Source organism: Somniosus microcephalus, unplaced genomic scaffold (genome assembly GCF_052327205.1).
Source record: "Somniosus microcephalus isolate GS21.2 unplaced genomic scaffold, FLI_Smic_1.0 unresolved_chr4, whole genome shotgun sequence".
Classification (NCBI taxonomy): domain Eukaryota; kingdom Metazoa; phylum Chordata; class Chondrichthyes; order Squaliformes; family Somniosidae; genus Somniosus; species Somniosus microcephalus.
Genome location: NW_028225182.1, coordinates 14,473,516 through 14,543,303, shown reverse-complemented (window position 1 = coordinate 14,543,303; position 69,788 = coordinate 14,473,516). Strand labels below are relative to the sequence as shown.

General features: G+C 46.3%; 20 non-coding genes across 20 annotated transcripts; 19 read left to right on the top strand and 1 right to left on the bottom strand.

Annotated features, from left to right (window-relative positions):
* Positions 1–14,492: 14,492 nt before the first annotated feature.
* trnaq-uug (transfer RNA glutamine (anticodon UUG)) lies at positions 14,493–14,564 on the top strand. Its single transcript has one exon. It is a non-coding gene; the product is annotated as a tRNA-Gln (tRNA).
* A 2,642-nt stretch (positions 14,565–17,206) lies between these two features.
* On the top strand, positions 17,207–17,278 carry trnaq-uug (transfer RNA glutamine (anticodon UUG)). Its single transcript has one exon. It is a non-coding gene; the product is annotated as a tRNA-Gln (tRNA).
* A 1,285-nt stretch (positions 17,279–18,563) lies between these two features.
* Positions 18,564–18,635, top strand: trnaq-uug (transfer RNA glutamine (anticodon UUG)). The gene has a single exon. It is a non-coding gene; the product is annotated as a tRNA-Gln (tRNA).
* A 607-nt stretch (positions 18,636–19,242) lies between these two features.
* Positions 19,243–19,314, top strand: trnaq-uug (transfer RNA glutamine (anticodon UUG)). Its single transcript has one exon. It is a non-coding gene; the product is annotated as a tRNA-Gln (tRNA).
* Positions 19,315–21,277: 1,963 nt separating this feature from the next.
* On the top strand, positions 21,278–21,349 carry trnaq-uug (transfer RNA glutamine (anticodon UUG)). Its single transcript has one exon. It is a non-coding gene; the product is annotated as a tRNA-Gln (tRNA).
* Positions 21,350–23,312: 1,963 nt separating this feature from the next.
* trnaq-uug (transfer RNA glutamine (anticodon UUG)) lies at positions 23,313–23,384 on the top strand. The gene has a single exon. It is a non-coding gene; the product is annotated as a tRNA-Gln (tRNA).
* Positions 23,385–24,662: 1,278 nt separating this feature from the next.
* On the top strand, positions 24,663–24,734 carry trnaq-uug (transfer RNA glutamine (anticodon UUG)). The gene has a single exon. It is a non-coding gene; the product is annotated as a tRNA-Gln (tRNA).
* Positions 24,735–25,342: 608 nt separating this feature from the next.
* trnaq-uug (transfer RNA glutamine (anticodon UUG)) lies at positions 25,343–25,414 on the top strand. Its single transcript has one exon. It is a non-coding gene; the product is annotated as a tRNA-Gln (tRNA).
* Positions 25,415–26,700: 1,286 nt separating this feature from the next.
* On the top strand, positions 26,701–26,772 carry trnaq-uug (transfer RNA glutamine (anticodon UUG)). The gene has a single exon. It is a non-coding gene; the product is annotated as a tRNA-Gln (tRNA).
* A 1,961-nt stretch (positions 26,773–28,733) lies between these two features.
* trnaq-cug (transfer RNA glutamine (anticodon CUG)) lies at positions 28,734–28,806 on the top strand. Its single transcript has one exon. It is a non-coding gene; the product is annotated as a tRNA-Gln (tRNA).
* A 3,989-nt stretch (positions 28,807–32,795) lies between these two features.
* trnaq-uug (transfer RNA glutamine (anticodon UUG)) lies at positions 32,796–32,868 on the top strand. Its single transcript has one exon. It is a non-coding gene; the product is annotated as a tRNA-Gln (tRNA).
* A 4,666-nt stretch (positions 32,869–37,534) lies between these two features.
* trnaq-uug (transfer RNA glutamine (anticodon UUG)) lies at positions 37,535–37,606 on the top strand. Its single transcript has one exon. It is a non-coding gene; the product is annotated as a tRNA-Gln (tRNA).
* A 1,284-nt stretch (positions 37,607–38,890) lies between these two features.
* trnaq-uug (transfer RNA glutamine (anticodon UUG)) lies at positions 38,891–38,962 on the top strand. The gene has a single exon. It is a non-coding gene; the product is annotated as a tRNA-Gln (tRNA).
* A 606-nt stretch (positions 38,963–39,568) lies between these two features.
* On the top strand, positions 39,569–39,640 carry trnaq-uug (transfer RNA glutamine (anticodon UUG)). Its single transcript has one exon. It is a non-coding gene; the product is annotated as a tRNA-Gln (tRNA).
* A 1,272-nt stretch (positions 39,641–40,912) lies between these two features.
* Positions 40,913–40,984, top strand: trnaq-uug (transfer RNA glutamine (anticodon UUG)). Its single transcript has one exon. It is a non-coding gene; the product is annotated as a tRNA-Gln (tRNA).
* A 606-nt stretch (positions 40,985–41,590) lies between these two features.
* On the top strand, positions 41,591–41,662 carry trnaq-uug (transfer RNA glutamine (anticodon UUG)). Its single transcript has one exon. It is a non-coding gene; the product is annotated as a tRNA-Gln (tRNA).
* Positions 41,663–44,302: 2,640 nt separating this feature from the next.
* Positions 44,303–44,374, top strand: trnaq-uug (transfer RNA glutamine (anticodon UUG)). The gene has a single exon. It is a non-coding gene; the product is annotated as a tRNA-Gln (tRNA).
* A 1,285-nt stretch (positions 44,375–45,659) lies between these two features.
* On the top strand, positions 45,660–45,731 carry trnaq-uug (transfer RNA glutamine (anticodon UUG)). The gene has a single exon. It is a non-coding gene; the product is annotated as a tRNA-Gln (tRNA).
* Positions 45,732–46,337: 606 nt separating this feature from the next.
* On the top strand, positions 46,338–46,409 carry trnaq-uug (transfer RNA glutamine (anticodon UUG)). Its single transcript has one exon. It is a non-coding gene; the product is annotated as a tRNA-Gln (tRNA).
* Positions 46,410–51,727: 5,318 nt separating this feature from the next.
* Positions 51,728–51,799, bottom strand: trnae-cuc (transfer RNA glutamic acid (anticodon CUC)). The gene has a single exon. It is a non-coding gene; the product is annotated as a tRNA-Glu (tRNA).
* Positions 51,800–69,788: the final 17,989 nt, after the last annotated feature.

The following is a 69,788-nucleotide window of genomic DNA, read 5'->3' as shown; positions in this document are numbered from 1 at the left end:
AGAGGAACCTTGCCATGTGCAGTACCTTAGGATACTGACTATATTTATATCTTTCAATAGCATTCTATTATTATCAGTTAATCTCCATTAGTGCCACACACGGGGCACTGTGACTAGGGGGGAAAAGTTCAGTATCACCCCGTTTGGGGCGGCATTACCGGCCATGCGCAAAATTTAGTGCCTGGCGCACTAATTATCACCTCCGACGGCAAACTTGGCTTTTATTGCCCCTGGAGATGATTGGAGCGCTAAATCAGGTGCTTCACACCAGTCTTAAGGCAAAAAGTCCGAGGAGTGATGCGATACCTCAGAGCGCTGGCGAAGCAAGGAAGGGCAAACTAAAATAAACCTGCAAAGTGCTGCTCTGTACCCAAAACTCCTTCACACAGCATTGAATCTCTCCAGAAGTCTCTCTCGCTCTCTCTCTCAGAATGCGTGGTGCAAAAATGTCACCAACAAAAAAAGGCAGGAAGCGGTCGCCTTTAAGTAGCGCTCCCCCAGTCCCTTTCTGACTGCATAACGCTCTCCTCAAACTGTTGTTGCTAGCGGCAGGCAGTAAGGCAGGGGGCGCCACTAAATATCTGGTCCGGGGCACTACCAGGGCATTGTGCACTTGACTGACGTCACGATCTGCCAGCCCAAGAGATCGTGGCGGTAGTGTTTAGTGCCGCCACAAAAGTCTAGTTAATTTCGCGAGTGGCGCAAGCATCGCCGCGCCCGGGCACTAGTTGCTTTACGCCCATTTATTGCCCTCTTAAGGTGCTAACGGGAGGTGCAAACAACTGAATTTCCCCCCTAGGTGTGGTATTAAGGCGAAACACTCTATATCAGTAAGTTAGATGAAGGGAGCGATTGTAATGTGCCCAAGTTTGCTGACGATACAAAGATAGGTGGGACAGTAACCTGTGAGGAGGACACAAAGAACCTGCAAAGGGATATAGACAGGTTAAGTGAGTGTGCAATAAGGTGGCAGACGGAGTATACTGTGGGGAAATGTAAGGTTATTCACTTTGGTAGGAAAAATCAGAAAACAGAACATTTTTTTAAACGGCGAGGCACTGTTAAATGTTGGTGCTCAGAGGGCTTTGTCTGCCTTGTACACGAAACACAGAGAGGTAACATTGTAGGGGTTCGCAAAATCCCCTCAGCCCCCAAAGATCGGGAAATATTAACCCACATCGTGGACGAAGACGTTGCGTGATTTAAATTGTCTCTGGGTTGGACAATGTTTTAAAACATACCCAGAACCGCAAGAAGGCTGCGTTAAGCTAGGCAGCACTTGGACAACACCGGATTCAAAGAACTTTGTAAAAAAATCGCACACCTTAAGACAGTACATTTTTATTAAAAAAAGGAACTCTTGAGTTTGGTAAATTGCCCAGGGATAAAATGGCTGTCAAGCTGCATGGCCAAGGACAAAGGGCATGGAAGCAGCTTTCTGTGTCTGTGAAGCAACGGCAGTCAAATTCTGTCAATCAAAAGGGGAGTTTCCCCTCCCTGCAGAGACAATCGATGTTTGTTTACAGAAACTGCTACAAGGATATTTGCACAAGGGATTAAACCAATTGACTGAGGTTTCAGTGACTACAAGATAATGGGTTTCTGTTTACATAGTAATACAACTCCATTCAAAACCCATCAGGTTGAATGGAGATGGTTCGAAGGCTCAGCACAGACATTTGAAAAGAAACACTTAAACTGAGGAAGGGAACAGTTTAAAATGAATGGGTTTGAACCACCCATTACTGGAAAATGGGGACAGTTGGATCCCTTTTGTTTTAGCCCAGAAACTTCCGGATCTGGGCGGGCACATTTCGGCACCAAAACTGGGGTATAAGAGATTGCTTCTCAGAGGCATCTCTCTCTCTCTGGCTTGCCTCCGTGTGCCCTCTGCAGCGTGGGAGTCTGTCTGAAGAAGTAAGAACACCAGCAGTTTACTTTTAAAACATTGCGGTGTTTCTTTACTTCAGGACAGTGAAGATCTCGTTGGACATGGAGCTGGCACTGCAGTGGTGAGCATATATTTTTCTGGCCTTCCACAAGGCAACTTATGATAGGTTTAGGGGTGGGAGTAAAGTGGGGATTTCGTTAGAATTGTATTTTAGTCGATTTCCCTCGTTGTGTCCGTTTTTTTCCTTCCCTATTTAAGCAATTTTACCGTGATTACAAGATCGTGTGTTGTAGTTTCTTAGTTTTCGTAAAGTTTGACTTTCTTGCATCCAGACCATTTGTCCATTTTAATATATCATTAATTATAAGTTCCTCCAGTCAGAACTGGAAGGAGGGGTTTTGTGATTTGAAACCGCTGTGCAGTGCAAAAAGTGCAGTGGCAAAAACGCTGCCTGCCCAGGTAAATTACCGTAAACCAGGTAAAGGAAGGTAAATTACCGTAAACCAGGTAAAGAATGCCCCCTTCAAATTTGCGACCGTGGCAGGACTGGAGGCAGTTTTTGATATGATAAGTGGTCTGGATCTGGAGAAAGCACCAGCGCTTGCTTTTCTTGCTTTTAGTCTGTAGGTAGCCCTGCAGAAGTTAGCGGCAGTGTGTAAGCTCACCGTTTATGGTATAGGTGGCTGGGTTAAGAAGGGTGAGATGAGGGTGCGGGAGGAGGTTAAAGAGGCCAAGAATCGGGAGTCAGAGTTTGAAAAATGCCAGGCGGAGGTAGAATGCCTCATAAGAGAGGTGAATAAGGCCAGAGATAGTGGGATGAGGGTGCGGGAAGAAAATGCACGCCTTACACTAGAGGTCATGAAATGCCAGGCTGAGATAGAGCGCCTTGTGCAGGAAGCCACAGTGGCTAGGGACAGTGAGATGAAGCTACAGGAGGAAAACGCACACCTCACCCAAGAAACTAGTGATGGCAAAAGCCACGCGAGGCACAAGATAGAGTTCCTAAAGTGCCAAATTACAGAAGCAAGGAGGAACGAGATGAGACTGCGGGAAGATAATACCCACCTCACCTCAGAAGTAACAGAGCAGGAGGAAAAGGTTAAGGAGGTAAAGGCAGCTTATAAGCTGGCCTGCGACCAAAGGTTTAGTGGAGCAGATCATACCCCATGTAACAGAATGATTGAGAGTTTGGGTATGGAGTTATTAAGGACTGAAGGGATGGAATGTCTCATAAGTCCGAAGGGAAGTCCATTGGACAGTACCAGCAGCCCAAATAAAACCGCCCCACAGGCAGCACCCAGAACAGAGCTTGCTAGGGAATTAGAGATCCCAAGACAGCAGCCCACGGCACCGAGTTTTGAGGAGCTCTGGCAGCAAGAAGGGGTGGACAATGGGGTGGTAGGAGAACGCCAGCAGGTCCCGCTAGGCAGGCGGGGATCAGGACCAGTGTACCCCTTCCCACAACGGAGGTACGGGCCGCCCGTGAACGATAAAGACCCAGGGACTGCTCAGCATACCTATCTGGTGCCCTATGATACCCCACAGCTCAGAGGCCTGGTGAAACATATTCCCCTGCTCTCCGAAAAGAGAGACCCCTCAGTGCACTTGCAAGGGATAGAACAGGCAGCCTGTGTTAATGGCTGTGATGATGAAGAGAAAGCCAAAATGTTCCTTTTCTCTGTAGATACTAAGCTCTATCAGACCCTTTCAGATGAGGCTAAGAGAGGGCAGAATGGTTTTGAGGACCTAAAGGAGGAAATACTGGAAGCCATGGGTGCGAACGACGGCAGTCCGTTCGATCGCATAGGAAAAACACCGCAGAAGGAAGGGGAGACCCCACAGACATTTGCAGACAGGCGGTAGCCAGTCTACAACAGTGCATGTACAGGGGGACAAAATAGGGCACGCCTGAACCCGCAGCAGCGGACCCAATGGCTTTGTTGCCTGGTGTCCAATTGTCTGCCCCAGATAAAAGCAAAGGCTGATACTTGGTTTGACCATCGAGACCCCCTAGCAACCGAAGAGACTGTAATCCGGCAGCTCACAGTAGCATATAGGAACAGTAGGAATAGTGGGAGCCCAAGCGAAAGGGTAAGGTCCACGAGGTTAAACCTGGGACTCAATTCAAGAAATAGCGTCGCCAGGAGGGGAGCCGACCCTCCAAGAACAAGGTCACTTGTTACAGGAGCGGGGAGGATGGCCACTGGCGCAGGGATTGTAAAAAGCCTGGAGAGACGATAAAGCCAGCACCGCCGCAGCCCCAACTCAGAAGGCAGAGACAGAAACTCCTCCCGATACAGTCGAGTCCATCATGGAGTCGATAAAACCGTTCCTCAGGGCCAATCAGGGAAAGGTAGCAGCCATCAGTGGTGCTGCAAACCCCTTGCCCACCTTTGCCTCCCCACAATGACTGGAGCACACGCAGCCTGTCCGTCTGTGTAATCTCCGGTAAGATGAATGGAAGAGACCGCTCGTACAGATGGAGACAGAGAAGGTTACAGGGACATATCTATTGGATACGGGGGCATCATGCATCGTGATCCATATGGATAATCCCACCACCACACCTCTGTTTGATGGGGTTCCAAACATACTATCGGAATTCACCAGTCAGTAGCAGGCGGGGGTATACTCCAGATCCCTCTCCGTCCATCTGGGCATGCTCCTAACTAAGTGGACGTGCATCCTGGCAAAGTGGAATAAGGAGGAAGGAAACGGGACCCAAGGAGCCGACTTCCTGGTGGGCCACGGGATCCTCGTGGATCTCCGCAACCATTGCCTTTGGGGGGCTAGCACAGACAGGGAAGAAGGTGTAGTGGTCATCCCGGCCAAGGAGGGTAAGGGGACCTTGTGTACTGTGAAGCCCAAAGAAGGTTACGACCTCAGGCTCATGGTAAATGGTGTCCCGGAGGCACTGCAGGCAGTCGTGCAGGCAAACCTCACAGCCTTTGCCACCCATAAACACGTCTGTGGAAGGATCACAGGGTTTGAGTTTAAAATAAATGGGGAACCCATGACCCGACCACAGAAGCAGTACAATTTCCCCAAGGAGGCAGAACCCGACATGGAGGCAGCCATCACCTCCTTAGTTAAACAAGGAGTGTTGAGGCCCATAGCCACTCATGTTAATTCTCTACTTTGGCCGGTTAGGAAACCGGACAATTCATGGAGAGCCACGATGGACTATCGGATGCTTAACAGCAATATCCCCGTGTGTGCCCCCACAGTAGAAGCAGTGGCTAATATTATTAGCAGTATTCCAGAATCCGCGAACACATTCACGGTGCTGGAAATTTCGAATGGGTTCTGGTCCATCCCTTTAAAATGGGAGGTGCAATATAAGTTTGCCTTCACCTTTAAGGGGCAGCAGCATACCTGGACCTGTCTGCCACAGGGTTTCTACAACAGCCCCGGCATCTTCCACCAATGCATGAAGGATAGTTTAAAGGAGTTCAGTCAAACCACTCAATTACTGCAGTATGTGGATGATCTGCTCTTATTTACCGACTCGGTCGGGGAGCATGGCCCACTGCTGGCTGAGCTGCTGCAGAGAAAGTGGTTTAAAGTCAACCCCAAGAAGGCGCAGATGGGTCAGCAAGAAGTTTAATTCCTGGGTCTGACTGTCCGCACAGGAGAGAGGTCGATAGATAAGGCAAGGATGGAAGCGGTCCAGGAGTTACCGATTCCCAAATCAGTAAGAGGGCTGAGGTCGTTCCTGGGATTGACGGGGTACTGCAGGGAATTTATAGAGGACTATGCAGCCACAGCGGCCCCTCTGCTCCGTCTCCTACACAAGGGAGTGGAGTGGTCCTGGGTTGAGGGATGCCAGGCAGCATTTGTTAAGTTAATGGGAGACCTGCAGACCGCAGCAGCCCTTGGAGCGATAGATGGGAAAAGGGAATTTTTTCTGCAGGCAGCAGACAGCATGAGGAAGCAGCATTGGAATAACCGGCTGCTGCTGGAGCCTAGCAGGAGCCAGCAGTGGGAGATAGGAGACCTAGTGATGGTAAGATACAATGCCCAGGTGGGAAGTTTAGAGCCACTCTACATGGGACTATACTATTATAGTTGATAGGGACAGCCCCATGGTCAATGCAGTAAAACTACCCCGGTGCACAAAGTAGTTCCACGCCAACCAATGTAAATTGTAACAAGTTCAAGTTCACAGGCTGTAAAGACAGGCACTGTGGCTTGTTCCAAGGGAAAAGTTGTCCGGCCCACCAACTGGGACACTTCCCCGCCCCAGTGGGACCTAAGTTTTGGCCTAAGTTTAAATTTGAACCAGTTATCTAGTTCAGAAACAGAGAAACAGCCGCCTGAGAGTAAACATCTGCAGGGTGCTGCGAGTTGATTCCCAGAAGAGACTGCCCGCACATGTGTAGTCGCTGGTCTGGAGGCAGGAATTCCCCAGTCTTTTGAACAGGAGGTTCACGGGGAGAGGTTTCCCAACACCAGGTTCGCACAGGTGCAGTTCCCCAGCCTATGACCCCAGCGGCTCCTCTTCAGTTTTCCCACGCAGGCGCTGTCGCCTGTTTGAATACAGAGATTTCACAGCCTCTGCCGGGGGACTCAGGGGAGGAGGTTCGTGCAGGCGCAGTTGCCTGTTTCAAGGGACAAACTTCCCAGCCCGCTTCTAGAGTGGTTCCCCCTATGGTGTGGGACTCTGGGGAGGAAAGGTTTGAAATTCCTCTTGTGGGGGACATATGGAAGGAGCCGGTACCAGGTTTTGGACTTGGAGAGGAAGATTTTCAGTCACCAGCAGCAGGTGGTAAGTGGATGCCTGCCCCCAGTACAGGAGTGGGTAGGGAAAAGGAGACAAACCCGGATTACTGGCAGGCTGCCAGGTATATTAAACAGTGCGGTCTGTTTGCATCAGGGGGAGAAAGTTCCTAGCCAGCTAGGGCTGTGACCCAGGCTCAGGGTCTGTCAGCCAAAATTTCCCCGCAGAGACGACCCTCAGAAAGTCTCAGGGGGTCCACAAGCCTAATATAAGATGGTCACCAGGGTACCTGTCACAAAGAGCAATCTTCCGAGCCGGGAGGAAACAGATCACAGAGGTCCCCAACTAGCAGCCATAAGCTGCCAGGGACCTGAAGCAGGAGGCAGTCCAGCTTCACTGCAGGCAGCAGTAATCTGTGACAGTGACACCAGAGATTAGCCTGGCCGTCCGGAGACGGGCGGCATTTGTATTATAGCTTTGTGTTAAGTTACCAGTGTTTATAGCTTGCTTTTAAGGTGTTTAAATTTTAAGTTTAGAATGTAACTAGTAGTTTAAAGTTTAAGCTTGCAAGTGTGCCAAATATTTGTATTTTGGTCCGAGGTCAAGGGACCCGACCATGTCTCCACCTAAGGCAGCAGGTCAGTGAGAGACTTGGCTGCATGTCCTTTTAAGTTCTTTTGCAGGAGAGTGGACAAAGGAGCAGACCTGTTCGCCCAGCCCGAGCTGGGCATCGAATGAAGATATGGTTATACAGAATGCTGGTGATCACCTCGCCATTGGACAAATCCAGAAGGAGACCCCACAGTGACCTTCGGGAGAAACCGGACAGAGTCCGGAGGAACCTGCCTACTCAAGGGGGGCACGGTGGCATAGTGGTTAGCACTGTTGCCTCACAGCGCTGGGGACCCGGGTTCAAATCTGGCCTCGGGCGACTGTCTGTGTGGAGTTTGCACATTCTCCCTTTGTCTGCGTGGGTTTCCTCTGGGTGCTCCGGTTTCCTCCCACAGTCCAAAGATGTGCAGGTTAGGTTGATCTGGCTATGATAAATTGACCCTTAGTGTTAGGGGATTAAATACGTGGGGTTACGGGGATAGGGTGGGATATGTGTCGGTGCAGACTCGATGGGCTGAAATGGCCTCTATCTGCACTGTAGATTCTGTGTGTGATTCATCCTACGTGGTAGGGTTGGCCCCAGCTAGGTGGGGCACAGCCGCAACCCAGCAATATCCTGACCGAATTTCACTTGCTGGAGACCTCGCTATTGAGGAGTCATGGTGGGGAAGCACAGGCACCTTGTCAGATAGGGACGCGTTCCCCGGGGACTGGGTGGTGATGGCCCGGGAAAGATTGTAAAGGGGAGGGGGAGACTCAAGAGTCGCATGGGTGCATTCGGGGAAGGGAGGAACTCACCTGGGGCCCACAGGCAAAGTTGGAGTCTAACTGTGGATGGGAAGGATGAGTGAGTGGCCGGACCTGGGATCCAAGTTTGAGTGTGGGGCCAGTGAGAGACGCCACACAGGCACCCATCATTTTCTGCAGCCAGTCAAGGGAAGATGGGAGGGGGAGGGACTGGGAGTTGCGATCCCATACTCCCCGGTCTCGGTCTGTGAAACATGAGGGGTACCCCGCCTCCACAAAGGGAGAAGGGAATGGCTTGGGGCTGGCGGAGCAGACTGTTCTGTAAAATCCATTCTGTATGTTTTAAAAGTTTAAGACCATTAAAAGGGGGGGTGGAAGGAACATTTACTGCCCGGGTGGGAGGAGCAATACTCACTCGAATTTCGTGGCCCTTCATTGGCACGTGATGGTCGGGGTTTATTTCAGCATTTTGTTTCAAATGTTTAATGGAGATTTTTGTATTTTGTTTTACAGTTCCAAGTGCTGCAGAGGCGTAGGACACTCTACGTGCTTGAAATCATTCTGATTACATTGTATAACCAAGATTGCAACATTTTGTAATATGTTAAAATGTAACAAGTGGTGCAGGGGTATGAGACCCTTATTGTAACATTTTGTAATTGATGTATCTGTAGATGCCTACCGTACCACGGTTTTCTCGGATTTGAGTGGAATAGACGGGTCGGGGAATCAGTGATAGTTAGCTATAGGTAAATACAGGGGATGGTTGTTTGTCGGGTGTCAGAAATCTTTGCTCACTTCTTCAAGAGGATACTACAAGCAAGTTGCAAGTATCCAAGGTGCGAATGTAGGGGTTTGCAAAATCCCCTCAGCCCCCGAAGATCGGGAAATATTAACCCACATCGTGGACGAAGAGTTTGCGTGATTTAAATTGTCTCTGGGTTGGATTTTTTTTATAACATACCCAGAACCGCAAGAAGTCTGCGTTAAGCTAGGCAGCACTTGGACAACACCGGAATCAAAGAACTTTGTAAAAAAATCGCACACCTTAAGACAGCACATTTTTATTAAAAAAAGGTACTCTTGAGTTTGGTAAATTGCCCAGGGATAAAATGGCCATCAGACTGCATGGCCAAGGACAAAGGGCCTGGAAGCAGCTTTCTGTGTCTGTGAAGCAACGGCAGTCAAATTCTGTCAATCAGAAGGGTAGGTTCCCTCCCTGCAGAGACAATCGATGTTTGTTTACAGAAACTGCAAAAGGCTATTTGCACAAGGGATTAAACCAATTGACTGCGGTTGCAGTGACCACAAGATAATGGGTTTCTGTTTACATAGTAACACAACTCCATTCAAAACCCATCAGGGTGAATGGAGATGGTTCGAAGGCTCAGCACAGACATTTGAAAAGAAACACTTAAACTGAGGAAGGGAACAGTTTAAAATGAATGGGTTTGAAGCACCCATTTCTGGACAATGCGGACAGTTGGATCCCTTTTGCTTTAGCCCAGAAACTTCCGGATCTGGGCGGGAACATTTCGGCCCCAAAACTGGGGTGTAAGAGATAGCTTCTCAGAGGCATCTCTCTCTCTCTGGCTTGCCTCCATGTGCTCTCTACAGTGTGGCAGTCCGTCTGAAGAAGTAACACCAGCAGTTTGCTTTTAAAACACTGGGGTGTTTCTTTACTTCAGGACAGTGAAGATCTCGTGGGACACGCAGCTGGCACTGCAGTGGTGAGCATATATTTTTCTGGTCTTCCACAAGGCAACTTAGGATAGGCTTAGGGGTGGGAGTAAAGTGGGGATTTCATTAGAATTGTATTTTAGTCGATTTCCCTCGTTGTGTCCGTTTTTTTCCTCCCCTCTTTAAGCAATTTTAGCGTGATTACAAGATCGTGTGGTGTAGTTTCTTAGTTTTAATAAAGTTTGACTTTCTTGCATCCAGACCATTTGTCCGTTTTAATATATCATTAATTATAAGTTCCTCCCGTCAGAACTCGAAGGAGGGCTATAGCGATTCGAGACTGCTGATTGGAGCTGGCCAAAGTGCAGTGGCAAAAAGGCTGTCTGACCAGGTAAAGTACCGTAAACCAGGTAAAGGAAGGTAAATTGCCATAAAGCAGGAAAAGAATGCCCGCCTACAATATGAAGGTACACCAAAAAATTAGGAAGGTGGATGCATTTTGGCCTTTATTGCAAGGGGTTTGGAATATAAAAGTGAGGAGTAAGTCTCTCATCCCTGCAATTGTCAGTGCTTTTGTGCCCTGAGGGAATCAGGAAATATGGGGATCGGGTGGGAAAGTGTAGTTGAGGTCGAAGATCAGCCATGATCTAATTGAATGGCGGAGCAGGCTTGAGGGGCTGAAAGGCCTAATCCTGCTCCTGATTCTTATGTTTCTTACATGACAGGGTTAGGGAGTTGGGGTTAATTGGAGTAGGGCTTCCAGACTTCATTGGTTCTCCATTTTAAAGTCCCCACATTGTGGTTTGCAACAAAGCTTAGAGTAATATGCAAGGTAGCTACAGTGGGTTGAACCAGAGGCTAGTGCACACTGAGAAGCTGGGCTGGTAAATCTGTGCTGCTGCAGCGGCACCAAGTGGTGACATAGAGAGTTGCCATTATTCTTATGGACAGAGCAATTTATTGCAGAAAAGTTGGCACAGAAGTGTGACAAAAAAGTGATAGGAAGTTTTGTAGAAAGGACTCTGTCTTTAAGGGGCCCACATTCTCCTTCGCCTCCCTCTTTATCATACTATACCAGTAAAAATTTTTCACAGGTTTATTCTTGCATTCCCTTTCTACAGTGTTTTTGCACCCCTTTGCTGTCCAAAGAGACTCGAGGTTCCATGTACATAGATCAATAAAATCTCATGAACAGGTATGGAAAATAATCAAAAAGGCAAATGGAATGCTGGCCTTAATATCTAGAAAGCTAGAATACAACGGGGCAGAGGTTATGCTGCAGCTATACAAAGCCCTGTTTAGGCCTCAGTTGGAGTATTGTATTCAGTTCTGGGCAGAGTTGTTAGATGGCTGTGATCCTAGGATGGATTAACTATTATATCCTGTAAGTTACGGTTGCCCCATGATCTCATGCCGTTATGCCCAGTGTTCTGTGTTTTGCTGGTCTTGAAACAACTATTAAGTAAATATTAAAGTGATTTATATATACACACATATATATGACACAAATCCACTTTGAATTGACTTCTGACGAGAAGCAGGACTAATTACATTTGATTTCCTTTACATGTTGAGGAACGATAACCTGCTTGATTTAGTTCTCGTACCCGGGCACAATGTCCATAATATGCAAGAATGATTATATCCAAATACTCTCAATATCCCCACGTGCACTTTATATATGTTCAAATGTATCAAATTACTGTATCACTCATTCCATATATGTATCGGTTCAATAAAATGTAATAAAAACATTTCATCTGCGCCAGTTCCTTATTACAAAACCTCCTGTCCCTATTTTGTCACACTTCTGTACCAACTTTTCTGCAATAAATTGCTCTGTCAATAATAATAATGATAAAGGCAACTCTCTATGTCACCAGTTGGTGCCACTGCAGCCGTCCAGATTTACCTGCCCCAGATTCTCATTGTCCACCATTCTCTGGTTCAACCCACTGTAGCTACCTGGCATATTACTCTAAGCTTTTTTGTAAACCACAATGTGGGGACTTTAAAATGGGGACCCAATGATGTCTGGAAGCCCTACACCAATTATCTCCAACTCCGTAACCTGTTACGTATGTTACATAAGAATCAGGAGCTTCGTTTGACTGCACAGCAGATTGCTCAACATTTTCTTTGCAAGCTGCATTCGGCTGGCATACTTGTTGAAATTGAAAGCAGTGCTTCTTGAAACGTAGACATTGCACTTCGTATTCTCGAAAAAAGTTAACAATTGCTTATCTTTCGTGCAGCAGTGCCTTGCAAAGATTATACACATTTTACCTGGCAGTACTGCAATGCAAGCTGCCATGAGCAGTGTGAAAAAGAAGCTGAGATTTGTGAACCGATAGCCATCAAGGCAGCTGCGTGATTTGCACAGAACCGAGGCTTAGCAGAGGGGCAAGTGGGCAAGCTGAAGTTAAGGTTGAGATCAGACCGAGACAAAGTATAATGGTGGCGACGGGAATGTTGTTGATTTTAAGAAAAGATTCTAATGAATTCTTCAGCGACGGTTGCATGGGGTAATGGTGACCACTCTGGACTTTGAGTCCAGCGACCCAAGTTCAAATCTTGGTGGAACCTGAATTCTTGTTGTCCCAGCTGCTGGAAATTTGGGACATACAAGCTTGGCATCTACATACCAACCACGGTTACGGGACCGTTTGCTGCCTGAATCAATGACGGTTGATTTATTGTTCTCGACATCAGATGATAGGCTGAACCTCTCATTCGCAGTTCCAAATAAGCGGGGGGGAAAGATGTGTATTGTCCAGTGCTTCGTTTCACTGCACAGCAGATTGCTCAACATCTTCTTTGCAAGCTGCATTCGGCTGGCATACTTGTTGAAATTGAAAGCAGTGCTTCTTGAAACGTAGACATTGCACTTCGTATTCTCGAAAAAAGTTAACAATTGCTTATCTTTCGTGCAGCAGTGCCTTGCAAAGATTATTCACATTTTACCTGGCAGGACTGCAATACAAGCTGCTATGAGCAGTGTGAAAAAGAAGCAGAGATTTGTGAACCGATAGCCATCAAGGCAGCTGTGTGATTTACTCAGAACCGAGGCTTAGCAGAGGGGAAGTGGGCAAGCTGAAGTTAAGGATGAGACCAGGCCGAGACAAAGTATATTGGTGGTGTGATGAAATACTCCATTCATCACTGCCTGTGACTGTGGTTGGTTTCAGGTTTCAGTTCCCTTACCTCAGTTCCGTCTCCTCACCATTGTATTGTATATTGTAATGTATTGTGTGTAGGGCTCCGCCCATACCTGGCCCCTATGTAAGCAAGCTCAGTCTGGCCTCATATCCAGTACTGCAGACCTCCAGATGGAAGATACCTCTCTCCACTGCATGTTACCTTCTAAGTTAATAAAAGCCTTATTTTATTTCACTAACATCGAGTCTCGGAATTATTGAGGCACATCAGGTGGAGATGGTAATGTTGTTGATTTTGAGAAAAGAATCTAAAGAACTTTTCTGTAACGGATCCATGGTGTAAGGGTGAGCACTCGGGACTCTAAATCCAGCGATCTGAGTTTAAATCTTGGCAGAAGTTGAATTCTTGTTGTCCCAGCTGCTGGAAATTAGGGACATACAAGCTTAGCATCTGCATACCAACCACGGTGACTGGACCGTTTGCTGCGTGAATCAATGACGGTTGATTTATTGTTCTCGACATCAGATGATAGGCTCAACCTCTCATTCCCAGTTCCGAACAAGCGGGGCAGAAAGATGTGCATTGTCCAGTGCTTCGTTTGACTGCACAGCAGATTGCTCAACATTTTCATTGCAAGCTGCATTCGGCTGGCATACTTGCTGAAATTGAAAGCAGTGCTTCTTGAAACGTAGGCATTGCACTTCATATTCTCGAAAAAAGTTAACAATTGCTCATCTTTCGTGCAGCAGTGCCTTGCAAAGATTATACTCATTTTACCTGGCAGGACTGCAATACAAGCTGCTATGAGCAGTGTGAAAAAGAAGCTGAGATTTGTGAACCGATAGCCATCAAGGCAGCTGTGTAATTTGCTCAGAACCGAAGCTTAGCAGAGGGGCAAGTGGGCAAGCTGAAGTTAAGGATGAGACCAGGCCGAGACAAAGTATAATGGTGGAGATGGTAATGTTGTTGATTTTGAGAAAAGAATCTAAGGAACTATTCAGCAAAGGTTCCATGGTGTAATGGTAAGCACTCTGGACTCTGAATCCAGCGATCCAAGTTCAAATATGGGTGGAACCTGAATTCTTGTTGTCCCAGCTGCTGGAAATTTGGGACATACAACCTTGGCATCTGCATACCAACCACGGTTACGGGACCGTTTGCTGCCTGGATCGATGACAGTTGATTTATTGTTCTCGACATGAGATGATAGGCTCAATCTCTCATTCACAGTTCCAAATGAGCGGGGGAGAAAGATGTGTATTGTCCAGTGCTTCGTTTCACTGCACAGCAGATTGCTCAACATTTTCTTTGCAAGCTGCATTCGGCTGGCATATTTGTTGAAATTGAAAGCAGTGCTTCTTGAAACGCAGACATTGCACTTCGTATTCCCGAAAAAAGTTAACAATTGCTTATCTATCGTGCAGCAGTGCCTTGCAAAGATTATTCACATTTTACCTGGCAGGACTGCAATACAAGATGCTATGAGCAGTGTGAAAAAGAAACAGAGATTTGTGAACCGATAGCCATCAAGACAGCTCTGTGATTTACTCAGAACCGAGGCTCAGCAGAGGGGCAAGTGGGCAAGCTGAAGTTAAGGATGAGACCTGGCCGAGACAAAGTATAATGGTGGAGACAGTAATGTTGTTGATTTTAAGAAAATATTCAAATGAATTTATTAGCATAGGTTCCATGGTGTAATGGTGAGCACTCTGGACTTTGCATCCAGCGATCCGAGTTTAAATCTCGGTGGAACCTGAATTCTTGTTGTCCCAGCTGCTGGAAATTTGGGACATACAAGCTTGGCATCTGCATACCAACCACGGTTACGGGACCTTTTGCTGTCTGGATCGATGAAGGTTGATTTATTGTTCTCGACAATAGATGATAGGCTCAACCTCTCATTCCCAGTTCCAAATAAGCGGGGGAGAACGATATGTATTGTCCAGTGCTTCGTTTCACTGCACAGCAGATTTATCAACATTTTCTTTGCAAGCTGCATTCGGCTGGCATACTTGTTGAAATTGAAAGCAGTGCTTCTTGAAATGTAGACATTGCACTTCGTATTCTCGAAAAAAGTTAACAATTGCTTATCTATCGTGCAGCAGTGCCTTGCAAAGATTATTCACATTTTACCTGGCAGGACTGCAATACAAGATGCTATGAGCAGTGTGAAAAAGAAACAGAGATTTGTGAACCGATAGCCATCAAGGCAGCTGTGTGATTTACTCAGACCCGAGGCTTAGCAGAGGGGCAAGTGGGCAAGCTGAAGTTGAGGATGAGACCTGGCCGAGACAAAGTATAATGGTGGAGACGGTAATGTTGTTGATTTTAAGAAAAGATTCAAATGAATTTATCAGCAAAGGTTCCATGATGTAATGGTGAGCCCTCTGGACTTTAAATCCAGCGATCCGAGTTTAAATCTCGGTGGAACCTGAATTCTTGTTGTCCCAGCTGCTGGAAATTTGGGACATACAAGCTTGGTATCTGCATACCAACCACGGTTATGGGACCGTTTGCTGCCTGGATCAATGACGGTTGATTTATTGTTCTCGACATCAGATGATAGGCTCAACCTCTCATTCCCAGTTCCAAATAAGAGGAGGAGAAAGATGTGTGTTCTCCAGTGCTTCGTTTGACTGCACAGCAGATTGCTCAACATTTTCTTTGCAAGCTGCATTCGGCTGGCATACTTGCTGAAATTGAAAGCAGTGCTTCTTGAAAAGTAGGCATTGCACTTCGTATTCTCGAAAAAAGTTAACAATTGCTTATCTTTCGTGCAGCAGTGCCTTGCAAAGATTATACTCATTTTACCTGGCAGGACTGCAATGCAATCTGCCATGAGCAGTGTGAAAAAGAAGCTGAGATTTGTGAACCGATAGCCATCAAGGCAACTGTGTGATTTGCTCAGAACCGAAGCTTAGCATAGGGTCAAGTGGGCAAGCTAAAGTTAAGGATGAGACCAGGACGAGACAAAGTATAATGGTGGAGATGGTAATGTTGTTGATTTTGAGAAAAGAATCTAGGAAACTGTTCAGCAAAGGTTCCATGGTGTAATGGTAAGCACTCTAGGCTCTGAGTCCAGCGATCCAAGTTCAAATCTCGGTGGAACCTGAATTCTTGTTGTCCCAGCTGCTGGAAATTTGGGACATACAAGCTTGGCATCTGCATACCAACCACGATTACAGGACCGTTTGCTGCCTGAATCAATGACGGTTGATTTATTGTTCTCGACATCTGATGATAGGCTCAACCTTTCATTCCCAGTTCCAAATAAGAGGGGGAGAAAGATGTGTGTTGTCCAGTGCTTCGTTTGACTGCACAGCAGATTGCTCAACATTTTCTTTGCAAGCTGCATTCGGCTGGCATACTTGCTGAAATTGAAAGCAGTGCTTCTTGAAACGTAGGCATTGCACTTCGTATTCTTCGAAAAAGTTAACAATTGCTTATCTTTCGTGCAGCAGTGCCTTGCAAAGATTATACTCATTTTACCTGGCAGGACTGCAATGCAATCTGCCATGAGCAGTGTGAAAAAGAAGCTGAGATTTGTGAACCGATAGCCATCAAGGCAGCTGTGTGATTTGCTCAGAACCGAAGCTTCGCAGAGGGGCAAGTGGGGAAGCTGAAGTTAAGGATGAGACCAGGCCGAGACAAAGTGTAATGGTGGAGTTGTGAATGTTGTTGATTTTGAGAAAAGAATCTAAGGAACTGTTCAACAAAGGTTCCATGGTGTAATGGTAAGCACTCTGGACTCTGAATCCAGCGATTCCAAGTTCAAATATGGGTGGAACCTGAATTCTTGTTGTCCCAGCTGCTGGAAATTTGGGACATACAAGCTTGGCATCTGCATACCAACCACGGCTACGGGACCATTTGCTGCCTGGATCGATGACGGTTGATTTATTGTTCTCGACAATAGATGATAGGCTCCACCTCTCATTCCCAGTTCCAAATAAGCGGGGGAGAAAGATGTGTATTGTCCAGTGCTTCGTTTCACTGCACAGCAGGTTTATCAACATTTTCTTTGCAAGCTGCATTCGGCTGGCATACTTGTTGAAATTGAAAGCAGTGCTTCTTGAAACGTAGACATTGCAACTTCGTATTCTCGAAAAAAGTTAACAATTGCTTATCTATCGTGCAGCAGTGCCTTGCAAAGATTATTCACATTTTACCTGGCAGGACTGCAATACAAGATGCTATGAGCAGTGTGAAAAAGAAACAGAGATTTGTGAACCGATAGCCATCAAGGCAGCTGTGTGATTTACTCAGAACCGAGGCTTAGCAGAGGGGCAAGTGGGCAAGCTGAAGTTAACGATGAGACCTGGCCGAGACAAAGTATAATGGTGGAGACAGTAATGTTGTTGATTTTAAGAAAAGATTCAAATGAATTTATCAGCAAAGGTTCCATGGTGTAATGGTGAGCACTCTGGATTTTGAATCCAGCGATCCGAGTTTAAATCTCGGTGGAACCTGAATTCTTGTTGTCCCAGCTGCTGGAAATTTGGGACATACAAGCTTGGCATCTGCATACCAACCACGGTTACGGGACCTTTTGCTGCCTGAATCAATGACGGTTGATTTATTGTTCTCGACATCAGATGATAGGCTCAACCTCTTATTCCCAGTTCCAAATAAGAGGGGGAGAAAGATGTGTGTTGTCCACTGCTTCGTTTGACTGCACAGCAGAATGCTCAACATTTTCATTGCAAGCTGCATTCGGCTGGCATACTTGCTGAAATTGAAAGCAGTGCTTCTTGAAACGTAGGCATTGCACTTCATATTCTCGAAAAAAGTTAACAATTGCTCATCTTTCGTGCAGCAGTGCCTTGCAAAGATTATACTCATTTTACCTGGCAGGACTGCAATACAAGCTGCTATGAGCAGTGTGAAAAAGAAGCTGAGATTTGTGAACCGATAGCCATCAAGGCAGCTGTGTGATTTGCTCAGAACCGAAGCTTAGCAGAGGGGCAAGTGGGCAAGCTGAAGTTAAGGATGAGACCAGGCCGAGACAAAGTATAATGGTGGAGATGGTAATGTTGTTGATTTTGAGAAAAGAATCTAAGGAACTATTCAGCAAAGGTTCCATGGTGTAATGGTAAGCACTCTGGACTCTGAATCCAGCGATTCCAAGTTCAAATATGGGTGGAACCTGAATTCTTGTTGTCCCAGCTGCTGGAAATTTGGGACATACAAGCTTGGCATCTTCATAACAACCACGGTTACGGGGCCGTTTGCTGCCTGGATCAATGACAGTTGATTTATTGTTCTCGACTTCAGATGATAGGCTCAACCTCTCATTCCCAGTTCCAAATGAGCGGGGGAGAAAGATGTGTATTGTCCAGTGCTTCGTTTCACTGCACAGCAGATTGCTCAACATTTTCTTTGCAAGCTGCATTCGGCTGGCATATTTGTTGAAATTGAAAGCAGTGCTTCTTGAAACGTAGACATTGCACTTCGTATTCCCGAAAAAAGTTAACAATTGCTTATCTATCGTGCAGCAGTGCCTTGCAAAGATTATTCACATTTTACCTGGCAGGACTGCAATATAAGATGCTATGAGCAGTGTGAAAAAGAAACAGAGATTTGTGAACCGATAGCCATCAAGTCAGCTCTGTGATTTACTCAGAAACGAGGCTCAGCAGAGGGGCAAGTGGGCAAGCTGAAGTTAAGGATGAGACCTGGCCGAGACAAAGTATAATGGTGGAGACAGTAATGTTGTTGATTTTAAGAAAATATTCAAATGAATTTATTAGCATAGGTTCCATGGTGTAATGGTGAGCACTCTGGACTTTGCATCCAGCGATCCGAGTTTAAATCTCGGTGGAACCTGAATTCTTGTTGTCCCAGCTGCTGGAAATTTGGGACATACAAGCTTGGCATCTGCATACCAACCACGGTTACGGGACCTTTTGCTGCCTGGATCGATGACGGTTGATTTATTGTTCTCGACAATAGATGATAGGCTCCACCTCTCATTCCCAGTTCCAAATAAGCGGGGGAGAAAGATGTGTATTGTCCAGTGCTTCGTTTCACTGCACAGCAGGTTTATCAACATTTACTTTGCAAGCTGCATTCGGCTGGCATTCTTGTTGAAATTGAAAGCAGTGCTTCTTGAAACGTAGACATTGCAACTTCGTATTCTCGAAAAAAGTTAACAATTGCTTATCTATCGTGCAGCAGTGCCTTGCAAAGATTATTCACATTTTACCTGGCAGGACTGCAATACAAGATGCTATGAGCAGTGTGAAAAAGAAACAGAGATTTGTGAACCGATAGCCATCAAGGCAGCTGTGTGATTTACTCAGAACCGAGGCTTAGCAGAGGGGCAAGTGGGCAAGCTGAAGTTAAGGATGAGACCTGGCCGAGACAAAGTATAATGGTGGAGACGGTAATGTTGTTGATTTTAAGAAAAGATTCAAATGAATTTATCAGCAAAGGTTCCATGGTGTAATGGTGAGCACTCTGGACTTTGAATCCAGCGATCCGAGTTTAAATCTCGGTGGAACCTGAATTCTTGTTGTCCCAGCTGCTGGAAATTTGGGACATACAAGCTTGGCATCTGCATACCAACCACGGTTACGGGACCTTTTGCTGCCTGAATCAATGACGGTTGATTTATTGTTCTCGACATCAGATGATAGGCTCAACCTCTCATTCCCAGTTCCAAATAAGAGGGGGAGAAAGATGTGTGTTGTCCAGTGCTTCGTTTGACTGCACAGCAGATTGCTCAACATTTTCTTTGTAAGCTGCATTCGGCTGGCATACTTGCTGAAATTGAAAGCAGTGCTTCTTGAAACGTAGGCATTGCACTTCGTATTCTTCGAAAAAGTTAACAATTGCTTATCTTTCGTGCAGCAGTGCCTTGCAAATAATAATACTCATTTTACCTGGCAGGACTGCAATGCAATCTGCCATGAGCAGTGTGAAAAAGAAGCTGAGATTTGTGAACCGATAGCCATCAAGGCAGCTGTGTGATTTGCTCAGAACCGAAGCTTAGCAGAGGGGCAAGTGGGCAAGCTGAAGTTAAGGATGAGACCAGGCCGAGACAAAGTATAATGGTGGAGATGGTAATGTTGTTGATTTTGAGAAAAGAATCTAGTAAACTATTCAGCAAAGGTTCCGTGGTGTAATGGTAAGCACTCTGGGCTCTGAATCCAGCGATCCGAGTTCAAATCTCGGTGGAAACTGAATTATTCTTGTCCCAGCTGCTGGAAATTTGGGACACACAAGCTTGGCATCTGCGTACCAACTACGGTTACGGGACCGTTTGCTGCCTGAATCAATGACGGTTGATTTATTGTTCTCGACATCAGATGATAGGCTCAATCTCTCATTCCCAGTTCCAAATGAGCGGGGGAGAAAGATATGTATTGTCCAGTGCTTCGTTTCACTGCACAGCAGATTGCTCAACATTTTCTTTGCAAGCTGCATTCGGCTGGCATATTTGTTGAAATTGAAAGCAGTGCTTCTTGAAACGTAGACATTGCACTTCGTATTCCCGAAAAAAGTTAACAATTGCTTATCTATCGTGCAGCAGTGCCTTGCAAAGATTATTCACATTTTACCTGGCAGGACTGCAATACAAGATGCTATGAGCAGTGTGAAAAAGAAGCTGAGATTTGTGAACCGATAGCCATCAAGGCAGCTGTGTGATTTGCTCAGAACCGAAGCTTCGCAGTTGGGTAAGTGGGCAAGCTGAAGTTAAGGATGAGACCAGGCCGAGACAAAGTATAATGGTGGAGATGGTAATGTTGTTGATTTTGAGAAAAGAATCTAGCAAAATGTTCAGCAAAGGTTCCATGGTGTGATGGCAAACAGTCTGGGCTCTGAATCCAGCGATCCGAGTTCAAATCTCGGTGGAAACTGAATTCTTGTTGTCTCAGCTGCTGGAAATTTGGGACATGCAAGCTTGGCATCTGCATAACAACCACGGTTACGGGACCGTTTGCTGCCTGAATCAATGACGGTTGATTTATTGTTCTCGACATCAGATGATAGGCTCAACCTCTCATTCCCAGTTCCAAATAAGATGGGGAGAAAGATGTGTGTTGTCCAGTGCTTCCTTTCACTGCACAGCAGATTGCTCAACATTTTCTTTGCAAGCTGCATTCGGCTGGCATACTTGCTGAAATTGAAAGCAGTGCTTCTTGAAACGTAGGCATTGCACTTCGTATTCTTCGAAAAAGTTAACAATTGCTTATCTTTCGTGCAGCAGTGCCTTGCAAAGATTATACTCATTTTACCTGGCAGGACTGCAATGCAATCTGCCATGAGCAGTGTGAAAAAGAAGCTGAGATTTGTGAACCGATAGCCATCAAGGCAGCTGTGTGATTTGCTCAGAACCGAAGCTTAGCAGAGGGGCAAGTGGGCAAGCTGAAGTTAAGGATGAGACCAGGCCGAGACAAAGTATAATGGTGGAGTTGTGAATGTTGTTGATTTTGAGGAAAGAATCTACGGAAGTGTTCAACAAACGTTCCATGGTGTAATGGTAAGCATTCTGGACTTTGAATCCAGCGATCCGAGTTCAAATCTCGGTGGAACCTGAATTCTTGTTGTCCGAGCTGCTGGAAATTTGGGACATACAAGCTTGGCATCTGCATACCAACCACGGTTACGGGACGGTTTGCTGCCTGAATCAATGACGGTTGATTTATTGTTCTCGACATCAGATGATAGGCTCAACCTCTCATTCCCAGTTCCAAATAAGAGGGGGAGAAAGATGTGTATTGTCCAGTGCTTCGTTTGACTGCACAGCAGATTGCTCAACATTTTCTTTGCAAGCTGCATTCGGCTGACATATTTGCTGAAATTGAAAGCAGTGCTTCTTGAAACGTAGGCTTTGCACTTCGTATTCTTCGAAAAAGTTAACAATTGCTTATCTTTCGTGCAGCAGTGCCTTGCAAAGATTATACTCATTTTACCTGGCAGGACTGCAATGCAATCTGCCATGAGCAGTGTGAAAAAGAAGCTGAGATTTGTGAACTGATAGCCATCAAGGCAGCTGTGTGATTTGCTCAGAACCGAAGCTTAGCAGAGGGGCAAGTGGGCAAGCTGAAGTTAAGGATGAGACCAGGCCGAGACAAAGTTTAATGGTGGAGTTGTGAATGTTGTTGATTTTGAGAAAAGAATCTAAGCAACTGTTCAACAAAGGTTCCATGATGTAATGGTAAGCACTCTGAACTTTGAATCCAGCGATCCGAGTTCAAATCTTGGTGGAACCTGAATTCTTGTTATCCCAGCTGCTGGAAATTTGGGACAGACAAGCTTGGCATCTGCATACCAACCACGGTTACGGGACAGTTTGCTGCCTGAATCGATGACGGTTGATTTATTGTACTCGACATCAGATGATCGGCTCAACCTCTTATTCCCAGTTCCAAATAAGAGGGGGAGAAAGATGTGTGTTGTCCACTGCTTCGTTTGACTGCACAGCAGAATGCTCAACATTTTCATTGCAAGCAGCATTCGGCTGGCATACTTGCTGAAATTGAAAGCAGTGCTTCTTGAAACGTAGGCATTGCACTTCATATTCTCGAAAAAAGTTCACAATTGCTCATCTTTCGTGCAGCAGTGCCTTGCAAAGATTATACTCATTTTACCTGGCAGGACTGCAATAGAAGCTGCTATGAGCAGTGTGAAAAAGAAGCTGAGATTTGTGAACCGATAGCCATCAAGGCAGCTGTGTGATTTGATCAGAACCGAAGCTTAGCAAAGGGGCAAGTGGGCTAGCTGAAGTTAAGGATGAGACCAGGCCGAGACAAAGTATAATGGTGGAGATGGTAATGTTGTTGATCTTGAGAAAAGAATCTAAGGAACTATTCAGCAAAGGTTCCATGGTGTAATGGTAAGCACTCTGGACTCTGAATCCAGCGATTCCAAGTTCAAATATGGGTGGAACCTGAATTCTTGTTGTCCCAGCTGCTGGAAATTTGGGACATGCAACCTTGGCATCTGCATACCAACCACGGTTACGGGACCGTTTGCTGCCTGAATCAATGACGGTTGATTTGTTGTTCTCGACATCAGATGATAGGCTCAACCTCTCATTCCCAATTCCAAATAAGAGGGGGAGAAAGATGTGTGTTGTCCAGTGCTTCGTTTGACTGCACAGCAGATTGCTCAACATTTTCTTTGCAAGGTGCATTCGGCTGGCATACTTGCTGAAATTGAAAGCAGTGCTTCTTGAAAAGTAGGCATTGCACTTCGTATTCTCGAAAAAAGTTAACAATTGCTTATCTATCGTGCAGCAGTGCCTTGCAAAGATTATTCACATTTTACCTGGCAGGACTGCAATACAAGATGCTATGAGCAGTGTGAAAAAGAAACAGAGATTTGTGAACCGATAGCCATCAAGGCAGCTGTGTGATTTACTCAGAACCGAGGCTTAGCAGAGGGGCAAGTGGGCAAGCTGAAGTTAAGGATGAGACCTGGCCGAGACAAAGTATAATGGTGGAGACGGTAATGTTGTTGATTTTAAGAAAAGATTCAAATGAATTTATCAGCAAAGGTTCCATGGTGTAATGGTGAGCACTCTGGACTTTGAATCCAGCGATCCGAGTTTAAATCTCGGTGGAACCTGAATTCTTGTTGTCCCAGCTGCTGGAAATTTGGGACAAACAAGCTTGGCATCTGCATACCAACCACGGTGAAGGGACCGTTTGCTGCCTGAATCAATAACGGTTGATTTATTGTTCTCGACATCAGATGATAGGCTCAACCTCTCATTCCCAGTTCTAAATAAGAGGGGGAGAAAGATGTGTGTTGTCCAGTGCTTCGTTTGACTGCACAGCAGATTGCTCAACATTTTCTTTGCAAGCTGCATTCGGCTGGCATACTTGCTGAAATTGAAAGCAGTGCTTCTTGAAAAGTAGGCATTGCACTTCGTATTCTCGAAAAAAGTTAACAATTGCTTATCTTTCGTGCAGCAGTGCCTTGCAAAGATTATACTCATTTTACCTGGCAGGACTGCAATGCAATCTGCCATGAGCAGTGTGAAAAAGAAGCTGAGATTTGTGAACCGATAGCCATCAAGGCAACTGTGTGATTTGCTCAGAACCGAAGCTTAGCATAGGGTCAAGTGGGCAAGCTAAAGTTAAGGATGAGACCAGGCCGAGACAAAGTATAATGGTGGAGATGGTAATGTTGTTGATTTTGAGAAAAGAATCTGGGAAACTGTTTAGCAAAGGTTCCATGGTGTAATGGTAAGCACTCTGGGCTCTGAATCCAGCGATTCCAAGTTCAAATATTGGTGGAACCTGAATTCTTGTTGTCCCAGCTGCTGGAAATTTGGGACAGACAACCTTGGCATCTGCATACCAACCACGGTTACGGGACCGTTTGCTGCCTGGATCGATGATTTATTGTTCTCGACATCAGATGATAGGCTCAACCTCTCATTCCCAGTTCCAAATAAGCGGGGGAGAAAGATGTGTATTGTCCAGTGCTTCGTTTCACTGCACAGCAGATTTATCAACATTTTCTTTGCAAGCTGCATTCGGCTGGCATACTTGTTGAAATTGAAAGCAGTGCTTCTTGAAACGTAGACATTGCACTTCGTATTCTCGAAAAAAGTTAACAATTGCTTATCTATCGTGCAGCAGTGCCTTGCAAAGATTATTCACATTTTACCTGGCAGGAGTGCAATACAAGATGCTATGAGCAGTGTGAAAAAGAAACAGAGATTTGTGAACCGATGGCCATCAAGGCAGCTGTGTGATTTACTCAGAACCGAGGCTTAGCAGAGGGGCAAGTGGGCAAGCTGAAGTTAAGGATGAGACCTGGCCGAGACAAAGTATAATGGTGGAGACGGTAATGTTGTTGATTTTAAGAAAAGATTCAAATGAATTTATCAGCAAAGGTTCCATGGTGTAATGGTGAGCACTCTGGACTTTGAATCCAGCGATCCGAGTTTAAATCTCGGTGAAACCTGAATTCTTGTTGTCCCAGCTGCTGGAAATTTGGGACATACAAGCTTGGCATCTGCATACCAACCACGGCTACGGGACCATTTGCTGCCTGAATCAATGACGGTTGATTTATTGTTCTCGACATCAGATGAGATAGGCTCAACCTCTCATTCCCAGTTCCAAATAAGAGGGGGAGAAAAATGTGTGTTGTCCAGTGCTTCGTTTGACTGCACAGCAGATTGCTCAACATTTTCATTGCAAGCTGCATTCGGCTGGCATATTTGCTGAAATTGAAAGCAGTGCTTCTTGAAACGTAGGAATTGCACTTCGTATTCTTCGAAAAAGTTAACAATTGCTTATCTTTCGTGCAGCAGTGCCTTGCAAAGATTATACTCATTTTACCTGGCAGGACTGCAATGCAATCTGCCATGAGCAGTGTGAAAAAGAAGCTGAGATTTGTGAACCGATAGCCATCAAGGCAGCTGTGTGATTTGCTCAGAACGGAAGCTTAGCAGAGGGGCAAGTGGGCAAGCTGAAGTTAAGGATGAGACCAGGCCGAGACAAAGTATAATGGTGGAGTTGTGAATGTTGTTGATTTTAAGAAAAGAATCAAATGAATTTATCAGCAAAGGTTCCATGGTGTAATGGTGAGCACTCTGGACTTTGAATCCAGCGATCCGAGTTTAAATCTCGGTGGAACCTTAATTCTTGTTGTCCCAGCTGCTGGAAATTTGGGACATACAAGCTTGGCATCTGCATACCAACCACGGTTACGGGACCGTTTGCTGCCTGAATCAATGACGGTTGATTTATTGTTCTCGACATCAGATGAGATAGGCTCAACCTCTCATTCCCAGTTCCAAATAAGAGGGGGAGAAAGATGTGTGTTGTCCAGTGCTTCGTTTGACTGCACAGCAGATTGCTCAACATTTTCATTGCAAGCTGCATTCGGCTGGCATATTTGCTGAAATTGAAAGCAGTGCTTCTTGAAACGTAGGAATTGCACTTCGTATTCTTCGAAAAAGTTAACAATTGCTTATCTTTCGTGCAGCAGTGCCTTGCAAAGATTATACTCATTTTACCTGGCAGGACTGCAATGCAATCTGCCATGAGCAGTGTGAAAAAGAAGCTGAGATTTGTGAACCGATAGCCATCAAGGCAGCTGTGTGATTTGCTCAGAACCGAAGCTTAGCAGAGGGGCAAGTGGGCAAGCTAAAGTTAAGGATGAGACCAGGCCGAGACAAAGTACAATGGTGGAGATGGTAATGTTGTTGATTTTGAGAAAAGAATCTAGGAAACTGTTCAGCAAAGGTTCCATGGTGTAATGGTAAGCACTCTGAGCTCTGAATCCAGCGATCCGAGTTCAAATCTCGGTAAAACCTGAATTCTTGTTGTCCCAGCTGCTGGAAATTTGGGACATGCAAGCTTGGCATCTGCATACCAACCACGGTTACGGGAACGTTTGCTGCCTGAATCAATGACGGTTGATTTATTGTTCTCGACATCAGATGATAGGCTCAACCTCTCAATCCCAGTTCCAAATAAGAGGGGGAGAAAGATGTGTGTTGTCCAGTGCTTCGTTTGACTGCACAGCAGATTGCTCAACATTTTCTTTGCAAGCTGCATTCGGCTGGCATACTTGCTGAAATTGAAAGCAGTGCTTCTTGAAACGTAGGCATTGCACTTCGTATTCTTCGAAAAAGTTAACAATTGCTTATCTTTCGTGCAGCAGTGCCTTGCAAAGATTATACTCATTTTACCTGGCAGGACTGCAAGGCAATCTGCCATGAGCAGTGTGAAAAAGAAGCTGAGATTTGTGAACCGATAGCCATCAAGGCAGCTGTGTGATTTGCTCAGAACCGAAGCTCAGCAGAGGGGCACGTGGGCAAGCTGAAGTTAAGGATGAGACCAGGCCGAGACAAAGTATAATGGTGGAGACGGTAATGTTGTTGATTTTAAGAAAAGATTCAAATGTATTTATCAGCAAAGGTTCCATGGTGTAATGGTGAGCACTCTGGACTTTGAATCCAGCGATCCGAGTTTAAATCTCGGTGGAACCTGAATTCTTGTTGTCCCAGCTGCTGGAAATTTGAGACATACAAGCTTGGCATCTGCATACCAACCACAATTACGGGACCGTTTGCTGCCTGAATCAATGACGGTTGATTTATTGTTCTCGACATCAGATGATAGGCTCAACCTCTCATTCACAGTTCCAAATAAGAGGGGGAGAAAGATGTGTGTTGTCCAGTGCTTAGTTTGACTGCACAGCAGATTGCTCAACATTTTCTTTGCAAGCTGCATTCGGCTGGCATACTTGCTGAAATTGAAAGCAGTGCTTCTTGAAAAGTAGGCATTGCACTTCGTATTCTCGAAAAAAGTTAACAATTGCTTATCTTTCGTGCAGCAGTGCCTTGCAAAGATTATACTCATTTTACCTGGCAGGACTGCAATACAAGATGCTATGAGCAGTGTGAAAAAGAAACAGAGATTTGTGAACCGATAGCCATCAAGGCAGCTGTGTGATTTACTCAGAACCGAGGCTTAGCAGAGGGGCAAGTGGGCAAGCTGAAGTTAAGGATGAGACCTGGCCGAGACAAAGTATAATGGTGGAGACGGTAATGTTGTTGATTTTAAGAAAAGATTCAAATGAATTTATCAGCAAAGGTTCCATGGTGTAATGGTGAGCACTCTGGACTTTAAATCCAGCGATCCGAGTTTAAATCTCGGTGGAACCTGAATTCTTGTTGTCCCAGCTGCTGGAAATTTGGGACATACAAGCTTGGCATCTGCATACCAACCACGGTTACGGGACCGTTTGCTGCCTGAATCAATGACGGTTGATTTATTGTTCTCGACATCAGATGATAGGCTCAATCTCGCATTCCCAGTTCCAAATAAGAGGGGGAGAAAGATGTGTGTTGTCCAGTGCTTCGTTTGACTGCACAGCAGATTGCTCAACATTTTCTTTGCAAGCTGCATTTGGCTGGCATACTTGCTGAAATTGAAACAGTGCTTCTTGAAACGTAGGCATTGCACTTCGTATTCTTCGAAAAAGTTAACAATTGCTTATCTTTCGTGCAGCAGTGCCTTGCAAAGATTATACTCATTTTACCTGGCTGGACTGCAATGCAATCTGCCATGAGCAGTGTGAAAAAGAAGCTGAGATTTGTGAACCGATAGCCATCAAGGCAGCTGTGTGATTTGCTTAGAACCGAAGCTTAGCAGAGGGGCAAGTGGGCAAGCTGAAGTTGAGGATGTGACCAGGCCGAGACAAAGTATAATGGTGGAGATGGCAATGTTGTTGATTTTGAGAAAAGAATCAAGGGAACTGTTCAGCAAAGGTTCCATGGTGTAATGGTAAGCACTCTGGGCTCTGTATCCAGCGATCCGAGTTCAAATCTCGGTGCAACCTGAATTCTTGTTGTCCCAGCTGCTGGAAATTTGGGACATACAAGCTTGGCATCTGCATGCCAACCACGGTTACGGGACCGTTTGCTGCCTGAATCGATGACGATTGATTTATTGTTCTCGACATCAGATGATAGGCTCAACCTCTTATTCCCAGTTCCAAATAAGAGGGGGAGAAAGATGTGCGTTGTCCACTGCTTCGTTTGACTGCACAGCAGAATGCTCAACATTTTCATTGTAAGCTGCATTCGGCTGGCATACTTGCTGAAATTGAAAGCAGTGCTTCTTGAAACGGAGGCATTGCACTTCATATTCTCGAAAACAGTTAACAATTGCTCATTTTTCGTGCAGCAGTGCCTTGCAAAGATTATACTCATTTTACCTGGCAGGACTGCAATACAAGCTGCTATGAGCAGTGTGAAAAAGAAGCTGAGATTTGTGAACCGATAGCCATCAAGGCAGCTGTGTGATTTGCTCAGAACCGAAGCTTAGCAGAGGGGCAAGTGGGCAAGCTGAAGTTAAGGATGAGACCAGGCCGAGACAAAGTATAATGGTGGAGATGGTAATGTTGTTGATTTTGAGAAAAGAATCTAAGGAACTATTCAGCAAAGGTTCCATGGTGTAATGGTAAGCACTCTGGACTCTGAATCCAGTCGATCCGAGTTTAAATCTCGGTGGAACCTGATTTCTTGTTGTCCCAGCTGCTGGAAATTTGGGACATACAAGCTTGGCATCTTCATAACAACCACGGTTACGGGGCCGTTTGCTGCCTGGATCAATGAAAGTTGATTTATTGTTCTCGACATCAGATGATAGGCTCAACCTCTCATTCCCAGTTCCAAATAAGAGGAGGAGAATGATCTGTGTTGTCCAGTGCTTCGTTTGACTGCACAGCAGATTGCTCAACATTTTCTTTGCAAGCTGCATTCGGCTGGCATACTTGCTGAAATTGAAAGCAGTGCTTCTTGAAAAGTAGGCATTACACTTCGTATTCTCGAAAAAAGTTAACAATTGCTTATCTTTCGTGCAGCAGTGCCTTGCAAAGATTATACTCATTTTACCTGGCAGGACTGCAATGCAATCTGCCATGAGCAGTGTGAATAAGAAGCTGAGATTTGTGAACCGATAGCCATCAAGGCAACTGTGTGATTTGCTCAGAACCGAAGCTTAGCAGAGTGTCAAGTGCGCAAGCTAAAGTTAAGGATGAGACCAGGCCGAGACAAAGTATAATGGTGGAGATGGTAATGTTGTTGATTTTGAGAAAAGAATCTAGGAAACTGTTCAGCAAAGGTTCCATGGTGTAATGGTAAACACTATGGGCTCTTAATCCAGCGATCCGAGTTCAAATCTCGATATAGCCTGAAATCTTGTTGTCCCAGCTGCTGGAAATTTGGGACATACAAGCTTGGCATCTGCATACCAACCACGGTTACGGGACCGTTTGCTGCCTGAATCAATGACAGTTGATTTATTGTTCTCGACATCAGATGATAGGCTCAACCTCTCATTCCCAGTTCCAAATAAGACGGGGAGAAAGATGTGTGTTGTCCAGTGCTTCGTTTGACTGCACAGCAGATTGCTCAACATTTTCTTTGCAAGCTGCATTCGGCTGGCATACTTGCTGAAATTGAAAGCAGTGCTCCTTGAAACGTAGGCATTGCACTTCGTATTCTTCGAAAAAGTTAACAATTGCTATCTTTCGTGCAGCAGTGCCTTGCAAAGATTATACTCAGTTTACCTGGCAGGACTGCAATGCAATCTGCCATGAGCAGTGTAAAAAAGAAGCTGAGATTTGTGAACCGATAGCCATCAAGGCAGCTGTGTCATTTGCTCAGAACCGAAGCTTAGCAGAGGGGCAAGTGGGCAAGCTGAAGTTAAGGATGAGACCAGGCCAGAGACAAAGTATAATGGTGGAGATGGTAATGTTGTTGATTTTGAGAAAATAAGCTGGGAATCTGTTCAGCCAAGGTTCCATGGTGTAATGGTAAGCACTCTGAGTTCTGAATCCAGCGATCCGAGTTTAATTCTCGGTGGAAACTGAATTCTTGTTGTCCCAGCTGCTGGAAATTTGGGACATACAAGCTTGGCATCTGCATACCAACCACGGTTACGGGACCGTTTTCTGCCTGAATCGATGACGGTTGATTTATTGTTCTCGACATCAGATGATAGGCTCAACCTCTTATTCCCAGTTCCAAATAAGAGGGGGAGAAAGATGTGTGTTCGTCCACTGCTTCGTTTGACTGCACAGCAGAATGCTCAACATTTTCATTGCAAGCTGCATTCGGCTGGCATACTTGCTGAAATTGAAAGCAGTGCTTCTTGAAACGTAGGCATTGCACTTCATATTCTCGAAAAAAGTTAACAATTGCTCATCTTTCGTGCAGCAGTGCCTTGCAAAGATTATACTCATTTTACCTGGCAGGACTGCAATACAAGCTGCTATGAGCAGTGTGAAAAAGAAGCTGAGATTTGTGAACCGATAGCCATCAAGGCAGCTGTGTGATTTGCTCAGAACCGAAGCTTAGCAGAGGGGCAAGTGGGCAAACTGAAGTTAAGGATAAGACCAGGCCGAGACAAAGTATAATGGTGGAGATGGTAATGTTGTTGATTTTGAGAAAAGAATCTAAGGAACTATTCAGCAAAGGTTCCATGGTGTAATGGTAAGCACTCTGGACTCTGAACCCAACGATTCCAAGTTCAAATATGGGTGGAACCTGAATTCTTGTTGTCCCAGCTGCTGGAAATTTTGGGACATACAAGCTTGGCATCTGCGTACCAACCACGGTTACGGGACCGTTTGCTGCCTGAATCGATGATGGTTGATTTATTGTTCTCGACATCAGCTGATAAGCTCAACCTCTTATTCCCAGTTCCAAATAAGAGGGGGAGAAAGATGTTTGTTCGTCCACTGCTTCGTTTGACTGCACAGCAGGATGCTCAAAACTTTCATTGCAAGCTGCATTCGGCTGGCATTCTTGCTGAAATTGAAAGCAGTGCTTCTTGAAACGTAGGCATTGCACTTCATATTCTCGAAATAGTTAACAATTGCTCATCTTTCGTGCAGCAGTGCCTTGCAAAGATTATACTCATTTTACCTGGCAGGACTGCAATACAAGCTGCTATGAGCAGTGTGAAAAAGAAGCTGAGATTTGTGAACCGATAGCCATCAAGGCAGCTGTGTGATTTGCTCAGAACCGAAGCTTAGCAGAGGGGCAAGTGGGCAAGCTGAAGTTAAGGATGAGACCAGGCCGAGACAAAGTATAATGGTGGAGATGGTAATGTTGTTGATTTTGAGAAAAGAATCTAAGGAACTATTCAGCAAAGGTTCCATGGTGTAATGGTAAGCACTCTGGACTCTGAACCCAGCGATTCCAAGTTCAAATATGGGAGGAACCTGAATTCTTGTTGTCCCAGCTGCTGGAAATTTGGGACATACAAGCTTGTCATCTACGTACCAACCACGGTTACGGGACCGTTTGCTGCCTGAATCGATGACGGTTGATTTATTGTTCTCGACATCAGCTGATAGGCTCAACCTCTTATTCCCAGTTCCAAATAAGAGGGGGAGAAAGATGTTTGTTCGTTTGACTGCACAGCAGAATGCTCAACATTTTCATTGCAAGCTGCATTCGGCTGGCATACTTGCTGAAATTGAAAGCAGTGCTTCTTGAAACGTAGGCATTGCACTTCATATTCTCGAAAAAAGTTAACAATTGCTCATCTTTCGTGCAGCAGTGCCTTGCAAAGATTATACTCATTTTACCTGGCAGGACTGCAATACAAGCTGCTATGAGCAGTGTGAAAAAGAAGCTGAGATTTGTGAACCGATAGCCATCAAGGCAGCTGTGTGATTTGCTCAGAACCGAAGCTTAGCAGAGGGGCAAGTGGGCAAGCTGAAGTTAAGGATGAGACCAGGCCGAGACAAAGTATAATGGTGGAGACGGTAATGTTGTTGATTTTGAGAAAAGAACCGAAGGAACTATTCAGCAAAGGTTCCATGGTGTCATGGTAAGAACTCTGGACTCTGAATCCAGCGATTCCAAGTTCAAATATGGGTGGAACCTGAATTCTTGTTGTCCCAGCTGCTGGAAATTTGGGACATACAACCTTGGCATCTGCATACCAACCACGGTTACGGGACCGTTTGCTGCCTGGAGCGATGACAGTTGATTTATTGTTCTCGACATCAGATGATAGGCTCAACCTCTCATTCCCAGTTCCAAATGAGCGGGGGAGAAAGATGTGTATTGTCCAGTGCTTCGTTTCACTGCACAGCAGATTGCTCAACATTTTCTTTGCAAGCTGCATTCGGCTGCATATTTGTTGAAATTGAAAGCAGTGCTTCTTGAAACGTAGACATTGCACTTCGTATTCCCGAAAAAAGTTAACAATTGCTTATCTATCGTGCAGCAGTGCCTTGCAAAGATTATTCACATTTTAACTGGCAGGACTGCAATACAAGATGCTATGAGCAGTGTGAAAAAGAAACAGAGATTTGTGAACCGATAGCCATCAAGGCAGCTGTGTGATTTACTCAGAACCGAGGCTTAGCAGAGGGGCAAGTGGGCAAGCTGAAGTTAAGGATGAGACCTGGCTGAGACAAAGTATAATGGTGGAGACGGTAATGTTGTTGATTTTAAGAAAAGATTCAAATGAATTTATCAGCAAAGGTTCCATGGTGTAATGGTGAGCACTCTGGACTTTGAATCCAGCGATTCCGAGTTTAAATCTCGGTGGAGCCTGAATTCTTGTTGTCCCAGCTGCTGGAAATTTGGGACATACAAGCTTGGCAGCTGCATACCAACCACGGTTACGGGACCGTTTGCTGCCTGAATCAATGACGGTTGATTTATTGTTCTCGACATCAGATGATAGGCTCAACCTCTCATTTCCTGTTCCAAATAAGAGGGGGAGAAAGATGTGTGTTGTCCAGTGCTTCGTTTGACTGCACAGCAGATTGCTCAACATTTTCTTTGCAAGCTGCATTCGGCTGGCATACTTGCTGAAATTGAAAGCAGTGCTTCTTGAAAAGTAGGCATTGCACTTCGTATTCTCGAAAAAAGTTAACAATTGCTTATCTTTCGTGCAGCAGTGCCTTGCAAAGATTATACTCATTTTACCTGGCAGGACTGCAATGCAATCTGCCATGAGCAGTGTGAAAAAGAAGCTGAGATTTGTGAACCGATAGCCATCAAGGCAACTGTGTGATTTGCTCAGAACCGAAGCTTAGCAGAGGGGCAAGTGGGCAAGCTAAAGTTAAGGATGAGACCAGGCCGAGACAAAGTATAATGGTGGAGATGGTAATGTTGTTGATTTTGAGAAAAGAATCTAGGAAACTGTTCAGCAAAGGTTCCATGGTGTAATGGTAAGCACTCTGGACTCTGAATCCAGCGATTCCAAGTTCAAATATGGGTGGAACCTGAATTCTTGTTGTCCCAGCTGCTGGAAATTTGGGACATACAACCTTGGCATCTGCATACCAACCACGGTTACGGGACCGTTTGCTGCCTGGATCGATGACAGTTGATTTATTGTTCTCGACATCAGATAATAGGCTCAACCTCTCATTCGCAGTTCCAAATGAGCGGGGGAGAAAGATGTGTATTGTCCAGTGCTTCGTTTCACTGCACAGCAGATTGCTCAACATTTTCTTTGCAAGCTGCATTCAGCTGGCATATTTGTTGAAATTGAAAGCAGTGCTTCTTGAAACGTAGACATTGCACTTCGTATTCCCGAAAAAAGTTAACAATTGCTTATCTATCGTGCAGCAGTGCCTTGCAAAGATTATTCACATTTTACCTGGCAGGACTGCAATACAAGATGCTATGAGCAGTGTGAAAAAGAAACAGAGATTTGTGAACCGATAGCCATCAAGGCAGCTCTGTGATTTACTCAGAACCGAGGCTCAGCAGAGGGGCAAGTGGGCAAGCTGAAGTTAAGGATGAGACCTGGCCGAGACAAAGTATAATGGTGGAGACAGTAATGTTGTTGATTTTAAGAAAATATTCAAATAAATTTATTAGCTTAGGTTCCATGGTGTAATGGTGAGCACTCTGGACTTTGCATCCAGCGATCCGAGTTTAAATCTCGGTGGACCTGAATTCTTGTTGTCCCAGCTGCTGGAAATTTGGGACATACAAGCTTGGCATCTGCATACCAGCCACGGTTACGGGACCTTTTGCTGCCTGGATCGATGACGGTTGATTTATTGTTCTCGACAATACATGATAGGCTCAACCTCTCATTCCCACTTCCAAATAAGCGGGGGAGAAAGATGTGTATTGTCCAGTGCTTCGTTTCACTGCACAGCAGATTTATCAACATTTTCTTTGCAAGCTGCATTCGGCTGGCATACTTGTTGAAATTGAAAGCAGTGCTTCTTGAAACGTAGACATTGCACTTCGTATTCTCGAAAAAAGTTAACAATTGCTTATCTATCGTGCAGCAGTGCCTTGCAAAGATTATTCACATTTTACCTGGCAGGACTGCAATACAAGATGCTATGAGCAGTGTGAAAAAGAAACAGAGATTTGTGAACCGATAGCCATCAAGGCAGCTCTGTGATTTACTCAGAACCGAGGCTCAGCAGAGGGGCAAGTGGGCAAGCTGAAGTTAAGGATGAGACCTGGCCGAGACAAAGTATCATGGTGGAGACAGTAATGTTGTTGATTTTAAGAAAATATTCAAATGAATTTATTAGCATAGGTTCCATGGTGAGCAGTCTGGACTTTGCATCCAGCGATCCGAGTTTAAATCTCGGTGGAACCTGAATTCTTGTTGTCCCAGCTGCTGGAAATTTGGGACATACAACCTTGGCATCTTCATAACAACCACGGTTATGGGGCCGTTTGCTGCCTGGATCAATGACGGTTGATTTATTGTTCTCGACATCAGATGATAGGCTCAACCTCTCATTCCCAGTTCCAAATAAGAGGAGGAGAAAGATGTGTGTTGTCCAGTGCTTCGTTTGACTGCACAGCAGATTGCTCAACATTTTCTTTGCAAGCTGCATTCGGCTGGCATACTTGCTGAAATTGAAAGCAGTGCTTCTTGAAAAGTAGGCATTGCACTTCGTATTCTCGAAAAAAGTTAACAATTGCTTATCTTTCGTGCAGCAGTGCCTTGCAAAGATTATACTCATTTTACCTGGCAGGACTGCAATGCAATCTGCCATGAGCAGTGTGAATAAGAAGCTGAGATTTGTGAACCGATAGCCATCAAGGCAACTGTGTGATTTGCTCAGAACCGAAGCTTAGCAGAGGGTCAAGTGGGCAAGCTAAAGTTAAGGATGAGACCAGGCCGAGACAAAGTATAATGGTGGAGATGGTAATGTTGTTGATTTTGAGAAAAGAATCTAGGAAACTGTTCAGCAAAGGTTCCATGGTGTAATGGTAAGCACTATGGGCTCTTAATCCAGCGATCCAAGTTCAAATATCGGTGGAACCTGAATTCTTGTTGTCCCAGCTGCTGGAAATTTGGGACATACAAACTTGACATCTGCATACCAACCACGGTTACGGGACAGTTTGCTGCCTGGATCGATGACGGTTGATTTATTGTTCTCGACATCAGATGATAGGCTCAACCTCTCATTCCCAGTTCCAAATAAGAGGGGGAGAAAGATGTGTGTTGTCCAGTGCTTCGTTTGACTGCACAGCAGATTGCTCAACATTTTCTTTGCAAGCTGCGTTCGGCTGGCATACTTGCTGAAATTGAAAGCAGTGCTTCTTGAAACGTAGGCATTGCACTTCGTATTCTTCGAAAAAGTTAACAATTGCTTATCTTTCATGCAGCAGTGCCTTGCAAAGATTATACTCATTTTACCTGGCAGGACTGCAATGCAATCTGCCATGAGCAGTGTGAAAAAGAAGCTGAGATTTGTGAACCGATAGCCATCAAGGCAGCTGTGTGATTTGCTCAGAACCGATCTTAGCAGAGGGGCAAGTGGGCAAGCTGAAGTTAAGGATGAGACCAGGCCGAGACAAAGTATAATGGTGGAGTTGTTAATGTTGTTGATTTTGAGAAAAGAATCTAAATAACTGTTCAGCAAACGTTCCATGGTGTAATGGTAAGCACTCTGAACTTTGAATCCAGCGATCCAAGTTCAAATCTCGTAAGAACCTGAATTCCTGTTGTCCCAGCTGCTGGAAATTTGGGACATACAAACTTGGCATCTGCATACCAACCACGGTTACGGGACCGTTTGCTGCCTGAATCAATGACGGTTGATTTATTGTACTCGACATCAGATGATAGGCTCAACCTCTCATTCCCAGTTCCAAATAAGAGGGGGAGAAAGATGTGCGTTGTCCAGTGCTTCGTTTGACTGCACAGCAGATTGCTCAACATTTTCTTTGCAAGCTGCATTCGGCTGGCATACTTGCTGAAATTGAAAGCAGTGCTTCTTGAAACGTAGGCATTGCACTTCGTATTCTTCGAAAAAGTTAACAATTGCTTATCTTTCGTGCAGCAGTGCCTTGCAAAGATTATACTCATTTTACCTGGCAGGACTGCAATGCAATCTGCCATGAGCAGTGTGAAAAAGAAGCTGAGATTTGTGAACCGATAGCCATCAAGGCAGCTGTGTGATTTGCTCAGAACCGAAGCTTAGCAGAGGGGCAAGTGGGCAAGCTGAAGTTAAGGATGAGACCAGGCCGAGACAAAGTATAATGGTGGAGATGGTAATGTTGTTGATTTTGAGAAAATAATGTAAGAAACTGTTCAGCAAAGGTTCCATGGTGTAATGGTAAGCACTCTGGGCTCTGAATCCAGCGATCCGAGTTCAAATTCTTGGTGGAACCTGAATTCTTGTTGTCCCAGCTGCTGGAAATTTGGGACATACAAGCTTGGCATCTGCATACCAACCACGGTTACGGGACCGTTTGCTGCCTGAATCAATGACGGTTGATTTATTGTTCCCGACATCAGATGATAGGCTCAACCTCTCATTCCCAGTTCCAAATAAGAGGGGGAGAAAGATGTGTGTTGTCCAGTGCTTCGTTTGACTGCACAGCAGATTGCTCAACATTTTCTTTGCAAGCTGCATTCGGCTGGCATGCTTGCTGAAATTGAAAGCAGTGCTTCTTGAAACGTAGGCATTGCACTTCGTGTTCTTCGAAAAAGTTAACAATTGCTTATCTTTCGTGCAGCAGTGCCTTGCAAAGATTATACTCATGTTACCTGGCAGGACTGCAATGCAATCTGCCATGAGCAGTGTGAAAAAGAAGCTGAGATTTGTGAACCGATAGCCATCAAGGCAGCTGTGTGATTTGCTCAGAACCGAAGCTTAGCAGAGGGGCAAGTGGGCAAGCTGAAGTTGAGGATGAGACCAGGTCGAGACAAAGTATAATGGTGGAGTTGTGAATGTTGTTGATTTTAAGAAAAGATTCAAATGAATTTATCAGCAAAGGTTCCATGGTGTAATGGTGAGCACTCTGGACTTTGAATCCAGCGATCCGAGTTTAAATCTCGATGGAACCTGAATTCTTGTTGTCCCAGCTGCTGGAAATTTGGGACATACAAGCTTGGCATCTGCATACCAACCACGGTTACGGGACCGTTTGCTGACTGAATCAATGACGGTTGATTTATTGTTCTCGACATCAGATGATCGGCTCAACCTCTCATTCCCAGTTCCAAATAAGAGGGGGAGAAAGATGTGTGTTGTCCAGTGCTTCGTTTGACTGCACAGCAGATTGCTCAACATTTTCTTTGCAAGCTGCATTCGGCTGGCATACTTGCTGAAATTGAAAGCAGTGCTTCTTGAAAAGTAGGCATTGCACTTCGTATTCTCGAAAAAAGTTAACAATTGCTTATCTTTCGTGCAGCAGTGCCTTGCAAAGATTATACTCATTTTACCTGGCAGGACTGCAATACAAGATGCTATGAGCAGTGTGAAAAAGAAACAGAGATTTGTGAACCGATAGCCATCAAGGCAGCTCTGTGATTTACTCAGAACCGAGGCTCAGCAGAGGGGCAAGTGGGCAAGCTGAAGTTAAGGATGAGACCTGGCCGAGACAAAGTATAATGGTGGAGACAGTAATGTTGTTGATTTTAAGAAAATATTCAAATGAATTTATTAGCATAGTTTCCATGGTGTAATGGTGAGCACTCTGGACTTTGCATCCAGCGATCCGAGTTTAAATCTCGGTGGAACCTGAATTCTTGTTGTCCCAGCTGCTGGAAATTTGGGACATACAAGCTTGGCATCTGCATACCAACCACGGTTACGGGACCTTTTGCTGCCTGGATCGATGACGGTTGATTTATTGTTCTCGACAATAGATGATAGGCTCAACCTCTCATTCCCAGTTCCAAATAAGCGGGGGAGAAAGATGTGTATTGTCCAGTGCTTCGTTTCACTGCACAGCAGATTTATCAACATTTTCTTTGCAAGCTGCATTCGGCTGGCATACTTGTTGAAATTGAAAGCAGTGCTTCTTGAAACGTAGACATTGCACTTCGTATTCTCGAAAAAAGTTAACAATTGCTTATCTATCGTGCAGCAGTGCCTTGCAAAGATTATTCACATTTTACCTGGCAGGACTGCAATACAAGATGCTATGAGCAGTGTGAAAAAGAAACAGAGATTTGTGAACCGATAGCCATCAAGGCAGCTGTGTGATTTACTCAGAACCGAGGCTTAGCAGAGGGGCAAGTGGGCAAGCTGAAGTTAAGGATGAGACCTGGCCGAGGCAAAGTATAATGGTGGAGACGGTAATGTTGTTGATTTTAAGAAAAGATTCAAATGAATTTATCAGCAAAGGTTCCATGGTGTAATGGTGAGCACTCTGGACTTTGAATCCAGCGATCCGAGTTTAAATCTCGGTGGAACCTGAATTCTTGTTGTCCCAGCTGCTGGAAATTTGGGACATACAAGCTTGGCATCTTCATAACAACCACGGTTACGGGGCCGTTTGCTGCCTGGATCAATGACGGTTGATTTATTGTTCTCGACATCAGATGATAGGCTCAACCTCTCATTCCCAGTTGCAAATAAGAGGAGGAGAAAGATGTGTGTTGTCCAGTGCTTCGTTTGACTGCACAGCAGATTGCTCAACATTTTCTTTGCAAGCTGCATTCGGCTGGCATACTTGCTGAAATTGAAAGCAGTGCTCCTTGAAACGTAGGCATTGCACTTCGTATTCTTCGAAAAAGTTAACAATTGCTTATCTTTCGTGCAGCAGTGCCTTGCAAAGATTATACTCATTTTACCTGGCAGGACTGCAATGCAATCTGCCATGAGCAGTGTGAAAATGAAGCTGAGATTTGTGAACCGATAGCCATCAAGGCAACTGTGTGATTTGCTCAGAACCGAAGCTCAGCAGAGGGGCAAGTGGGCAAGCTGAAGTTAAGGATGAGACCAGGCCGAGACAAAGTATAATGGTGGAGTTGTGAATGTTGTTGATTTTGAGAAAAGAATCTAAGAAACTGTTCAACAAAGGTTCCATGGTGTAATGGTAAGCACTCTGGACTTTGAATCCAGCGATCCGAGTTCAAATCTCGGTGGAGCCTGAATTCTTGTTGTCCCAGCTACTGGAAATTTGGGACACACAAGCTTGGCATCTGCGTCCCAACCACGGTTACGGGACCGTTTGCTGCCTGAATCGATGACGGTTGATTTATTGTTCTCGACATCAGATGATAGGCTCAACCTCTTATACCCAGTTCCAAATAAGAGGGGGAGAAAGATGTGTGTTGTCCACTGCACAGCAGAATGCTCAACATTTTCATTGCAAGCTGCATTCGGCTGGCATACTTGCTGAAATTGAAAGCAGTGCGTCTTGAAACGTAGGCATTGCACTTCATATTCTCGAAAAAAGTTAACAATTGCTCATCTTTCGTGCAGCAGTGCCTTGCAAAGATTATACTCGTTTTACCTGGCAGGACTGCAATACAAGCTGCTATGAGCAGTGTGAAAAAGAAGCTGAGATTTGTGAACCGATAGCCATCCAGGCAGCTGTGTGATTTGCTCAGAACCGAAGCTTAGCAGAGGGGCAAGTGGGCAAGCTGAAGTTAAGGATGAGACCAGGCCGAGACCAAGTATAATGGTGGAGATGGTAATGTTGTTGATTTTGAGAAAAAAATCTAAGGAACTATTCAGCGAAGGTTCCATGGTGTAATGGTGAGCACTCTGGACTCTGAATCCAGCGATTCCAAGTTCAAATATGGGTGGAACCTGAATTCTTGTTGTCCCAGCTGCTGGAAATTTGGAACATACAACCTTGGCATCTGCATACCAACCACGGTTACGGGACCGTTTGCTGCCTGGATTGATGACAATTGATTTATTGTTATCGACATCAGATGATAGGCTCAACCTCTCATTCCCAGTTCCAAATGAGCGGGGGAGAAAGATGTGTATTGTCCAGTGCTTCGTTTCACTGCACAGCAGATTGCTCAACATTTTCTTTGCAAGCTGCATTCGGCTGGCATATTTGTTGAAATTGAAAGCAGTGCTTCTTGAAACGTAGACATTGCACTTCGTATTCCCGAAAAAAGTTAACAATTGCTTATCTATCGTGCAGCAGTGCCTTGCAAAGATTATTCACATTTTACCTGGCAGGACTGCAATACAAGATGCTATGAGCAGTGTGAAAAAGAAACAGAGATTTGTGAACCGATAGCCATCAAGGCAGCTCTGTGATTTACTCAGAACCGAGGCTCAGCAGAGGGGCAAGTGGGTAAGCTGAAGTTAAGGATGAGACCTGGCCGAGACAAAGTATAATGGTGGAGACAGTAATGTTGTTGATTTTAAGAAAATATTCAAATGAATTTATTAGCATAGGTTCCATGGTGTAATGGTGAGCACTCTGGACTTTGCATCCAGCGATCCGAGTTTAAATCTCGGTGGAACCTGAATTCTTGTTGTCCCAGCTGCTGGAAATTTGGGACATACAAGCTTGGCATCTGCATACCAACCACGGTTACGGGACCTTTTGCTGCCTGGATCGATGACGGTTGATTTATTGTTCTCGACAATAGATGATAGGCTCAACCTCTCATTCCCAGTTCCAAATAAGCGGGGGAGAAAGATGTGTATTGTCCAGTGCTTCGTTTCACTGCACAGCAGATTTATCAACATTTTCTTTGCAAGCTGCATTCGGCTGGCATACTTGTTGAAATTGAAAGCAGTGCTTCTTGAAACGTAGTCATTGCACTTCGTATTCTCGAAAAAAGTTAACAATTGCTTATCTATCGTGCAGCAGTGCCTTGCAAAGATTATTCACATTTTACCTGGCAGGACTGCAATACAAGATGCTATGAGCAGTGTGAAAAAGAAACAGAGATTTGTGAACCGATAGCCATCAAGGCAGCTGTGTGATTTACTCAGAACCGAGGCTTAGCAGAGGGGCAAGTGGGCAAGCTGAAGTTAAGGATGAGACCTGGCCGAGGCAAAGTATAATGGTGGAGATGGTAATGTTGTTGATTTTAAGAAAAGATTCAAATGAATTTATCAGCAAAGGTTCCATGGTGTAATGATGAGCACTCTGGACTTTGAATCCAGCGATCCGAGTTTAAATCTCGGTGGAACCTGAATTCTTGTTGTCCCAGCTGCTGGAAATTTGGGACATACAAGCTTGGCATCTTCATAACAACCACGGTTACGGGGCCGTTTGCTGCCTGGATCAATGACGGTTGATTTATTGTTCTCGACATCAGATGATAGGCTCAACCTCTCATTCCCAGTTCCAAATAAGAGGAGGAGAAAGATGTGTGTTGTCCAGTGCTTCGTTTGACTGCACAGCAGGTTGCTCAACATTTTCTTTGCAAGCTGCATTCGGCTGGCATACTTGCTGAAATTGAAAGCAGTGCTTCTTGAAAAGTAGGCATTGCACTTCGTATTCTCGAAAAAAGTTAACAATTGCTTATCTTTCGTGCAGCAGTGCCTTGCAAAGATTATACTCATTTTACCTGGCAGGACTGCAATGCAATCTGCCATGAGCAGTGTGAATAAGAAGCTGAGATTTGTGAACCGATAGCCATCAAGGCAACTGTGTGATTTGCTCAGAACCGAAGCTTAGCAGAGGGTCAAGTGGGCAAGCTAAAGTTAAGGATGAGACCAGGCCGAGACAAAGTATAATGGTGGAGATGGTAATGTTGTTGATTTTGAGAAAAGAATCTAAGGAACTATTCAGCAAAGGTTCCATGGTGTAATGGTAAGCACTCTGGACTCTGAATCCAGCGATTCCAAGTTCAAATATGGGTGGAACCTGAATTCTTGTTGTCCCAGCTGCTGGAAATTTGGGACATACAACCTTGGCATCTGCATACCAACCACGGTTACGGGACCGTTTGCTGCCTGGATCGATGACAGTTGATTTATTGTTCTCGACATCAGATGATAGGCTCAACCTCTCATTCGCAGTTCCAAATGAGCGGGGGAGAAAGATGTGTATTGTCCAGTGCTTCGTTTCACTGCACAGCAGATTGCTCAACATTTTCTTTGCAAGCTGCATTCAGCTGGCATATTTGTTGAAATTGAAAGCAGTGCTTCTTGAAACGTAGACATTGCACTTCGTATTCCCGAAAAAAGTTAACAATTGCTTATCTATCGTGCAGCAGTGCCTTGCAAAGATTATTCACATTTTACCTGGCAGGACTGCAATACAAGATGCTATGAGCAGTGTGAAAAAGAAACAGAGATTTGTGAACCGATAGCCATCAAGGCAGCTCTGTGATTTACTCAGAACCGAGGCTCAGCAGAGGGGCAAGTGGGCAAGCTGAAGTTAAGGATGAGACCTGGCCGAGACAACGTATAATGGTGGAGACAGTAATGTTGTTGATTTTAAGAAAATATTCAAATAAATTTATTAGCATAGGTTCCATGGTGTAATGGTGAGCACTCTGGACTTTGCATCCAGCGATCCGAGTTTAAATCTCGGTGGACCTGAATTCTTGTTGTCCCAGCTGCTGGAAATTTGGGACATACAAGCTTGGCATCTTCATAACAACCACGGTTACGGGGCCGTTTGCTGCCTGGATCAATGACGGTTGATTTATTGTTCTCGACATCAGATGATAGGCTCAACCTCTCATTCCCAGTTGCAAATAAGAGGAGGAGAAAGATGTGTGTTGTCCAGTGCTTCGTTTGACTGCACAGCAGGTTGCTCAACATTTTCTTTGCAAGCTGCATTCGGCTGGCATACTTGCTGAAATTGAAAGCAGTGCTTCTTGAAAAGTAGGCATTGCACTTCGTATTCTCGAAAAAAGTTAACAATTGCTTATCTTTCGTGCAGCAGTGCCTTGCAAAGATTATACTCATTTTACCTGGCAGGACTGCAATGCAATCTGCCATGAGCAGTGTGAATAAGAAGCTGAGATTTGTGAACCGATAGCCATCAAGGCAACTGTGTGATTTGCTCAGAACCGAAGCTTAGCAGAGGGTCAATTGGGCAAGCTAAAGTTAAGGATGAGACCAGGCCGAGACAAAGTATAATGGTGGAGATGGTAATGTTGTTGATTTTGAGAAAAGAATCTAGGAAACTGTTCAGCAAAGGTTCCATGGTGTAATGGTAAGCACTATCGGCTCTTAATCCAGCGATCCGAGTTCAAATCTCGGTGGAGCCTGAATTCTTGTTGTCCCAGCTACTGGAAATTTGGGACATACAAGCTTGGCATCTGCATACCAACCACGGTTGCGGGACCGTTTGCTGCCTGAATCAATGACGGTTGATTTATTGTTCTCGACATCAGATGATTGGCTCACCCTCTCATTCCCAGTTCCAAATAAGAGGGGGAGAAAGATGTGTGCTGTCCAGTGCTTCGTTTGACTGCACAGCAGATTGCTCAACATTTTCTTTGCAAGCTGCATTCGGCTGGCATACTTGCTGAAATTGAAAGCAGTGCTCCTTGAAACGTAGGCATTGCACTTCGTATTCTTCGAAAAAGTTAACAATTGCTTATCTTTCGTGCAGCAGTGCCTTGCAAAGATTATACTCATTTTACCTGGCAGGACTGCAATGCAATCTGCCATGAGCAGTGTGAAAATGAAGCTGAGATTTGTGAACCGATAGCCATCAAGGCAACTGTGTGATTTGCTCAGAACCGAAGCTCAGCAGAGGGGCAAGTGGGCAAGCTGAAGTTAAGGATGAGACCAGGCCGAGACAAAGTATAATGGTGGAGTTGTGAATGTTGTTGATTTTGAGAAAATAATCTAAGAAACTGTTCAACAAAGGTTCCATGGTGTAATGGTAAGCACTCTGGACTTTGAATCCAGCGATCCGAGTTCAAATCTCGGTGAAGCCTGAATTCTTGTTGTCCCAGCTACTGGAAATTTGGGACACACAAGCTTGGCATCTGCGTCCCAACCACGGTTACGGGACCGTTTGCTGCCTGAATCGATGACGGTTGATTTATTGTTCTCGACATCAGATGATAGGCTCAACCTCTTATACCCAGTTCCAAATAAGAGGGGGAGAAAGATGTGTGTTGTCCACTGCTTCGTTTGACTGCACAGCAGAATGCTCAACATTTTCATTGCAAGCTGCATTCGGCTGGCATACTTGCTGAAATTGAAAGCAGTGCGTCTTGAAACGTAGGCATTGCACTTCATATTCTCGAAAAAAGTTAACAATTGCTCATCTTTCGTGCAGCAGTGCCTTGCAAAGATTATACTCGTTTTACCTGGCAGGACTGCAATTCAAGCTGCTATGAGCAGTGTGAAAAAGAAGCTGAGATTTGTGAACCGATAGCCATCCAGGCAGCTGTGTGATTTGCTCAGAACCGAAGCTTAGCAGAGGGGCAAGTGGGCAAGCTGAAGTTAAGGATGAGACCAGGCCGAGACAAAGTATAATGGTGGAGATGGTAATGTTGTTGATTTTGAGAAAAAAATCTAAGGAACTATTCAGCGAAGGTTCCATGGTGTAATGGTGAGCACTCTGGACTCTGAATCCAGCGATTCCAAGTTCAAATATGGGTGGAATCTGAATTCTTGTTGTCCCAGCTGCTGGAAATTTGGGACATACAACCTTGGCATCTGCATACCAACCACGGTTACGGGACCGTTTGCTGCCTGGATTGATGACAATTGATTTATTGTTATCGACATCAGATGATAGGCTCAACCTCTCATTCCCAGTTCCAAATGAGCGGGGGAGAAAGATGTGTATTGTCCAGTGCTTCGTTTCACTGCACAGCAGATTGCTCAACATTTTCTTTGCAAGCTGCATTCGGCTGGCATATTTGTTGAAATTGAAAGCAGTGCTTCTTGAAACGTAGACATTGCACTTCGTATTCCCGAAAAAAGTTAACAATTGCTTATCTATCGTGCAGCAGTGCCTTGCAAAGATTATTCACATTTTACCTGGCAGGACTGCAATACAAGATGCTATGAGCAGTGTGAAAAAGAAACAGAGATTTGTGAACCGATAGCCATCAAGGCAGCTCTGTGATTTACTCAGAACCGAGGCTCAGCAGAGGGGCAAGTGGGTAAGCTGAAGTTAAGGATGAGACCTGGCCGAGACAAAGTATAATGGTGGAGACAGTAATGTTGTTGATTTTAAGAAAATATTCAAATGAATTTATTAGCATAGGTTCCATGGTGTAATGGTGAGCACTCTGGACTTTGCATCCAGCGATCCGAGTTTAAATCTCGGTGGAACCTGAATTCTTGTTGTCCCAGCTGCTGGAAATTTGGGACATACAAGCTTGGCATCTGCATACCAACCACGGTTACGGGACCTTTTGCTGCCTGGATCGATGACGGTTGATTTATTGTTCTCGACAATAGATGATAGGCTCAACCTCTCATTCCCAGTTCCAAATAAGCGGGGGAGAAAGATGTGTATTGTCCAGTGCTTCGTTTCACTGCACAGCAGATTTATCAACATTTTCTTTGCAAGCTGCATTCGGCTGGCATACTTGTTGAAATTGAAAGCAGTGCTTCTTGAAACGTAGTCATTGCACTTCGTATTCTCGAAAAAAGTTAACAATTGCTTATCTATCGTGCAGCAGTGCCTTGCAAAGATTATTCACATTTTACCTGGCAGGACTGCAATACAAGATGCTATGAGCAGTGTGAAAAAGAAACAGAGATTTGTGAACCGATAGCCATCAAGGCAGCTGTGTGATTTACTCAGAACCGAGGCTTAGCAGAGGGGCAAGTGGGCAAGCTGAAGTTAAGGATGAGACCTGGCCGAGGCAAAGTATAATGGTGGAGACGGTAATGTTGTTGATTTTAAGAAAAGATTCAAATGAATTTATCAGCAAAGGTTCCATGGTGTAATGATGAGCACTCTGGACTTTGAATCCAGCGATCCGAGTTTAAATCTCGGTGGAACCTGAATTCTTGTTGTCCCAGCTGCTGGAAATTTGGGACATACAAGCTTGGCATCTTCATAACAACCACGGTTACGGGGCCGTTTGCTGCCTGGATCAATGACGGTTGATTTATTGTTCTCGACATCAGATGATAGGCTCAACCTCTCATTCCCAGTTCCAAATAAGAGGAGGAGAAAGATGTGTGTTGTCCAGTGCTTCGTTTGACTGCACAGCAGGTTGCTCAACATTTTCTTTGCAAGCTGCATTCGGCTGGCATACTTGCTGAAATTGAAAGCAGTGCTTCTTGAAAAGTAGGCATTGCACTTCGTATTCTCGAAAAAAGTTAACAATTGCTTATCTTTCGTGCAGCAGTGCCTTGCAAAGATTATACTCATTTTACCTGGCAGGACTGCAATGCAATCTGCCATGAGCAGTGTGAATAAGAAGCTGAGATTTGTGAACCGATAGCCATCAAGGCAACTGTGTGATTTGCTCAGAACCGAAGCTTAGCAGAGGGTCAAGTGGGCAAGCTAAAGTTAAGGATGAGACCAGGCCGAGACAAAGTATAATGGTGGAGATGGTAATGTTGTTGATTTTGAGAAAAGAATCTAAGGAACTATTCAGCAAAGGTTCCATGGTGTAATGTTAAGCACTCTGGACTCTGAATCCAGCGATTCCAAGTTCAAATATGGGTGGAACCTGAATTCTTGTTGTCCCAGCTGCTGGAAATTTGGGACATACAACCTTGGCATCTGCATACCAACCACGGTTACGGGACCGTTTGCTGCCTGGATCGATGACAGTTGATTTATTGTTCTCGACATCAGATGATAGGCTCAACCTCTCATTCGCAGTTCGAAATGAGCGGGGGAGAAAGATGTGTATTGTCCAGTGCTTCGTTTCACTGCACAGCAGATTGCTCAACATTTTCTTTGCAAGCTGCATTCAGCTGGCATATTTTTGAAATTGAAAGCAGTGCTTCTTGAAACGTAGACATTGCACTTCGTATTCCCGAAAAAAGTTAACAATTGCTTATCTATCGTGCAGCAGTGCCTTGCAAAGATTATTCACATTTTACCTGGCAGGACTGCAATACAAGATGCTATGAGCAGTGTGAAAAAGAAACAGAGATTTGTGAACCGATAGCCATCAAGGCAGCTCTGTGATTTACTCAGAACCGAGGCTCAGCAGAGGGGCAAGTGGGCAAGCTGAAGTTAAGGATGAGACCTGGCCGAGACAAAGTATAATGGTGGAGACAGTAATGTTGTTGATTTTAAGAAAATATTCAAATAAATTTATTAGCATAGGTTCCATGGTGTAATGGTGAGCACTCTGGACTTTGCATCCAGCGATCCGAGTTTAAATCTCGGTGGACCTGAATTCTTGTTGTCCCAGCTGCTGGAAATTTGGGACATACAAGCTTGGCATCTGCATACCAGCCACGGTTACGGGACCTTTTGCTGCCTGGATCGATGACGGTTGATTTATTGTTCTCGACAATAGATGATAGGCTCAACCTCTCATTCCCAGTTCCAAATAAGCGGGGGAGAAAGATGTGTATTGTCCAGTGCTTCGTTTCACTGCACAGCAGATTTATCAACATTTTCTTTGCAAGCTGCATTCGGCTGGCATACTTGTTGAAATTGAAAGCAGTGCTTCTTGAAACGTAGACATTGCACTTCGTATTCTCGAAAAAAGTTAACAATTGCTTATCTATCGTGCAGCAGTGCCTTGCAAAGATTATTCACATTTTACCTGGCAGGACTGCAATACAAGATGCTATGAGCACTGTGAAAAAGAAACAGAGATTTGTGAACCGATAGCCATCAAGGCAGCTCTGTGATTTACTCAGAACCGAGGCTCAGCAGAGGGGCAAGTGGGCAAGCTGAAGTTAAGGATGAGACCTGGCCGAGACAAAGTATCATGGTGGAGACAATAATGTTGTTGATTTTAAGAAAATATTCAAATGAATTTATTAGCATAGGTTCCATGGTGAGCACTCTGGACTTTGCATTCAGCGATCCGAGTTTAAATCTCGGTGGAACCTGAATTCTTGTTGTCCCAGCTGCTGGAAATTTGGGACATACAACCTTGGCATCTTCATAACAACCACGGTTATGGGGCCGTTTGCTGCCTGGATCAATGACGGTTGATTTATTGTTCTCGACATCAGATGATAGGCTCAACCTCTCATTCCCAGTTCCAAATAAGAGGAGGAGAAAGATGTGTGTTGTCCAGTGCTTCGTTTGACTGCACAGCAGATTGCTCAACATTTTCTTTGCAAGCTGCATTCGGCTGGCATACTTGCTGAAATTGAAAGCAGTGCTTCTTGAAAAGTAGGCATTGCACTTCGTATTCTCGAAAAAAGTTAACAATTGCTTATCTTTCGTGCAGCAGTGCCTTGCAAAGATTATACTCATTTTACCTGGCAGGACTGCAATGCAATCTGCCATGAGCAGTGTGAATAAGAAGCTGAGATTTGTGAACCGATAGCCATCAAGGCAACTGTGTGATTTGCTCAGAACCGAAGCTTAGCAGAGGGTCAAGTGGGCAAGCTAAAGTTAAGGATGAGACCAGGCCGAGACAAAGTATAATGGTGGAGATGGTAATGTTGTTGATTTTGAGAAAAGAATCTAGGAAACTGTTCAGCAAAGGTTCCATGGTGTAATGGTAAGCACTATGGGCTCTTAATCCAGCGATCCAAGTTCAAATATCGGTGGAACCTGAATTCTTGTTGTCCCAGCTGCTGGAAATTTGGGACATACAAACTTGACATCTGCATACCAACCACGGTTACGGGACAGTTTGCTGCCTGGATCGATGACGGTTGATTTATTGTTCTCGACATCAGATGATAGGCTCAACCTCTCATTCCCAGTTCCAAATAAGAGGGGGAGAAAGATGTGTGTTGTCCAGTGCTTCGTTTGACTGCACAGCAGATTGCTCAACATTTTCTTTGCAAGCTGCGTTCGGCTGGCATACTTGCTGAAATTGAAAGCAGTGCTTCTTGAAACGTAGGCATTGCACTTCGTATTCTTCGAAAAAGTTAACAATTGCTTATCTTTCATGCAGCAGTGCCTTGCAAAGATTATACTCATTTTACCTGGCAGGACTGCAATGCAATCTGCCATGAGCAATGTGAAAAAGAAGCTGAGATTTGTGAACCGATAGCCATCAAGGCAGCTGTGTGATTTGCTCAGAACCGAAGCTTAGCAGAGGGGCAAGTGGGCAAGCTGAAGTTAAGTATGAGACCAGGCCGAGACAAAGTATAATGGTGGAGTTGTTAATGTTGTTGATTTTGAGAAAAGAATCTAAAGAACTGTTCAGCAAAGGTTCCATGGTGTAATGGTAAGCACTCTGAACTTTGAATCCAGCGATCCAAGTTCAAATCTCGGTGGAACCTGAATTCTTGTTGTCCCAGCTGCTGGAAATTTGGGACATACAAGCTTGGCATCTGCGTACCAACCACTGTTACGGGACCGTTTGCTGCCTGAATCGATGACGGTTGATTTATTGTTCTCGACATCAGATGACAGGCTCAACCTCTTATTCCCAGTTCCAAATAAGAGGGGGAGAAAGATGTGTGTTGTCCAGTGCTTCGTTTGACTGCACAGCAGAATGCTCAACATTTTCTTTGCAAGCTGCATTCGGCTGGCATACTTGCTGAAATTGAAAGCAGTGCGTCTTGAAACGTAGGCATTGCACTTCATATTCTCGAAAAAAGTTAACAATTGCTCATCTTTCGTGCAGCAGTGCCTTGCAAAGATTATACTCATTTTACCTGGCAGGACTGAAATGCAATCTGCCATGAGCAGTGTGAAAAAGAAGCTGAGATTTGTGAACTGATAGCCATCAAGGCAGCTGTGTGATTTACTCAGAACCGAGGCTTAGCAGATGGGCAAGTGGGCAAGCTGAAGTGAAGGATGAGATCTGGCCGAGACAAAGTATAATGGTGGAGACGGTAATGTTGTTGATTTTAAGAAAAGATTCAAATGAATTTATCAGCAAAGGTTCCATGGTGTAATGGTGAGCACTCTGGACTTTAAATCCAACGATCCGAGTTCAAATCTTGGTAGAACCTGAATTCTTCTTGTCCCAGCTGCTGGAAATTTAGGGCATACATGCTTGGCATCTGCATACCAACCACGGTTACGGGGCTTTTGCTGCCTTAATCAATGATGGTTGATTTATTGTTCTCGACATCAGATGATAGGCTGAACCTCTCATTCCCTGTTCCAAATGAGCGGAGCAGAAAGATATGTGTTGTTCAGTGCTTCATTTGATTCCACAGCAGATTGCTCAACATTTTCTTTGCAAGCTGCATTCGGCTGGCATACTTGTTGTAATTGAAAGCAGAGCTTCTTGAAACGTCGGCATTGCACTTCGTATTCTCGAAAAAACTTAACAATTGCTTTTCTTTAGTGCAGCAGTGCCTTGCAAGGTTTATACACATTTTATCAGGCAGGACTGTAATACAAGCTGCTCTGAGCAGTGTGAGAAAGAAGCAGCGTTTTGAGAACCAAGATCCATCAAGGCGGCTGTGTGATTTGCTCAGAACCGAGGCTTAGCAGAGGGGCAAGTGGGCAAGCTGAAGTTAAGGATGAGACCAGGCCGAGACAAAGTTGAATGGTGGAGACGTTAATGTTGTTGATTTTGAGAAAAGAGCTAATGAAATCTTCAGCAACGGTTCCATGGTGTAATGGTTAGCACTCTGGACTCTGAATCCAGCAATCAGGGTTCAAATCTAGGTGGAACTGAATTCTTGTTGTCCCAGTTGCTGGAAATTTCGGACATATAGGGTGAAGGCATCTGCGTACCAACCACGGTTGCTGGACCGTTTGCTGCCTGAATCAATGACGGTTGATTTATTGTACTCTGTTGTGTCTGTACCTTTAAGAGAATAACTGGTCTTAGACTGCAGTACTGGCAGTGACCACTCCTGTATAAAAGGCCCTAGCAGGCTTCTGTAGTTTCAGTTTCAAGCTGCCTCTTGTTCAGTAAAGTACCTGTTAAACTGTTCTCCCGAAGTGCGTGTATTATTGAGGTGCAGACTTTACAGTGGCGACGAGTAAGTTCGAACTCACCTGCAGTGTGGCATCATCTCACGGGGATCTCACCTGAAAGGAAGGTCCTGGAAGGTCGTAGTCTGAGCAACGGGCGCCGACCGAGGGCAACCGCCCAAAGAATCCATCGGTGTTTGGAGAATTGCGGGAGAGACTGTGGTTCCAGCGAATCGTGCTGGAAGCAGGTAGCGCGCTGCCCCTTCCGGACTGTGGTGCGCTCAAGCTCGATAGAGAGGCTCTACAAATCGGGCAATTCAAACAGCCCCAAAACGCACTGTTCCCTGACCGGGAATCGAACCCGGGCCGCGGCGATGAGAGCGCCGAATCCTAACCAGTAGACCACCAGGGAAGCCACAGCAATGCAGTTGTTCCTGCCTGCTCCTTTGCAATTCAGATCCTTTCGCGACAGGCAAACTGTTCGGACAAAATGACATTTTTTAGACGAGCACACAAAAGACGTGTTCGCGAAAGCACGGCACCAAGTGCGGGTAGGCATCCACTAGAAATCGATTTCCTCCTGTGTTTTTCTCTGGATGTTGTCTCTCTCGGTGCTGGGCGAACAATTCATTGATGCATTTCTCCTGAACTGAAGCCTTTTGCCCATCTCGCGGGGTCAGAGCCGCTCTGTCCGTCTCTTACCTGCTTGTGACCATTATCGGGAACAGGCCGCCTGTTCAACTTTCATCAGCAAACCCAGAAAGACAAATAAACAGAAAGATGTGTCTCTCAGCCCCGGTGGCAAAGGTGCAGTGGATGTTAATCCAAATAAATCCCCCGTGAGATTCTGTCTGCATTGGCTTCCTTCTAAAGTTTGTATTTTATATTTTCGGAAAGACCATAAAATTAGGCTGATGGCCCGTACGGGGATTGGACCCGCGCCCTTGGCGTTATTCACCCCCCCGTGCTCAGTGCTCAGCAGAGTCGGCAGCACGAAGTTGGCAAACTGCCTGCAGTCCTCCGAACGGGCCTGTGTTGCGAGCCCATCCCGATCCCCGCAACCATTCTCGGGAAAAGGAATTTCTCGGCCTATCTCCTATTGATAAACTCACGATCTGCTCGAGCACAGAGCTCTCAGCCTTTACTCACTGATCTTCACAAGAGTTGATTGTGTTTTGTAAATCTCTCACTCGCTCTCCTCGCGGTCAAACACAAAGTTTACCTGCTGTGTTTTCCAGCAGCCAGTAAGTTGATTTGAAAAGGCCATTGTGACAGGGTTTGGGCTCTGAATCCAGTCACAGATCGGGTTGTGATGCCTTGTGGCTCAAGCGGTCACCTGACCTGCCAGCTGATGACCTCACTGCTGATGATGACTGATGTACCTCAATAATCCCGAGACTCGATGTTAGCGAAACAAAACAAGGCTTTTATTAACTTAGAAGATAACACGCAGTGGAGAGAGGTATCTTCCCTGGAGGTCTGCAGTACTGGCTGTGAGGCCAGACTGAGCTGGCTTACATAGAGGCCAGGTATGGGCGGAGCCCTACACACAACACATTCCATACATTCCAATACACAATACAATGGTGAGGAGAAACCTGAAACCAACCACAGTCACAGGCAATACAATGGTAAGGGGGAACCTGAAACCAACCACAGTCACAGGCAGTGATGAATGGAATATTTAATCACATTCACCCCTTCTATAGATTTAGTCTTTTCGGGGGTTTGGTAGTCCTCTGCGACCGACGTGGCTGTTGTGGTGTCGCGGGTGTCGGCTGGGTGTCCCCGGTGGCCTCCTGGGTCTCTGCCGGGGGTGCCGTCAGGGTTGTTGAAGGGGTAGTTGGTGGGGGTGCCGTTGGTCGATGTTCTTCCGGGGGTGATGAAAGAGTAGTGGGTGGGTAAGAGTTGCTGTGGTCGTTGTTGCTGCTATTGCCGTGGTTGTTGTCGTTACCGGCTGGGGCGACATCTTTTATTGACACGGTGTCCTCCCTTCCGTCGGCGTGCCGGACATACGCGTGTTGGGGGTTAGTGTGGAGTAGGTGCACTGGCTCCACGAGAGGGTCCGTCTTATGGCCCCTCACATGCCTTCGCACGAATACCAGACCCGGGGTGGAGAGCCATGACGGCATGGATACGCCTGAGGTGGATTTCCGGGGGAAGCTAAACATTCGTTCATGAGGCGTGGCATTAGTGGCAGTACACAATAGCGACCGTATCGAATGGAGCACATCTGAGAGGACTTCCTGCCAGCGGGAGATAGGGAGGCCCTTGGTCCTTAGAGCTAGAGTGACTGCTTTCCATACTGTCCCGTTCTCTCGCTCCACTTGACCGTTACCCCGGGGGTTGTAGCTGGTGGTACGGCTCGTGGCGATACCCCTGGACAGCATGTACTGGCGTAGCTCTTCACTCATGAAGGACGCCCCCATATCCGTGTGGATGTAGCTCGGCATACCGAACAGGCAGAACAGGCTGTTGAGGCATTTAATGACCGTGGCGCTGGTCATGTCTGGGCAGGGGAAGGCGAATGGGAACCGGGAGTATTCGTCCACAATGTTCAGGAAGTAAACATTGCGGTCGACGGACGGGAGGGGGCCCTTGAAATCTAAGCTGAGCCGCTCAAAGGGCCGTGTAGCTTTGATTAAGTGGGCTCTATCAGGGTGGTAGAACCGAGGCTTGCACTCAGCGCAAGTGCGGCAGTTCCTGGTCAGAGACCGAACTTCCTCAATCGAGTAGGGTAAGTTGCGGGACTTTATGAAGTGGAACAGCCGCGTGACCCCTGGGTGGCAGAGGTCGTTGTGGAGGGTCTGTAGCCGATCCCCGGTGGCGCTGGCACACATCCCTCGTGAGAGGGCATCTGGGGATTCGTTAAGGGCCCCTGGCCGGTAAATGATGTCATACTCGAAGGTGGAGAGCTCGATCCGCCACCTAAGAATCTTATCATTTTTGATCTTCCCCCTCTGTTTGTTATTGAACATAAACGCTACTGACCGCTGGTCGGTAAGTAGGGTGAAGCGTTTGCCGGCTAGGTAGTGGCGCCAGTGGCGCACTGCCTCCACGATGGCTTGGGCCTCCTTTTCCACGGAGGAGTGTCTGATCTCGGGCCCTTGGAGGGTCCTCGAGAAGAAAGCTACGGGCCGCCCCGCCTGGTTGAGGGTGGCCGCCAAGGCAAAGTCAGACGCATCACTTTCCACTTGAAATGGAGTGTTCTCGTCCACTGCCTGTAGCGTGGCCCGCTCAATATCCTGCTTAATGCTTTTGAAGGCGGCGTGGGCCTCAGCAGAGAGCGGAAAAGAGGATGCTTTCAAGAGGGGGCAGGCTTTGTCGGAGTAGTTGGGGACCCATTGGGAATAATAAGAAAATAACCCCAGGCACCTTTTCAGGGCTTTGGGAGTGTTGGGCAGGGGCAGCTCCCGTAGGGGGCGCAATCGGTCGGGGTCTGGTCCGATTTCCCCATTCTCCACCACGCTGCCTAGTGTGCAGAGGGGCGTGGTGTTGAAAACGCACTTGTCCTCGTTGTCGGTGAGGTTGAGTTTTTGTGCGGTTTTCAGGAACCTCTCGAGGTTCAAGTCGTGATCCTGCTGGTTGTGACCGCAGATGGTGACGTTGTCGAGGTAGGGGAAGGTTGCCTGCAAGTGGTGGTCATCGACCATGCGATCCATCTCCCTCTGGTAGACCGAGACCCCATTCGTCACCCCAAAGGGGACTCTGAGGAATTGGTAGAGGCGTCCGTTCGCCTCGAAGGTGGTGTACGGGCGGTCCTCTGGTCTGATAGGGAGCTGGTGGTACGCTGACTTGAGGTCGATGGTGGAGAACACCCGGTATTGGGCGATTTGGTTCACCATTTCTGATATGCGGGGTAGCGGGTAGGCGTCTAGTTGGGTGTACCTGTTGATCGTTTGGCTATAGTCAATCACCATCCATTTCTTCTCGCTACCCCTTACCACCACCACTTGGGCGCGCCACGGGCTATTGCTGCATTCAATAATGCGCTCTTTCAGGAGCCTGTCTACCTCGGTTGCGATAAACCGCCTGTCCTCCCAGCTGTACCTCCTGCTTTTGGTCGAAGGCGGCTTTACCTTCAGGGTAGCCAGGCCGCACACTGTGAGGGGCGGCTGGGACCCACCGTACTTGAGCGTGATGCTTTGGTGGTTGCACTGGAAATCCAGGCCCAAGATCACGCTCGCGCATAGATTCTTCATGATTAATACTTTAAAATTATCGTATACAGTCCCGTTAACGGACAATTGAACCGTGCAGCAACCCAGAATGGTCGATGTCTGGGTTTTATCAGCCATAGAGATGGTACCCCGAGTAGGGACCACCTTTAGGGAGAGTTGTCGTGCCAGTTCCGGGTGGATAAAACTCTCCATGCTTCCACTGTCAATTAAACATTTAACCCCGCACCCGTTTACCTCAATGTCCACCATTGATTTGGATAGCGGGTGGGGCCTGGTCTGGTCCACTGTGACCGATGCCACTGTAGGGCCCTGATCGAGACAAGATGGCATCCGCGCTGTCTGCTCACAAGATGGCGACCCCACGAGGTCGGGCAAGACGGCCGCTCCCACGGCGCACACACGGCGGTGGCGTGTTTTGGTTTTCCAGCGGGGTTCCCTCTGCACACCTTCCCAAAGTGCCCCTTCTTACCGCACTTAAAGCAGGTGGTGCCTTTCGCCGGGCACAGGTTTCTGGTGTGTTTTGGCTGCCCGCAGAAGTAGCAGTTGGGTCCCCGATGCGTCGCGGCTGTCGTAGGGCTTCTGGGGTGGAGAGCGGGGCCCCGACGGTGTCGGGCTGCCGGGCGGGGAAGATGCCTTCCAAGATGGCGGCGCCCTTGGTGCACACGTGGCGGCGTGGACGGCACGGGCTGAAGAGTAGGCGTCCGAGTTTCTCTGGGCCACATCCAGTGATCGCGCAGTGTCCGCAGCCTGTTTCAGGTCCAATCCCGTATTTTCCAGCAGTCTTTGCCGGATGTAAGTGGAGCTGAGGCCTGTGATAAAGGCATCGCGAACAAGCTCGTCGGTGTAAACTGCGGCTTTTACATCTCGGCACTTGCAGTCTTTGCCAAGCATTTTCAGGGTGCCTAGGAACTCCTCCACCGATTCCCCAGGTCGCTGTGCGCGAGTGGCGAGCAGATGCCTAGCATACACCTCATTCGGAGGCTGCTGGTAATGCGCCTTTAAGATGTTGCAGGCGGCCAGGTACGTGTCGGCGTCTTGGATGAGGGGGTAAACCCGGTGGCTTACCCAATTCCGCAGAATTCCGAGTTTCATACTCGCAGCGTCCGTAGCGTCTTTGACGGCTGCGGAATTGTCCAGGAAGAATTCCATACACATAAACCAGTGTCCGAAGCGTGCTGATGCGTCCGGAGCATGCTGATCCAAATCCAAACGTTCGGGTTTCAGGAGTTGATCCATTGTGTTGAAAAATAAGTTAATAAAATTGATGTGCCTCAATAATCCCGAGACTCGATGTTAGCGAAACAAAACAAGGCTTTTATTAACTTAGAAGATAACACGCAGTGGAGAGAGGTATCTTCCCTGGAGGTCTGCAGTACTGGCTGTGAGGCCAGACTGAGCTGGCTTACATAGAGGCCAGGTATGGGCGGAGCCCTACACACAACACATTCAATACATTCCAATACACAATACAATGGTGAGGAGAAACCTGAAACCAACCACAGTCACAGGCAATACAATGGTAAGGGGGAACCTGAAACCAACCACAGTCACAGGCAGTAATGAATGGAATATTTCATCACAGTGACCTCATAATTAACCCCATCGTACAGCTGTGGGTTGATGTTTAAATTGATGCAAAAATATTTCCCTGAAAGCCAATCAAATCTAATCGACATAAACTAGTTGATGTTATGAATTTGTGCTCCCAGTGGGAATTCCTGCAGAGTCTGCTGGTGTTCCTCTCCCCAATTACCCACAGGAAGCTTTGTGTTCAGAGTCTGTACTCATTACATCGACATTACACAGTATTATTACACGGCCACATCTAAAACTGGACACATTAATAGGGAGACAACAGTGTGAATCGTAGGGTGGGAGAGGCGGGGAGCGAGGGAGAGAGAGAAAGAGAGGGAGGGGGGAGGGAGAGAAAGAGAGGGAGTGGGGAGGGAGAGAGAGGGGGAGGGAGAGAGAGCGGGGAGGGAGTGAGAGAGAGGATGAACGAGAGAACGGAGGTAGAGAGAGAACGGGTTCGGGAGAGGGGACGGGAGAGAGAGGGGGCTGGAGAGAGAGGGGGCGGGAGAGAGAGGGGGCGGAAGAGAGAGGGGGCGGGAGAGAGAGGGGGCGGGAGAGAGAGGGGGCGGGAGAGAGAGGGGAGGGAGAGAGAGGGGAGGGAGAGAGAGGGGAGGGAGAGAGGGAGAGAGAGGGGAGGGAGAGAGAGGGGAGGGAGAGAGACAGGAGGGAGAGAGAGTGAGGGGAGGGAGAGAGAGGGGAGGGAGAGAGAGAGGGCGAAGAGAGAGTGAGAGGGGGTGAGATGGTGATAAACGTGGTGGTAAACGCTTCAGCCGTGTTTTTGCACTCACGTGCTGGGCTCCGCCATCATTGAGGATGGGGATATTCATGGTGCCTCCTCCTCCCGTTAGTTGTTTAATTGTCCACCACCATTCACGACTGAATGTGGCAGGACTGCAGAGCTTTGGTCTGATCCATTGATTGTGGGATCACTTCACCCTGTCTATAGCATGCTGCTTCCGCTTTTTAGCACTTCATTTTTGGTATGCCTGCTGCTACTCCTGGCATGGTTTTCTGCACTCCTTATTGAACCAGGCCAGGCCTTGGTGGTACAGATTGTGGTTGAATACTATTCTGCTGTTGCTGATGGCCCACAGCGCCGCATGGATGCCCAGTTTTGAGCTGCTAGATCTGTTCTGAATCTGTCCCAATTAGCACGGTGGTAGTGCCACACAACATGATGGAGGGTGTTCTTGGTGTGAAGACGGGACTTCGTCTCCTCAGTGACTGTGCGGTGGTCGCTGCTGCCAATGCTGTCATGGAAAGATCCATCTGCGACAGGTAGATTGGTGAGGACGAGGTCAAGTAGGTTTTTCCCTCATTTTGGTTCTCTCACCACCTGCCGGAGGCCCAGACTGGCAAATATGTCTTTCCGGACTCAGCCAGCTCGGTCAGTAGTGGTGCTACCGAACCACTCATGGTGATGGACATTGAAGTCCCCCACCCAGAGTACATTCTGTGCCCTTGTTACTCTCAGTGCTTCTTCCAAGTGGTGTTCAACATGGAGGAGCACTGATTCATCAGCTGAGGGTGGGAGGGAGGTGGTAATCAGCAGGAGGTTTCCTTGCCCATGCTTGACCTGAAGCAACGAGACTTTTATGGGGTCCGGAGTCAATGTTGAGGACTCCCAGGGCCACTCCCTCCCGACTGTATACCACAGTGCCGCCACCCCTGGTGGGTCTGTCCTGCCGGTGGGACAGGACATACCCAGGGATAGTGATGGAGGAGTTTGGGGCATTGGCTGAAAGGTAAGATTCTGTGATTATGACTATGTCAGGCTGTAGCTTGACTAGTCTGTGTCACAGCTCTCCCAATTCTGGCACAATTGCCCAGATGTTGGTGAGGAGGACTTTGCAGGGTCGACGGGGCTGGGTGTGCCGTTGCCGTGTTCTTAGCTGGTGCCGAGTTCGATGCCGGGTGGTCCCTCCGGATGGAGCAAGTTTAAAACACACGAGAGAAAGACACACACTGAAAGAGACAGACTTTTATCACAGCAGGGGGGAGTGTGAAGCAGGAATTTCGACTGCTCGTGTGGAGAAGAGACAAACGTCTTTGTAATAAAGGTTGGAAGCGATCAAACATCCAAGGCTTCCCGAACAAATGAGAACCACTGTATCATCAGGATACACACAGGGAGGGAGTGATGGTTTATGATTCCCACACGTGTCCCAATATGAAAAATATAAGAATACAGCAATCTGAAGCTCAGAGTAATAAAAAAGGGAAACTCTTCAAATCGACTCTTTGAGGAGCAAAGCCGGTATCTCTGGGGTGTGTGAGTTTTATTGGTACCGATATCACATATACACTGCATGGAAGGGGTTATATTTCAGTATCTGATTGATTATAACTTTATTGAACGAAGTCAAAGGTTTTTTCACTGTTTCCCTTCACCTCGAACTTGTATTGGAGATAAAGGATGTTTGACAATATCCTGTAATACATCCACACGGGAGATAGGAATATATGACAATCTCCTACAGCCAAGGACAAAGTGACTGAGCACGGAGAGAAATGTGAGTTGATTAGAGAGAGGCAATATGGATGTGTAGAGGGCAGGTCATGTCTAACGAACCTCATTGAACTTTGAGGAATTAGCTGAAGTAGTAGGCAGAGGAATGTCTGTGGATATGTTGTATATGGACTTCCAGAATGGATTCAATGAGGTTCAGTATAAGAGACTGTTAGCTAAAATTAAAGGTCATGGAATTGAAGGCAAATTATTGGGCTCGTTAGGAGATTGGGTAGGCGGTGGGAGACAGAGAGTAGGGACAGTGGAAATGTACTCGAATTGGAAGGAAGTGACTTGTGGTGTCCACAAGAATCTGTGCTGGGGGATCAACTATTCACTGTATTTATTAATGAAAGGGATAACATAATAGAGAGCCATATATCCAGGTTTGCCGATGACACAAAGATAGGTGGCACAGTAAGTAGTGTAGAGGGGAGCATAAAATTACAAAGAGACATTGATAGATTAACTGAGTGGGCAAAACTGTGGCAGCTGGATTTCAACACAGTTAAATGTGAGGTCATCCATTCTGGACCAAAGAAAGACAGATGTGTGTATTGTTTAAATGGTGGAAAGCTGGGAACAGTGAAGGTCCAAAGACATTTAGGGGTTTGTGTAAAGAGATCACTAAAATACAGTGATCAGGTACAAAAAATAATCAACAAAGCCAATGGAATGTGAGCATTTGCCTAGAAATTGGGTTGTGGCGCCAAAATGGCGCAAAAGTCGCCTGAGCGCAGGATTTAGCGCAGCGATCGTAGTAATACCGATCGCCAGAAATTCAGTTTCAGTGCCCCTCGAGGGACACGGGGCGAGACTCGAGGTGCTCCGCGTCCCTCTTAGGGCGCTGAAACTGATTATCGCAGCGCAACGTGCCGCAGTGCCACACGCTGCGGCACGGCACGCTGCGGTACTGCAGGCCTTCCTCCCACTGTTAAGGGGGAGGTGCCTGCAACAGCGCGAACCCCGATCGCGAGTGCTGGGAAATGAGCCCGGCACCAAGGAGAAGTGCCGGGCTCTCGGGAAACAGCCGGCAATGCCGCGGGGGGTAGGGTTAGGAGGCCAGGGACGGAGGTGCTGGCAGGCGGCCGCCGAAAAAGCAGCCGCCCCGCACCTCCACCTTAACTTGCGCCACTGCCGGCACAGTAAGGCCCCGTGAACCGGGCACGGGTAGCGAATGGCGCAACTGCACCGTTCCCTACCAAATATCGCTAACGGGGCATGAATGGGGCGCTGCGCACACCGATGACGTCATCGGTGGTGGCGCAGCGCAACAGGCTAACGCCACCATTAGCGCCCCTCCTGAATATCGCGGGAGGCGCAGCCAGTGGCGCTACAGCCACTGCCTGCCTCTTTAGGTGCTAACAGGTGGCGCTACTCACCCAATTTCTCCCCCTTTATATCGAGAGGGCCAGAATACAAGGGGGATTGCTAGAGCTTTACAAAGCCCTGGTTAGATCTCATCTGGAGCACTGTGTAAAGTTCTGGGCACCGCACCTGGTAAAGGATATCCTGGACTTGGAGCATGTTAACTGGGACCAAGGGTTAAAGTATGAGGCGAGATTACATAAACCTGGCTTCTGTTCCTGGAATATAGAAGGTTAAGGGGTGAGTTGATTGAGGTTTCCAGGATTTTGAAAGGAATTGATAGGATAGATAGAGAAAAACTATTTCCACTGGTGGAGGAGTCTCGAACAATGGGTAATAACCTTAAAATCAGAGCCAGGCCATTCAGGAGAGAATTTAGGAAACACTTCTTCACACAAAGGGTGGTAGAAGTGTGGAACCCTCTCCCACAAAAAGCAGTAGAAGTCAGCGCAAATAATAATTTCATATCCGAGTTCGATAGATTTATCATCGCCAAGGGTATTAAGGGATCTGGAGCTAAGTCGGGTGGATGGAGTTAGGACACAGATCAGCCACGATCTCATTGAATGAAGGAACAGGCTCGATGGGCTGAAGGGCCTCTTCCTGTTTCTATGTCCTGTGCTTCTCATATTCCACATCAGGGCAATAGGGATATATGACAATATCCTCCAATACCTCAATAAGGGCAATAGGGATATATGACAATATCCTCCAATACCTCAATAACGGTAATAGGGATATATGACAATATCCTACAATACCTCAATAAGGGCAAGAGGGATATATGACAATATCCTCCAATACCTCAATAAGGGCAATAGGGATATATGACAATATCCTCCAATACCTCAATAAGGACAATAGGGATATATGACAATATCCTACAATACCTCAATATGGGCAATAGGGATGTATGACAATATCCTCCAATACCTCAATAACGGCAATAGGGATATATGACAATATCCTCCAAGACCTCAATAAGGACAATAGGGATATATGACAATATCCTACAATACCTCAATATGGGCAATAGGGATATATGACAATATCCTCCAATACCTCAATAACGGCAATAGGGGTATATGACAATATCCTCCAAGACCTCAATAAGGGCAATAGGGATATATGACAATATCCTACAATACATCAATAAGGGCAATAGGGATATATGACAATATCCTACAATACCTCAATAATGGCAATAGGGATATATGACAATATCCTCCAAGACCTCAATAAGGGCAATAGGGATATATGACAATATCCTACAATATCGCTAAGGGCAATAGGGATATATGACAATATCCTCCAATACCTCAATAAGGGCAATAGGGATATATGACAATATCCTACAATATCTCAATAAGGGCAATAGGAATATATGACAATATCCTCCAATACCTCAATAAGAGCAATAGGGATATATGACAATATCCTCCAATGCCTCAATAAGGGCAATAGGGATATATGACAATATCCTCCAATACCTCAATAAGGGCAATAGGGATATATGACAATATCCTCCAATACCTCAATAAGGGCAATAGGAATATATGACAATATCCTACAATACCTCAATAAGGGCAATAGGGATATATGACAATATCCTACAATACTTCAATAAGGGCAATAGGGATATATGACAATATCCTACAATACCTCAGTAAGGGCAATAGGAATATATGACAATATCCTCCAATATCTCAAAAAGGGCAATAGAGATTTATATGACAATATCCTACAGTACCTCAATAAGGGCAATAGGGATATGTGACAATGTCCTACAAAGCTTCGACATGAGGGTAATACAACAACAACTTGTATTTATATAGCGTCTTTAACGTACTAAAAATGGTAAGACGTCCCAGGATGATTCACCGGAGCATTTCAGACAAAATTTGACAACGAGGCACATTAGGGCAGATTGCCAAAATGTTGTTCAAAGGTTTAAAGGAGGAAAGAGAGGTAGAAAGGATTAGAGAGGAAATTCAGAGCTTAGGGCCTAGGCAGCTGAAGGCACGGCCACTAATGGAGGAGTGATTAAAATCAGGGATGCTCAAGAGGCCGGAATTAGAGGAGCACAGATACCTCGGAGTGAGTTTTGTGGGGCTGCAAGAGATAACAAAGATAGGGAGAGACGAGGCCCTGGAGCGATTTGAAAACAAGGATGAGAATTTTAAATTGAGCCATTGCCTAACCGGGAGGCAATGTAGGTCAGCGAGCACAGGGGTGATGGGTGAACGGGACTTGGTGCGAGTTGGACACGGACAGCAGAGTTTTGGATGACCTGCAGTTTACGGAATGGAGAAGGTGGGACGCTGGCCAGGAGAGCGTTGGAATTGTCAATTGTAGCGGTAATAAAGGCAATGGATGTTTGAGGTATATCCCATATCATACAATACCTCCACAGAACAGGGAAAGATGTAAGAAAACTACTGGGCACTTGGTCTAAGCATTAAACAAAGCTTTAATCAAATGTTTTACAAGATGGAGGTCCAGTTGTGTCCTTCATTAGTTCCTGTTAAGTAAGTCCTGCGCAAGTTGGGCCCGTGCCCGAGTTTTCATACTCTCCCTGGACAGCGCTAACCGCAGGCCGCTCAGTTGATTCATGTCAACAATATCTATGATACCCCCACATATGGCCAATAAGGATGTATGACAATATCCTGCAATGTACCCACAGTAGAAAAACATGTGGAAACAGAAAACGGAATAAAGAATAGTCAGGACGGATTTCAAAAGGGAAGGTCATGCATGACCAACCTTATTCAATTCTGTGAAGTAGTAACAAAGAGAAGACAAGGATAATACAGTAGATGTAATAGATTAGGATTTTCCAAAGGCCTTCGATAAGGTACCGCATCGTATACTCATGACTATGGTCAGAGCATGTGGAGTCAGGGGACCGGTAGCAGAATGAATAGCAAGCTGGATGCAGAATGGAAAACAGAGAGTCAGGGTTAAGGGGAGCTACCCTGACTGGAAAATGTTGGGAAGTGGTGTTCCACAAGGATCGGTGCTGGGAGCACTGTTCACAATTTACACAAACGGTTTGGACTTGAGAATCGGAAATACAATTTCAAAATTTGCAGATGTCACCAAATTGGGGGAGTATAGTTAATACTGGGAAAGACTGTGGCAAAATACAAGAGAACATTAATAAACTTGCAGAATGGGCGTGTAATTGGCAAACGAATTTCTACAGAGATAAGCGAGAGATTTTACATTAATGTAGGAAGAATAAGGAGGCCACAGACTGCTTGGAAATTAATAGTCTAACTGGGGCAGATGATCAAATTGATCTGGGGGACAGATACTCAAATCACTAAAAGTAGCGACCCAGGTTAATAAGGCCAAAAAAAGCAAACCAACCCCTTGAGTTTGTTTCTAAAGGGATCGAATTGAAAAGCAGACAAGGTTTGTTAAACTTGTATTGAACCTTGGTTAGACCACATTTAACTTTAATTTCACAGTTCTGGTCTCCATATTATAAAAAGGATGGAGAGACACTGAAGAAGATGCAAAAAAGATTTACAAGGTTGACACCAAAACTAAGAGGTTATAATTTTCAGGAAAGGCAGAACAGGCCTGTAGAAAAGAGAGGGCTGAGGGGTGAGCTCAGAGTTCTATAAGATTATGAAAGGGTTTGATAGGGTAGATGTGGAGAGATTCTTCCACTTGTGGGGGGAGACCAGAACTAGGCTCCATAAATACAAGCTGGCCATTAATAAATCCCACCGGGCATTCAGGAGAAACTTCTTTGCCCAGAGAGTGGTTAGAATGTGGAACTCGCTCCCACAAGGAGTAGTTGAGGCGAACAGCACAGGCCCATTTGAGGGGCAGCTTGATCAGCGTGTGAGAGAGTGAGTCTGAAAGAGACAGTGTGTGAGAGAGTGAGTCTGAGAGACTGTGTGTGAGAGAGTGAGACTCAGAGGCAGATGATGAAGTGCAACTCCACCTTCAGTTTGCCGGTGCGGTTTTCGGTCGCCTGAGGAAGAGCATGTTTGAAGACCAGGACGTCGAACCCGGCACCAAGCTCATGGTCTACAGAGCAGTCGTGATTCCCGCCCTCCTGTATGCTTCAGAGATATGGACTATGTCCAACAGGCAACTCAAAGCCCTGGAGAGGTACCTCCAACGCTGCCTCCGCAAGATCCTGCAAATCCATTGGCAGGATAGGCGCATGAATGTATGTGCTCTCGCTCAGGCAACATCCCCAGTATTGAAGCTTTGACCACGCTCGATCAGCTCCGATGGATGGGCCACATCGTCCGCATGCTCGATACGAGACTCCCAAAACAAGCGCTCTACTCGGAGCTCCAACACGGCATGAGAGCCCCAGGTGGGCAGAGGAAATGCTTCAAGGGCACCCTAAAAACCTCCTTGAAAAAGTGCAACATCCCCACCAACACCTGGGAATCCCTGGCCCAAAACCGCACAAAGTGGAGGAGAAGCATCCGGGAAGGCGCCAAACACCTCGAGTCTCTTCGACGGGAGAAAGCGGAAGCCAAGAGCAAACAGTGGAAGGAGCGCACGTCAACCCAGGCACCACAACCACCCACCCCTTCAAGCACTGTCTGCCCCACCTGTGACAGAGACTGGAGGTCCTGCATTGGACTCATCAGTCACTTGAGAACTAATTATCAGTAATGAAGCAAGTCATCCTCTGTTCCAAGGGACTGCCTAAGAAGAAGTGAGAGTCTGACAGAGACCGTGTGTGAGAGAGAGACCCAGAGGCTGTGTGTGAGGGAGTAAGTCTGACAGAGTCAGTGCGTGAGAGAGAGAGTCTGAGAAGACAGTGTGAGAGAGAGAGAGTCTGAGAGAGACCGTGTGTGAGAGAGAGACCCAGAGGCTGTGTGTGAGGGAGTAAGTCTGACAGAGACAGTGCATGAGAGAGAGAGTCTGAGAGAGACTGTGTGTGAGAGAGTCAGACAGTGTGTGAGAGTCAGTCAGAGAGACAGTGTGTGAGAGAGAGAGTGTGTGAGAGAGAGTGTGTGAGAGTGAGTCTGAGAGAGACCGTGAGAGACCAGCTATTCACAATATATATAAATGAGCTAGACGAGGGAACTAGATGTAATATCTCCAAGTTTGCAGATGACACAAAGCTGGGTGGGCATGTGTGCTGTAAGGAGGATGCCGAGAATCTCCAGTATGATTTGGACAGGTTGGGTGATTGGGCAGAAGCATGGCAGATGCAGTACAATGTGGAAAAAAGCGAGGTTATCCACTTTGGTGGCAAAAACAGGAAGGCAGATTATCTGAATGGCAATAGATTGGGAGAAGGGGAAGTGCAACGAGACCTGGGTGTCCTTGTGCACTCGTCGCTGAAGGTAAGCATGCAGGTGCAACATGCGGTTAAGAAGGTAAATGGTATGTTGGCATTCGTAGTGAGATGATTCGAGTACAGGAACAAAGATGTCTTGCTGCAGTTGTACCGGGACTTGGTGAGACCTCACCTTGAGTATTGTGTGCAGTTTTGGTCGCCTTATCTGAGGAAGGATGTTCTTGCCATGGAGGGAGTGCAGTGAAGATTCACCAGACTGTTACCTGGGATGGCAGGAATGACGTATGAGGAGAGATTGGATCGATTGGGCTTATACTCGCTGCAATTTAGAAGAACGAGAGGGGATCTCATTGAAACATATAAAATTCTAACAGGACTGGACAGACTAGATGCAGGAAGATGTTCCCGATGGCCAAGGAGTAAAGAACCAGGGGTCACAGTCTATGGATAAGGGGTAAGCCATTTAGGACTGAGATAAGGAGGAATTTCTTCACCCAGAAAGTGGGGAACCTGTGGAATTCTCTACCACAGAAGGCAGTGGAGGCCAATTCATTAAATATATTCAAGAAGGAGTTGGATATATTTCTTAAGGCTAAAGGGATCAAGGGATATGGGGAGAAAGCAGGGACAGGGTACTGAATTTGGATGATCAGCCATGATCTAATTGAATGGCGGAGCAGTCTCGAGGGGCCGAATGGTCTACTCCTGCTCCTGTCTTCTATATGTGTGAGAGAGTGAGTCTGAGTGAGACAAGTGAGAGAAAGTCTGAGAGAGACAGTGTGTGAGAGAGTGAGTCTGAGAGACAGTGTGTGAGAGAGTGAGTCTGAGAGAGACAGTGTATGAGAGAGTGAGCCTGAGAGAGACAGTGTGTGAGAGAGTGAGTCTGAGAGAGACAGTGTATGAGAGAGTGAGCCTGAGAGAGAGTGAGAGAGAGACAGTGTATCAGAGAGTGAGTCAGAGAGACAGTGTGAGTGAGTCTGAGAGAGACAGTGTGTGAGAGAGTGAGTCTGAGAGAGACAGTGCGTCTGAGAGAGACAGTGTGTGTGAGAGTGAGTCTGAGAGAGACAGTGTCTGAGAGAGTGAGTCTGAGAGAGACAGTGTCTGAGAGAGTGAGTCTGAGAGAGACAGTGTATGAGAGAGTGGGCCTGAGAGAGACAGTGTGTGAGAGAGTGAGTCTGAGAGACAGTGTCTGAGAGAGTGAGTCTGAGAGAGACAGTGTGTGAGAGAGTGAGTCTGAGAGAGACAGTGTGAGAGAGAGTGAGTCTGAGAGACAGTGTCTGAGAGAGTGAGTCTGAGAGAGACAGTGTGTGAGAGAGTGAGTCTGAGAGAGACAGTGTGTGAGAGAGTGAGTCTGAGAGAGGCAGTGTGTGAGAGAGTGAGTCTGAGAGAGACAGTGTGTGAGAGAGTGAGTCTGAGAGACAGTGTGTGAGAGTCTGAGAGAGACAGTGTGTGAGAGAGTCTGAGAGAGACAGTGTGTGAGAGAGAGTCTGAGAGAGACAGTGTGTGAGAGAGTGAGCCTGAGAGAGACAGTGTGAGAGAGTGAGTCTGAGAGAGACAGTGTGTGAGAGAGTGAGTCAGAGAGACAGTGTGTGAGAGAGTGAGTCTGAGAGAGAGTGTGAGAGAGAGAGAGAGATGGTCAGAGAGACAGTGTATCAGAGAGTCAGAGAGACTGTGTATCAGAGAGTGAGTCAGAGAGACAGTGTCTGGGAGAGTGAGTCTGAGAGAGACAGTGTCTGAGAGAGTGAGTCTGAGAGAGACAGTGTATGAGAGAGTGAGCCTGAGAGAGACAGTGTGTGAGAGAGTGAGTCTGAGAGACAGTGTCTGAGAGAGTGAGTCTGAGAGAGACAGTGTGTGAGAGAGTGAGTCTGAGAGAGACAGTGTGAGAGAGAGTGAGTCTGAGAGACAGTGTCTGAGAGAGTGAGTCTGAGAGACAGTGTGTGAGAGAGTGAGTCTGAGAGAGACAGTGTGTGAGAGAGTGAGTCTGAGAGAGGCAGTGTGTGAGAGAGTGAGTCTGAGAGAGACTGTGTGTGAGAGAGTCTGAGAGAGACAGTGTGTGAGAGAGTCTGAGAGAGACAGTGTGTGAGAGAGAGTCTGAGAGAGACAGTGTGTGAGAGAGTGAGCCTGAGAGAGACAGTGTGTGAGAGAGTGAGTCTGAGAGAGACAGTGTGTGAGAGAGTGAGTCAGAGAGACAGTGTGTGAGAGAGTGAGTCTGAGAGAGAGTGTGAGAGAGAGAGAGAGAGATGGTCAGAGAGACAGTGTATCAGAGAGAGAGTCAGAGAGACTGTGTATCAGAGAGTGAGTCAGTGAGACAGTGGGTGAGAGAGTGAGTCTGAGAGAGACAGTGGCCCCGATTTTCGGCTTGTGTGGGAAATGGTCGGATTTCCCCAAATGTGGGGTTTCTGACACACATAATAAAGTGTCAGCCCGCCCCATGCAATTTTCCCTCAATTGGCCAATTAATTCCAAGCATGTGGGAAGCCTTGCTAATTGTCTAAATCGAGTCAGAAATCCCCACAGTATGATGTCATCATTCGTGGTGCTTTCAAGGTCCATGGCAAGCACTGCATCCTCTGAAGGCTTCCAAATGAACCATACAGGATGGCAGAGGAGCCTGCAGCAGCTGTGGCCAGTGCCAGACCCCGAGCTGCCTTTAAATTCGAGGAGGCTTCACTGCAGGCATTATTGGATGGGGCTCGGGCCCACAGGGAGGTCCTCTTCCCTAGGTCAGGAAGGAAGAGGCCTCCCACTGAAGCCAATGCTGCATGGATGCAGGTGTCAGCAGATGCCAACTCGCTGGGAGTCACCAGAGGAACCTTGGCATTACATCTGTAACTCCTTCCTTGACTCCCCCACAGTACCATCCAGAGCCCCCATCCTCACTGTGGAGGAGGAAGAGGCTGTGCAGCCAGATTCCTCAGAGGGAGCTCCAACCTCTGAGGGTGCAGCGTCAGCAGAAGTAGGCGCACCCAGCACCAGCGCAGACACTCACACCTCGGGGGGACCTTTGGGACATAGAGTAGTGTTGTCACCTGGTGTTTCACAGCTGACAAGTGAGCCTCAGCAGATTCTGGAGACAGGGACAGCAGTGGAGAGTCCTCGTTGGAGGGCGCAGGGCTCTGCCAGCTCAGCTCAGCTGTGCTGCATCTCGACCCTCTGCCTCTGGGTCCATCCGCAAGAGAAGAGCTGATGGATCTCCATGCACAGATGCAGGAGTCTCTGGCAGGTTTTGTCTCCAGGGTCGCTGCGAATGTGGAGCGAATGGAGGAGTCCATAGCGACCATGAGCAGAGCCTTTGTGGAGTCACTGGTGCATGAACGCAGCACCATGGAAAGGTTGGCAACCTCCATGGAGGAGATAACTCGCCAGCATAGTGGTTAGCACTGTTGCCTCACAGCGCCAGGGACCCGGGTTCAAATCCGGCCTCGGGTGACTGTCTGTGTGGAGTTTCCACATTCTCCCCGTGTTTGCGTGGGTTTCCTCCGGG